Source organism: Pongo abelii, chromosome 7 (genome assembly GCF_028885655.2).
Source record: "Pongo abelii isolate AG06213 chromosome 7, NHGRI_mPonAbe1-v2.0_pri, whole genome shotgun sequence".
NCBI classification, from domain to species: domain Eukaryota; kingdom Metazoa; phylum Chordata; class Mammalia; order Primates; family Hominidae; genus Pongo; species Pongo abelii.
Window position 1 is genome coordinate 57192560 of NC_071992.2, and position 63313 is coordinate 57255872.

The 63313-nt window shown below is 40.5% G+C and overlaps 1 protein-coding gene across 1 annotated transcript; it reads left to right on the forward strand.

Annotated features, from left to right (window-relative positions):
* Positions 1–13638: 13638 nt before the first annotated feature.
* Positions 13639–48996, forward strand: LOC129060789 (carbonic anhydrase 13-like). Its single transcript, XM_063726456.1, has 7 exons — positions 13639–13675; positions 18333–18528; positions 26947–27067; positions 34470–34565; positions 35766–35828; positions 36338–36493; positions 48630–48996. Exons 1-7 carry the CDS (start codon positions 13639–13641, stop codon positions 48747–48749), a joined length of 789 nt encoding a protein of 262 aa, XP_063582526.1. The 3' UTR covers positions 48750–48996.
* The last annotated feature ends 14317 nt before the right edge of the window (positions 48997–63313 follow it).

A 63313-nucleotide genomic window follows, 5' to 3' on the forward strand; every position in this document is an offset into this window, starting at 1 on the left:
GTGTCTATCAATAAGATATAAAGTTATGAATACACTAAAAATTCTTGATTTAAATTACCAATTTTTTTCCAAAAGATCATATACTCTACATTTCTACCAATAGTGTATGAACATGCCTGTTTTGCCATATTCTTATTAACACAAATTGTTTATACATTTTTGGTGGGTTTTCTTTTTTTTTTTTTTTTTTTTTTTTTTTTTTTTTTTTGAGACGGAGTCTTGCTCTGTCACCCAGTCTGGAGTGCAGTGGTGCAATCTCAGCTTACTGCAACCTCCGCCTCCCGGGTTCAAACTATTCTCCTGCCTCAGCCTCCCGAGTAACTGGGACTACAGGCATGTACCAGCACGCCAGGCTAATTTTTGTATTTTTAATAGAGATGGGGTTTCACCTTGTTGGCCAGGCTGGTTTCGAATGCCTGACCTCAGGTAATCCACTTGCCTGGGCCTCCCAAAGTGCTGAGATTACAGATGTGAGCCACCGCGCCTGGCCACTCTTTTTTTTTTTCTTTTTTGAGACAGGATCTTGCTCGCTTTGTTGCCCACGCTGGAGTGCACTGGTGAGATCACTGCTTACTGAAGCCTCCATCTCCTGGGCTCAAACAATCCTCACGCCTCAGTGAGTAGCTGGGGCCACAGGATTGTGCCATCACACCCAACTAATTTTTGTTTCTTTTTTTTTTTTACAGACAGGGTTTCACCATGTTGCCCAGGCTGTTCACAAATGCCCAGGCTCAAGTGATCCACCAACCTCGGCCTCCCAAAGTGCTGGGATTACAGGCATGAGCCACCGTGCCCACCCTGATACTTTTTTAGAAGCAGAAAAAATTTGATTAGGAAGAAAGGGCATACAGATTGTTTTAAAATTATACATCTTTTGAATTTTGTTTTAGGCTTATAGTATAGTGGAGTGTTTTTTTGTGGTGTGAAGATTGCTTAGGAGTTAAAACTGACAAAACTTAGAGGTGAAGAGAAAAAGAGAAAATCAGAAATTAATGTGACTATGAAGTTTCTGGTTTGTGCATCTGGTGGATGGTGGTACCATTGGATGAGATAGAAATGTGACAGGGAAGTTGGGACAGGGAAATACTACATAATTCCATGTGAACAATTTAAGTTGAAGTCATTGGATCTAATTCAGTAGATCTAGAGCTGTGCCGCCAGCATAGTAGCCACTAGCTTCATGTGGCTTTTGAGCTCTTGCAATGTGGCTACCCTAAATTGAGATGTGCTGTCAGAATAAAATATACACAGATTTGGAACTCTTTGTAAGAACAAAGAAGATAAAAGACATATGATAGTATCAGTTAAGAGCCAACCAGGAGACAAATCACACAGTAATTTGAACAGGGAAAGTTTACTGTAAAGAATTATTAAGTATAATGGGGCAACTATAAAGATGTAAAAGATAACTCTAAACAATATCCCAAGGCTAAGGAAGTTTCTAATGAGGGACAAACTTGGATGTCAGCCTCCGTTCCAAAGGGATTCAGGTCACTGGAGAAGATACGGTTGCAACCCAGTGGATGACAGAGAAGTTTGCTGGGTTGTCCAGGTCTGAGCTGGTCCACAGTTACTAGACAAGCAAGAAACAGGGTAAAGGTGGGCTAAGACTGGTGTGCAAGACTACAGGTGTGCAGAGGGACTCAAAGCATTGGGAACAACTCTGGCTGACAGATGCATAGCCCAGAGTGGACAGTGTCCATGTCAGGAGGCCATGGGAAACACTCTTTGGGGTGCAGGCAGACTAAGGCTGGTGGGCAGGTATGAAGAGGGAGTTGGGGCATCTGCTTGCCAATAGGGTGGCATGAGGCCTGGATTATGTGGGGTTTGTTTTGGGAGGGGCAGTGAGATGGTCACTGGGTTGGGACTAGGATTGTCAGCTTGCTGAGAGACTGCATACTCTGAGTGTGCTGCTAGGCCGGAGTGCCTGGATGTCTCCATACATGGCCACATGTGGCTACTGAGAGCAGCCCAGCAGGAACAAGAATAAAACAAAAAACACAGCATTCAGGAACCAGGAAGAGAAGTTCCTTTCTCCGGCAATGACCTTCCACTGAAGAAAGCTTAACATTATGCTTGCTGCAAAAAAGAAATGCTTAAAGCTTCATTATCACAGAGCTGGTAATGCAGGGTAAAATTAGACGTGAAAGACAATAAATTGATAACTGAAACACTCATTAATTTTTATTTTTTTTTTTGAGACAGAGTCTCACTCTGTCACCCAGGCTTGAGTGCAGTGGCGTGATCTCAGCTCACTGCAACCTTCATTTCCTGGGTTCAAGTGATTCTCCTGCCTCAGCCTCCTGAGTTGCTGAGATTACAGGCACCCACCACCATGGCCAGCTAATTTTTTGTATTTTTAATAGAGACGGGGTTTCACCATGTTGCCCAGGCTGGTTTCGAACTCCTGAGCTCAGGCAATCCACCTGCCTTGGCCTCCCAAAATGCTGGGATTACAAGCATGAGTTCATTAATTTTTTTTTATTGACTAATGTTGAAATGATATTTTTGATGTATTATGTTAAATAATATATATAATTAAGTATAATTTCACTTTCCTTTTTAGTTTTTAAAGTGTACCTAGTCAAAAATTTAAGTAACATATATGCTTAGCACTTAGACAGTTCTGGAATAGATGTCTAAGCTAGGTAGATTACTTCCATAAGAACTGATGGAAGGGCCTAGGAGGAGAGTGTAGAGAGAGGAGAGATTATAGTAGAAAGCCCCAAACCCCCAAATTTAAAGGTTGGTGTGATGATTAATTGTATGTGTCAATTTGGACCATGAGGTGCTTGGATATTTGGTAGAACAGTATTCTGGATGTTTACATGAGGGTGTTTTTGGAGGACATTAACATTTCAACCAGCAGATGGACTAAGGCAGACTGTCTCCCTAAGGAGCTGGGCCTCATGTAATCAGTGAAAGCCTGAATAGAAAAAAAAAGCTGACCCTCTTCCAAGTAAGGGAAACTTCCTTCTGCCTGATTGTCTTTGGGATAGGGCATTGGCTTTATCCTACTCTAGGATTCAAACTGAAACAATGGCTTTACCTGGGGTCTTGAGCCTGCTGGGCTCTGGACTGAAACTACACCATCAGCTCTCCTGGGTCTCTAGCCTCCAGCTCGCCTACTCACTCTGAAGATCTTGGGTCTTGTCAGGCTTCATAATGAAGTGAGCCATTTTTAATAATAAATCTCATTTTCTCCCTCAGTAAATATACATGGTTTTGGAGACCCCTAACTAACACATAATACAGTTGAGTATAGAAAGAAGGACCAAAGGAATTCCAGAGAGCATAGGTGGGTAGCAAATGGAAAATGTAAATTCAGGAAGAAAGTTTCCTTCTAATGAGAAGAAATTCCAGAACATGTTAGTATGCTGTTGGCAATAATGGAGAAGAGTGAATGGAGGTGGCAATGGAGGCTATAAGGGATAAAATAGTATATGTTCGGCAAGAGTGCAAGGTTTTGCTAGGCACATAGCGCTAGTGCAGCAAGCTTTCAGTAATGAAATTGTGGCATCCAGGTCAGAACTTCTTGGAATGAGGGTAAATCACACCTTCCTAGGTGGTGAGACGGGCATATGGGTACTGCTTTTCATAGAGCAAACTGTTCGGCCAGGGGCACGGTGGCTCACACCTTTAACCACAGCACTTTTAGAGGCCAAGGCAGGCGGATCACCTGAGGTCAGGAGTTCAAAGCCAATGTGGTGAAACCCCGTCTCTACTAAAAATACAAAAATTAGCTAGGTGTGGTGGTCCATGCCTGTAGTCCCAGCTACTCAGGAGGCTGAAGCAGGAGAATTGCTTGAACCCAGGAGGCAGGGGTTGTGGTGAGCTGAGATTGTGCCACTATACTCCAGCCTGGGCAACAGAGTGAAACTCTGTCTCAAAAAAAAAAAAAAAAAAGAGGAACAAACCTTCCTGTTCTAGAGGACAGAAAGGAATAGACAAACCTTACAAGAGCTGATGACAGAATGCCGTCACATCCCTAATATCACTCTGTGGTTACATTTCAAAGAGCTGACAGCAATAGAATGACATTGACTTATTCATTCTAGGCCAAGGAACTACGAAATTCTTTAACAGCTGAATTACTTTAGCATGAATTATCTGGACTTTTCAACACTGATCTGATGTTTATACAAGCGTATTTCCTTTCAAATAGTCTTGATGCTTCCTTTTTCTCTTTCACACTTTACCTACTTTTGTAATATGCACAAATAAGATGTGAAACACTACAAAATAGGGTGTAGATAAATTTCGATTAGAAAACTGTATAAAATTAAACAAAACAAAAATGTAGAAATTGAGTTTTAGCAATATGTTCTTTTCTGAGAATAGACGACAAAGAATGTTTGGCTCTAGTTTCTGAAAGCTATCATTGGAGAGGTGACTGGAGAAGAGATTTATTGAAGTTATCCTTTCAATTTTGGTCTGAGAATCCTCATCTTGGCATGAAAACTTGGTCACCTGAGAAAGTCCTTTAACCCTTTTGAGTCTCAAATTCCTCTTTGGGAGATTGCATTATGCAAGCCTAACCATAGGATAACCTTAGGAATAAGAAAATAAAGAAATCGAAACCCCATATAGTATCAACTCCATAAAGTCAACAATCTCCACAAGATATCAAGTGATAAGACGTTCTTGTGGGTAACACTTCCTGGTTGTACAAATCACAGGACTCAATGAATAAAGGAAGCTGGGCAGAAATTGGAGAGCACCTTGGACTTGGGACTCTGCAGACTGGTGCTACGTCCCTGACCATCTGGCTTGCCTCTCTAGGGGATTGGGGAACCTTGCTCATCTAAGCTTCGTGCTTGGTAAAAATCAGATGATAATAGCTACTTTGGCTCACATTTAGAGTTTTTCAAAATAATACCTGGGGGCTGGGTGCGGTGGCTCACGCCTGTAATCCAGCACTTTGGGAGGCTGATGCAGGCAGATTGCCTGAGGTCAGGAGTTTCAGACCAGCCTGGCCAACATGGAGAAACCCCATCTCTGCTAAAAATACAAAAATTAGCAGGGCGTGGTGGCACATGCCTGTAATTCCAGCTATTCGGGAGGCTGAGGCAGGAAAATTGCTTGAGCCCAGGAGACGGAGGTTGCAGTGAGCCAAGAGGGTGCACTCCAGCACTTCAGCCTGGCCAACAGAGCAAGACTCTGTCTCAAAAAATAAATAAATAAATAAATAAATAAATAAATAAATAAATAAATAAATAAAAAGAATACCTGGAAAAATGTGCGTCTCAGGGACAGTCTGTATACATGCCATAATAAAACAATATGAACTTATACTCTGATATTTCCTTAATATGTTACTGTGTTAATTAAATATTTTCATGGCTAGATTTGTAATTTACAAGTGTTGCTTTATTATGACACACAGTGTCACTGAAGAGGAGAGTGGACTTCAGCACATTTTGTTCCTTAAGGGTGCTTAAATTGGATCTAAACAGTTCAAAAGTGAAGTGAAAAAAAAACACACATCTCCACCAACCAAAAAAAGAATGAGGTGGAGATGATGACCATATCGTGGGTCCACATTTCTGGGTTATTTGGTTAGTGTTAGTCTTTTTGTTTTTGTTTTCTGTTTGAGACAGGGTCTCACTATCTCACCCAGGCTGAAGTGCAGTGGCATGATCACAGCTCACTGCAACCTCCGTCTCCTGGGCTCAAGAATTCACTGCAACCTCCACCTCCCAGACTCAAGTGATTCTTCTATCTCAGCCTCCCAAGTAGCTGGGACCACAGGTGGGTGCCACCATACTTGGCTAATTTTTTTTTTTTTTTTTTTTGGCAGAGACAGGGTCTCACTGTGTTGCCCAGTCTGGTCTTGGACTCCTGGGTTCAAGCAATCCTCCTGCCTTAGCCTCTCAAAGTGCTGGGATTACAGGTTGTGCCCAACCAGTGTTAGTCTTCTTTTACTTGGTTACACTTAATCGTTGTGAGCCTGGAGACAGAGACTCCTTGTTAAGGAGAAACCACACAAATAGTTATGAAAGATTATTTAGTAAGTTAATGGATTCATTGATTTGAAGAAGTAAAAGATTTTTGTTTCCTGGTTTTTTTTTTGAAAAAAATTCAAACCTACGGAAAAAAAGTAAGAATATTATCATGAGTTCCCAAAGATCCTTCAGCTAGATTAATCAATTATTTACTGAGACATTTGGAAGTCAGTTTCAGACATCAAGATATTCAGCCCCAGCAGTTTAGGAGGCCGAAGCACGTGGATCACCTAAGGTCAGGTGTTCAAGACCATCCTGACCAATATGGTGAAACCCGTCTCTACTAAACATAGAAAAATTAGCGGGGTGTGGTGGTGTGTGCCGGTAGTCCTGGCTACTCAGGGGGCTGAGACAGGAGAATTGCTTGAACCAGGAAGGCGGAGGTTGCAGTGAGCCGAGATTGCGCCACTGCATTCCAGCCTGGGCAACAGAGCAAGACTCAGTCTCAAAAAAAAAAAAAAAAAAAGTATTTCAGCCCTGTAGCTTTAGTGTTGAACTCTTAAATCATTCTCAGTACCATTATCACACCTGAGAGAATTAGTATCAATTAATAATATCACATAGATGCTGTCCATATTTAAATTTCTCCAAATGTCCCCCAAACATTTATTACAGCTTTTATGTAACCTAGAATCTAACTAAGTGTCATACATTGCATTTGGTTGCTACATATCTTTTGTCTCTTTTAATCCTAGACTGTGTGAATATCCTATTCCCCAAAAACCTTTCATCCAGAAGTTTTAGTACCCATTACTGATCCTTGCCTGAATCAGATATTATACAGAGATTATATGGGCCTTGCAAAAATGGTGGTTTTAAAATTTTATCATTTCATCTGTATTTATTAGTGGACATAAAGAAGATCTCTCATTCTCTCTCAGCATCACTATGCACTGATGGATATTTGGTGGGTAGGGAGTTATAATCTATTACTATCATTATTTCTTTTGAGGGTCAAATTATCCCAAATTTGTCAGCAGTTCCTCCTTCAAGCTACCTTATTGGTGCATATCTGTGTATGTGTGTGTGTGTGAATATGTCTCTGTGTGTGTGTGTGTTTGAATGCTTTCTAGCTTTCTGGCATAAGAAATATGTTCCAGGCTCATCTTAGTCTTTCTCTGCTCTAGACTTAAAACTGTTATGTAGGTAGTCAGGAACACATAAGCAGGGCAGGAGAGCCCCTACTGCCCCCCAACCAAGAATGTCAGACAACCATCAGGTGATGGTCAGGTGGTTATTAACCTGCTTCTCTAAAATAATAATTGGTTGCAGCTGGCATCAGGAAAAGGCAGTCTCCCAATAGATAGAAACACTTAAAGTTGGTGATCAGCAGCTTCACAATAGGATCTCAGGAGTTGGTTGAGTGGTCTCAAGCATGCACACTAAGAGGCAAATGGCAGAGTTTAACTGGTATATGACCTTCCTCTAGGAACACTCAACTGGTAAGGGAAAAACCCCTCAAGTGAGCATGTGCACAATTTTGGTAAACACACTGGGCATACAGCCCCTTTCAAGTGCTGGCAGTCCACTATGCCTATGGACAGCCACCTCAAAGAAGAATCAGGGAAGAAGGATTGCAAGACCCCAGAAGCATGCCAACGTATAAGACCCCAAGTCAAAGGTCAAACAGTGCACTTCAATCTCTCAAGTTGCTGGCTTGGCCATCTTCCAGGTGTACTTTACTTCCTTTTTTCCCTCTAAATTTGTTAGTGAACTTTCATTCCTGCTCTAAAACTTGCCTTGGTGTTTCATTCTGCCCTATGCCCCTTGGTCAAATTCTTTCTTCTGAGGAGGCAAGAATTGAGGTTGCTGTAGACCTGTACAGGTTTGCAGCTGCTAACAAAACTAGTCACTTCTCCAAGTAGCTCTGGTTCCTTCGAATGGGGAATGGTGTTTAGGAAACAAGATCTGAGTGCTAGTGTTTAAATTACCTTTGCAAAAATCATAATAGTGAGAAAATTATAACAGTGAAAGAGGTCTGACCTAACCAACTTCATCTTGCCTTTCATCTCCAAACTGTCCTTGATCATTTCTGTGTGTGAACCAAGCTAACTTTGGGAGAAATTTAGTTTATAATTTCAATGGTAATAACCCTTCCCAAAGCTATTTGCTCTGGAGCTCACAACATTTGCAACTTCCCCAATTACTCCCATAAATAACATCACTATTGTAGAACCTAAGATTGACCTTTTGAGATGTTTTTTCAGGCATTTGCATTTAGGATGACCAGATGGCCCCACCCAGACCAGCAACTCCTCTGTGGCCCCCACCCAAAGTGGACTCAGCTCATGAGGACCATTTTCTACACCCCTATAATTGCATTTCCAACCAATCAGCATCACCAATTCCCTAGCCCCCTGCCTGCCAAACTATTCTTGAAAAACCCTAACCTTGGAATTTGGTGGGAGGCTGATTTGTGTAATAATAAAACTTTGAGTAGGGCATGGTGGCTCACACCTATAATTTCAGCACTTTGGGAGGAGGCTAAGGAAGGAGGATTGCTTGAGCCCAGGAGTTTGACACCAGCCTGGGCAACACAGTGAGACCCTGTCTCTCCCTGCTACAAAAAAAAAAGTTAGCCAGACATGGTGGCACATGCCTGCAATCCCAGCTATGTGGGAGGCTGAGGCAGGAGGATGCTTGAGCCTGAGAGGTGGAGGCTGCAGTGAGCCATGATTGCACCACTCCACTCCAGCCTAGGTGACAGAATAAGACCCTGTCTCAAAAAACCAACCAAACAAAAAATCTCCAGTCACTCATTTAGCTGGCTCTGTTGCAATTCCCCTGTCTTGATCAATAATTAGTTCTGCCTAGGCAATGGGCAAGATGAACCCATTGGGCAGTTTCAGTGTCTCATAGCAAGGGGTAGATTCAGATTTGTAGAGCCTGAAGCTACTATAATTTTGGGACTTTTTTTTTTTTAAAGAAAAGGAACGTAAAGTTACAAATATAAAATTAGTATATGGCTTTAGAAGTGGTTCCTCAGTGAAGGGCAATAGATTTTAAGGTTTATTAGCTTCATTATTATTGGGATATTATTGTTTTGGGGATCTTTCAGTGAAGAGAGTGTTCAAATGCAACACCACAGGTTTATTACTTAGCTTCTGTCATTTCCTATTTTTGTATAAACCAGAATGAAAATCATGCTTCCAGAGATTATCAATATATTTGTTCATTTGCTCTATCTTATGATTTTTACACAAGTGGTTTCCAGCCAGGCACAATGGCTCATGCCTGTAATCCCAGCACTTTGGGAGGCTGAAGTTGGTGGATCACTTGTCAGGAGTTCCAGACCAGCCTGGCCAACATGGTTAAGCCCCATCTCCACTAAAAACACAAAATTACCAGGGCAGGAGGGCGGGCGCCTGTAATCCCAGCTATTTGGGAGGCTGAGGCAGGAGAATCGCTTGAACTGGGAGGTGGAGTTTGCAGTGAGCCAAGGTCACACCATTGCACACCAGCCTGGGTGGCAGAGCGAAACAACATCTCAACAAACAAACAAACAAACCAATAAAAAATGGTTTCAGAAGCATAACACCAATATCCTACCAAAAATAAACCTACTAGTAATGTTCAAGATTTTCTTGCATTTCTTCTTAATATGTTATATGTCCTAGTAAGGATATACAGCAAAAGTACTATCTTCGAATGCTATTTAACTTTTTCTTTATGGTTACATTATCAATTCAATATACAATTGATTTTAATTGTTTCTGTTTGAATTCAATTTCAGGGTTTGATTTTTTATTCTCTTTGATTTAATTTTATTTTTTTAAAATGCAGAACAATGTTAAAAGAAAAATCTTAGCCAAATTAAATTGAAAAGAGTTTAATTGTGCAAAGAACAATTTGCAAATTGGGCAGCATCTCCAATCAGAATAGGTTCAGAGAGACTCCTGCCCTTCTGTGTGGTTAGATTGATGGACAGAGAAAGGAAAGTGATGGACAGAAAATGGAAGTCAGGTACAGACAGCTGGTTTGGTTACAGCTTAAAGTTTACCTCAGTTGAACAGGGTTTGAACAGTTGGCTGCCATTGATTAGCCAACACTCAGTGAATAGCACAAGAGTGGGCTGCAGTCTATTTACACATCTAGTTAGGTTAGAGTTCACTATATACAGAGAAAACTTTAAGCTGAACTAAAATATGTAAGGAGGCAGCTTTAGGCTAAAGTTAATTTAACAGCATTTATGATTAAAAGTCAAAAAGATACACTGAGAAGTTTCACTCATCCCTATCCCTCTGTTATTGGAAAGAGGTCCCAATCCAGACCCCAAGAGAGGGTTCTTGGATCTCATGCAAGAAAGAATTTGGGTCGATTCCAAAGAATAAAGTAAAGGCAGGTTTATTAGAGAAGTAAAGAAACAAAAGGGGCCGGTGGCTCACACCTGTAATCCCAGCATTTTGGGAGGCCGAGGTGGGCAGATCACAAGGTCAAGAGTTCGAGACCAGCCTGGCCAACATGGTGAAACCCCATCTCTACTAAAAATACAAAAATTAGCCGGGCGTGGTGGTGTGCACCTATAGTCCCAGCTACTCAGGAGGCTGAGGCAGAAAAATCGCTTGAACCTAGGAGGCGGAGGTTGCAGTGAGCTGAGATCATGCCACTCCTCTCCAGAGACTCCATCTCAAAAAAAAAAAAAAAAAGAAATAAAAGAATGGCTATTCCATCGACAGAGTGGCCCTAAGGGCAACTGGTTGTCTACTTTTATGGTTATTTCTTGATTACATGCTAAACAAGGGGTGGATTATTCATGAGTTTTCTGGGAAATGGGTGGGGATTTCCTAGAACTGAGGGCTCCTCCCACTTTTAGATCATATAGGGTAATTTCCAAATGTTGTCATGGTATTTGTAAACTGTCATAGGGCTGGTGGGAGTGTCTTTTAGCATGTGAATGCATTATAATTAGCATATAATAAGGTTTGAATGGAGTTGCTGTGGTTCCATTGCCTCTGACACTTCCAGTCCATTCACACTCATCCTCTACAAGGAACTATTTTTATTAATTTATGGCTTATTCTCTACTTTTTTGGTAAAAATCTGAAAATATGTGTGCAGGTTCTTATTTCTATTTTTTTCTTAAACATGCAGTCTATTATATACATTCTTTTGTTCTTTTGCTTCCCCCACCCCCACAACCTCAATACATCCCAGGACTCACTTTACATCTGCTCTGCTCATGGAGATCTTCATTCTTTTTATAAATGGACAATAGTGCGCACCGCTGGGTGCGGTGGCTCACATCTGTAATCCCAGCACTTTGGGAGGTCGAGGCCGGTGGATCACCTCAGGTCAGGAGTTGGAGACCAGCCTGACCAACATGGTGAAACCCCATCTCTACTAAAAATACAAAAATTAGCCAGGAGTAGTAATGCATGCTTGTAATCCCAGCTTCTCTGGAGGCTGAGGCAGGAGAATCGCTTGAACCCAGGAGGTGGAGGTTGCAGTAAGCCGAGATCGCACCATTGCACTCCAGCCTGGGCAACAAGAGTGAAATTCCATCTCAAAAAAAAAAAAAGAAGTCCATTGAATGATGGATGCTCTACAGGTGATCTGACTAGTTTCCTATGAAAGGTAATTTGATTGTGCCAATACTTACGTTGCTGTTTTAGAAAATTTTATAGACTGCGCTATGAATTTAAACAAGAAGGAACTTGAAACCACTACTGCAAAATTATAATTGAGACAGTGAAAGAGATCAGACCTAACCAATTCCATCTTATTTCTAACTTCCAAGCTGTCCTTATTCATTCCTAGGCATAGGCTGAACTAACTTTGAGGAGGAACATAGTTTATAGTTTAGAACAAAGACAATAACAGCCCTTTCCCAAAACAAACCTTCTTGCCAGGGGACTAGACCGCCTTTGTAGGACTAAAAATTTAGTCAAAAGATTAGAAATTATGGTTTAGGATTTACACAGCTGAAGGCTGTATGATTCTGACCCTCCCCAAATTGCTCCTGGGAATAACATCACTATTGTAAAGCCTAAGACCAGTGCTTGAGATATGTTGCAGACCCTGCACTTGATGGATCAGCAGGCACCACCCAGCTCGATAAACTGGCTCATCTGATCCCATGGCCCCCACCCAGGAACTGACTTAGTGCAAGACAGCTTTGACTCCCTGTGATTTCACCTCTGACCCAAACAATCAGGTCTCCTGACTTGCTAGCTCTCCCCCACCCACCAAATTGTCCTTAAAAACTTTGATCCCCAATGCTTGCAGAGACTGATTTGTGTAATAATAAAACTCCAGTCTTCTGCACAGCCGGCTCTACATGAATTACCCTTCATGTATTGCAATTCCCCTGTCTTGATAAATCAGCTGTGTCTTGACAGCAGGCAAGGTAAACCCATTGGGTGTTTACAAACTGTGTACCCAAGCAATAAAAGTAACAATTTGGGAAGTATTTGAAAACCACCGACCAAAATTTCTTTAACAATTTTGATCTATTCAGTCATTCATCCATTCATGTAACCACTATTATTGGGTATCGAGAACTAATATTTACTTAGAACGTTAAGAACATTATTCATCTTGACATACCAAATCATCCAAGTTACTGAAAATGGGTTTACTAGGTTCCTTACAAAGAGGTTGCTTGGATTTATAAAATATGAGGTAGTTGACCCGAGACAAGGAGGTAGAAAGTGGTTCATGTACCTGATTTTTATTTTTCACTTTGAACCCAGAACACTCACTACTCCAGGCCAGAAATTCAAGGCTCTGCGGCTAGTTCTGACTCCAGTCCTTGGGTAACAAGCCCACCAAGCATCCAGGAAAGATGTCCTGAAAACCTTTCTTGCGGGGTCAGGAAGGCAGCACAATTTTGGGACCAAATCTCAACAGCTGGTTTTGGTTTCCTCACTCACCAAGCCACAAGCCTGCAGAGTGAGAGGAAGAGGCAAGGAAAGGATGAATGGGTAATGGAGGCAGCCCAGGACGGGGAGCCGGTCCTCTCTAACAGCGACCCCGCCCGCTTTAGCTGTGCGACCTGGGGCAGGTTACCTAGTGTCTCTTAAGCCACGTGTTTCTCGAGGAAATGCTGAGAGGATCTAATGGGAAGACGTGGGTAAAAGTCTTAGCTAAGACCCTCGCCCACGATAAGCCCTTAATAAGTAGTTATTTTTCAATGGTGGTGATTACCATCGTCATTATTGTTTTGTACTTGTAATCACCACTGCCACGACCATCACCGACCTCGTCTGCGCCTCCACCGGGATCCCCACCTCCCAGCCTGGCAGTTCCAGGATCTGGTGACTCATTTACTTCCTGGAAGCCCTCTAGGCGACACTTTCCTCTCCCGAGTGACTCCTTCTCAGAAGGCAGGAGATTCCCCCCGGAAACCTTTCTCTCTCCGTCTCTCTCTCTAACTCAAATATCTCATTACCGAGTCCAAACTATGAACAACTCGCGCCCAGGACTCAGCCAGCGGCGCGGGCGCCTTCCCCGCACCCCTCTGCCTCCTGGAGGACGCAGGCGGGAGCGCCCCTGGCCGGGTTCACGGTCTCCCACTCCGGCCGCCGGCGCCCCGCTGTCCCGCCCCAGCAGGCTCCCTCCCGGGCCCCTCCCCGCTCCCTCCGCTCTCTCGCTGCTCAGTCACATCTTCCCCTGCCTTCCACCCCGAGGGACGATGTTGAGGCTCAGCTGGGGATACCGCGAGCACAACGGTGAGAGCCTTTTCCTGATCCAAGGCGGGCTTTGTGCGGGGGGCGAGAGGACTAGCGCGACGCCCCTGCGCTCGCCGACCACACACTGGGCTCGCACATTGAGAAACTTTTCGGTTCCTCTTTAAACTAAGCAGCACAACTCGGAGCCCAGTGCAGGCAGCGGAGAGCAGTCTTGTCAGGGTAGACGGGTTGTTGGTAGTGGATGTGAGCGATGGTGTGTGTTATCTCTATCAGGATTCCCCAAACTCCCAAGTGTTCATACGTGTGCGTTCACCTTCATCTGAAAAGCCAAGGACTTTGCCTAGTAACAGCCACTTATCAATTACAGGCTTGGAGATTAGAAGTCTGATGACACACTTTAATGAAATAAGGACAAGTTCGCTTTCAGTCTTTTAAGCTCACTATTCACTTAGGAGAAACAAATCATAGAAAATCTTTGAAAATATATTTAGGAAATCTTAGCTTGCATTGTGACACTGAAGATTAAGTTGGCTTCGTGGCAAACAAAATACTGCATGTTTCCTAATAGCTGTTACTGTAAATATTCCCACAGCAATTTGCAGTTGGCTGACTACTACTGGGGACTTTAGTAAGGGTTCAGGTTCTCGCTGGGAAATGAAGTTACATTGTGGGCTACTTCTCCACTCTTCCTCTCTTTCCACGCTCATCCTTGCAGGGTGAGCAAAGGATTACTGAAATTATAATTCATTGATAGAAATGTATTAATAGGATAAATAATAATGACATACACCTTTCTTCTTGTATATCACACATTATCAAAAGTAAAACATTTTTTCTTGTTCCTACGTTAAACTGAACTGATTGTTTAAATAATCATTATTTGAAATAATCGCAGTGACAATAATACTTTCCTTCTATTAGCATGTACATGATTAAACAGTATAGAATGGTCAAATTTTATAGAAAGTTTAATTTCACAAACTAACAGAAAAATTCCATTTCTAATTGTAGCCTGTTTAATTTCTAATTGTAGCCTGTTTTTAAACATGCTAGTTTAAAAATGGCAGCAGGTGACATTTATAACTTTAATAATAAAAGGTATATAGTCAGATTTCTTCTTGATTAAGGCCATAATTATAATCTTACATTTTGCTAATTTCCAGTGAATGTTTAGGGGGAAAATATGACAAATCTTTTTTCATTTCCCTCTCTGCTGAAGTCGTTTTTATTAGAGTTATTTAATAGTCATTGAGTCCCAACTGCGCCTTTATGGTAGTTAGGAAGAAGAAGGGTATTTCAATCAATGGATATTGATTACTCTTTAGTAGGTTAGAAATTATTCACCTGAATGAAGCTTATTTCAGGAATTTTAAAAATTCATCTTAGCAAAGCCATTAATAAGGAGTGATTTTGTATTTCTGTTAGGAATTGTTCTGTTAGGAATTAGCCATTCCCTTCTTTTAGATGCAATCTCTCTCTGAATACAACATCCTTACTAAAAGGTGTGGTCTTCACAGAAAGATTGGGAAAATCCTATTGGAAATGTATTATCTACTAACTAGGCAAGTTTTTTGTTTGTTTGTTTATTGTTTTTGAGACGAGTCTTGCCCTGTTGCCCAGGCTGGAGTGCAGTGGCACTATCTTGGCTCACTGCCATCTCCATCTCCTGGGTTCAAGCAATTCTCCAGCCTCAGCCCCACCAAGTAGCTGGGATTATAGGCACGAGCCACCATGCCTGGCTAATTTTTGACTTTTTAGTAGAGACAAGGTTTCGTCATGTTGGCCTGGCTGGTCTAGAACTCCAGACATCAAGTGATCCACCTGCCTTGGCCTCCCAAAGTACTGGAATTACAGGCATGAGCCACAAACATTGGTAAAACCGGTGACTGAGCAGATAAAAGGAAACTTAAGCTGGGAATAGCAACACTGATAAAATGAAACATCAAGACTTGAAGCCCTGAAAGGGTACTGCCTTCACAAATAACTTAGGATTCTTCCCCTAACCTTTGACTACTTTATTATGTTTAGTTTAGGGAATGTGACATCACTGAAAAGTGTATATCACTGTAGGTATTTAAAAGTTCCTAAATCAGTTGAGCAACCACCACATATCTCTAATTAAGAATTATGCTGGCCGGGTGCGGTGGCTCATACCTGTAATCCCAGCAATTTGGGAGGCCAAGGTGGGTGGATCACCTGAGATTGGAAGTTCAAGGCCAGCCTGACCAACATGGAGAAATCTCGTTTCTACTAAAAATACAAAATTAGCTGGGCGTGGTGGCGCATGCCTGTAATCCCAGCTACTTGGGGGGCTGAGGCAGGAGAATTGCTTGAACCTGGGAGGCAGAGGTTGCAGTGAGCCGAGATCACGCCATTGCGCTCCAGCCTGGGCAACAAGAGCGAAACTCCATCTCAAAAAAAAAATAAATAAATAAAAGAATTCTGGTGGCTTCCACCTGTAATCCTAGCTACCCAAAAGACTCAGATGGGAGGATTGCCTGAGGCCAGGAGTTCCAGACTAGCCTGCAGGGTCATGGGGGGGACAAGGAGGAGGAGGAGGAGGAGGAAATTTTTTTTGGAAAGATTGAAAAAGGGGACCTATTTAAGAGGCAGGGTACTGAACTGACTATGTTAGTTAGTAGATAATATTGGGAATGTGATACAAAGTATTATTACTTTTATTTTATTTTGGTTTGACTTCTTTTAAAAATAGTTCTGTTTATAAATGACTGGAAATAGGAGAGCAAAGCAATTAGGAGAAGAAAGCAACTCTATTGATTGGAAGAATGTCACCTGCATGTTGTGACACATGCATTGCGTATTTGAAATTGAATTTTTGTTAGGTTAACTCTTACTTGGTGGCAGTGAAATAGAAGGCTTTTTCTGAATTAAGGGGGAAAAAAGATCTAGGTTATATATAGAAAAAGTACTCAGAAAGATGGTAAAAGTATTGAATAAACAAGGCTTTTTCTGTAATACATTCTAAGCAAGGACTTTTGATGCTCAAGTGGCTTTGAAGTCCAGTTTGTCAGATGACATCTTTTAAGCTGAGTGTGTAGTTATATATTTATGCTATGACTTTTTGTGCCTGAAGGATATATGAAAGAATGTATGTATGTGTGAGTTCTCTTTTGCAAAAATGAGGCATAGTAAGCAGTATTAGATTTAGAGTTTGGGCCAGGCGTGGTGGCTCATGCCTGTAATCCCAACACTTCAGGAAGCTGAGACATGCAGGTCACTTGAGCCCATGAGTTTGAGACCAGCCTATAGTGAGACTTTCAACAAAAAAAGTTTTTTATAAAAGTAGCTGGGTGTGGTGGTGCACACCTGTACTCTTAGCTACTTGGGAGGCTGAGGTGGAAGGATTGTTTGAGTCTTTGAAGTTGAGGCTGCAGTGAGCTGAGATCACACCTCTGCATTCCAGCCTGGGCAACAGAGCAAGAACCTGTCTCAAAAAAAAATAAAAAACATTTAGAATTTTATGCTTTAAAGTTTGTTGATGATTGTGATATATTGCATTTCTTTAAATATCACTCTAAATTTTATCATTTTAAAATGTTTTTGGTTGTATTAGTAACATGTTTAATTAATTGTCATGCTATGATGTTTTAATTAGTACTTAATTTTTAGTGAAAGATTGGTTAGCAAAGTAGGTGGGTAAACCTTAGTCAGTAGCCCAGTGTAGGTGGTGATAGCTGTATAAATTTCAGGAATAGTAGAGAGAATAAGAACCTATAACCTATAAAGTGACTCACATCTATAGAATGACGTGGAACTTACATGAAACTACAGTTTTGCTGCTGATTTTGAGAGGCAAGACTTTATAGAGTCTTCCAAAGAAGTGAAGAGGATTGAAAAGGGAACTGTCAGCTGATTGGCTCGTTTCAATTTCCCTAACATGTCTGATTTGTGAAATTGATACGATTTTGACGTTTTGAATAGAGGACCAGGATGACACCTTTCTCTTGTGTTGAAATTCAAATGTAACATTGGCAAAATAACCATAGAAGAACCTTCTGAAATGAAGAAACAGAGAAATAAATTACAATCTGACTCCACTGCAGATAATCAACAATATTACATTTCCTGACACGGTGCAGCCATTTTATTTGGATTATCCTAGGTGAAAAATTTGTATGTTTCCTTGGTATGCCTGTTGCACATCACAAATAATTGAGTGGAGGCCTGAGTGACACTAGAAGATAGCACTGAGTGATAGAAGGAAGAATAAAGAAGTAAGCACAGCATCTTTAAGAATGACAACCTTTCTTTGCTTTATGGCTTTCCCAGATTTTTTTGACTCTTCCAGTCTGCAAACTTGAACTCTGGAGCAACAGCTCATTCTTGGAGCTGAGACTGAATGTCATTGTTTTCAATGATGAATTGTATTATTGTTTTTAGTTTGGTAGAAGGTTACCTTTGGAGAGTACTTTATAAAATTTACAGACTCTTTTGTCTACAAGCGTTACATTAATTCTGAACATGACTTAAGGCACACCAAGAGTTTCCCACATCTATAATAAAAACAACTAATCTTGTAAAAAAAACAATTAGATGCCAAGGTCCTGAAGACAAGAATCTCATTTTATTAATCTTTGTGTTTTCTTCAATTTCAAGCACAGTGTGTTATACTCAATGTATGTTTGTTGAAGAAATAACTAATTTAATCCTTTTCTTTTGGTCCTATGTATTTAAGGTCGTATTCACTGGAAGGAATTTTTCCCTATTGCTGATGGTGATCAGCAATCTCCGATTGAGACTAAAACCAAAGAAGTGAAATATGACTCTTCCCTCCGACCACTTAGTATCAAGTATGACCCAAGGTCAGCTAAAATCATCAGCAACAGCGGCCATTCCTTCAATATTGACTTTGATGACACAGAGAACAAATCAGGATGGCTTTTCTTTTTTGTGTGTGTGTGGTGGTGGGTGAAGGGTTTGAATGATTAGACTACACCGTTTTTTTTTTTTCTTTTTTTGAGACGGAGGCTCGCTCTGTCGCCAGGCTGAAGTGTAGTGGCGCGATCTCGGCTTATTGCAACCTCCGCCTCCTAAGTTCAAGCGATTCTCCTGCCTCAGCCTCCCGAGTAACTGGGATTACAGGCGCACGCCACTATACCCAGCTACTTTTTTTGTATTTTTAGTAGAGACAGGGTTTCACCATGTTGGCCAGGATGGTCTTGATCTCCTGACCTCGTGATCTGCCTGCCTCGGCCTCCCAAAGTGCTGGGATTACAGGCGTGAGCCACCGCGCCCAGAATACACTCTCTAATCTTTCATGTTTTGTTTTTGCTAGACCTGGAATTTGTCAAATTGAAGCATATTTTTTCTTCGTGTGAATTAAGATATCTTGTTATATATTTGAACCTTCAGATAATCTTACCTTAAAATAATAAAGAGTATTTGGAAAAGGATATGTTGCATGATAATTTAAAATTGACCTTAGCTTGTTATGATAACTTCACTTAGCATTTACCATTATAAAAATATTGAAGTTTAATAGTTTTTATAGATATTTCATGATTTGTTTCTGCAAAGTTTTAGCCATAATTATTTTAGCATTATTTGCAAACCTATAATGCCATTTAGTACATGCTTTAATAGAAAAAGGTTAGTTTAAAAAAAATCTTATTCTGTTACTTTAATTGCCAAAGTAATATCCACTCATAGTAAATAAAACAATATGGGAACATATGACAAATATTAATGTCTCTTTCTTCCCACAATCTCTCCTGAAGTAACTAATGTTATTTCTTCCATAATATTTCGGTGCTTAGTTATGTATACATACATGTGTATCATCCTTGTTTTGCATTTTCTTATTAAAAATACATTTGGAATAATGCTATATAACTCTGAAATTTTTTCCCGTTTAAAAATATTTTATAGACATCTTTCCAGATTAAAATATATCTTGTTTAAAAAGCTAAACTGCAGCCGGGTGTGGTGGCTCACATGTATAATCCCAGCACTTTGAGAGGCTGAGGTGGGAGGATTGCTTATGTCCAGGAGTTCAAGACCAGCTTGGGCAACATAGTGAGAACTTATCTCTACAAAAAATAAAACATTAATCAGGCATGGTGGGGTGTGCCTGTAGTCCCAGCTACTCTGGAGGCTGAGGCAGGAGGATTGCTTGACTTCAGAAGGTCAAGCCTGCAATGAGCCATGATAGCACCACTGGACTCAGCCTGGGTGACAGAGCAAGATCCTGTCTCCAAAGATAAAAATAAAAATAAAATAATTTTAAAAGTTGAATTGTATTAGCTATGCTTGTATCATAATTTATGTACCATTCTGCTAACAATGGACATTGAAGGGAGGGAAAGTAGAAGCTTAATTTTTTAAAAAAATAAATGCATGAAACTTTTTTACTGTATATTCCCTATTAGTACTTTTTTCTAGAACATGTAATCATTTCGTTTAATGATTAGTTCTTGGGATAGTGTCTTTCACACCATGAATAAATAATGGACTCATAGATTATTTCTTAATTTATTAAGTAAGTGATGAAAAAACATTTCCTTGATATGAATGTTTAATCCTTCTTCAGACTATCTACTGCCCAAGCAGAGATTCTGCCCAAGGTACCAAGTTTAAATGTAAGATGAGATAAAGTATTAGAGAGAATCATATTTGGAAACACTTTTTAGGGCCTCTGACAGATTGTTTTTATTTTTAATCTAAGATCAGGATGATGCTGTATTTGCTATATTAATGAAAAAATATAGTTAATTTTTAAAAATCCTTAATTGAAAGAAAGTTTTTACTTATTAATTGAACCTAGATTTAGATTAGTAGTAATATCTTGTATTTATGTAAAGCCTTATTGTTAGTAAAAATTATAAGCCCAACCACATTTCTTCTTCATATTTGTCAAATTCATAAAAGTGGTAAGATTTTTTTCTTTTTTTTTGAGATGGAGTTTCACTCTTGTTGCCCAGGCTGGAGTGCAATGGCACAATCTTGGCTCATCGCAACCTGTGCCTTCCGGGTTCAAGCAATTCTCCTGCCTCCGCCCCCCAAGTAGCTGGGATTACAGGCATGTGCCACCATGCCCAGCCAATTTTGTGTTTTTAGTAGAGACGTGGTTTCTCCATGTTAATCAGGCTGGTCTCGAACTCCTGACCTCAGGTGATTCACCAGCCTCGGCCTCCCAAAGTGCTGGGATTACAGGTGTGAGCCACTGCGCCCGGCCTTTTTTTTCTTATTTATTTATTTTTTTTTTTTTGGGACAACGTCTCACTCTGCTGCCTAGGCTGGAGTGCAGTGGTGCAATCATGGCTCACTGCAGCCTTGACCTCCTGGGCTCAAGCAATCCTCCTGCCTCAGCCTCCTGAGTAGCTGGGACCACAGGCAAGTGCTCCCGTGCCCAGCTAATTTTTGTATTTTTCATAGAGAAAAGGTTTTGCCATATTGCCCAGGCTGATCTTGAACTCAGGGGCTCAACGGATCCGCCCGCCTCAGTCTCCCAAAGTGCTGGGAGCCACTACACTGGCCTAAGTAGTACATTTTCATCAAAGCATTGTAAAAAATGCATAAAGACAAATAAATAGATGGTATTTTCAACTTTTTGGAGGAAATGCCAAGTAAGGAGGGACCTGGCCTTTTATATACATGTTCAACTATATTTCTTTCAACCCCTCGGTTTTGTGAATCTATGTTAATAAAAGTGGTTAAGTCAGGCATGCTGACACACACTGGTAGACCCCACTACTGAGGAAGGAGGATGATTAGTTAGGCCCAGGAGTTTGAGGGCAGCTGGGCAACATAGGGAGACCCCATCTCTTGTGGTTAATGTAATAGATATATTGTAAAGGTGTCCAAGTCTTCTAAATACAAAGTTTATACCACCCATAAGTGTAGTTTGTTACTGTTTACAATATGTCAAACATTTAAAAAGTGAAGCTGTCTCAGAAAATAAAAAGATAAATAAATTAAAAAATAAGGCCTCGTGTGGTGGCTCACATCTGTAATCCCAGCACTTTCGGAGGCCGAGGTGGGCAGATCACCTGAGGTCAAGAGTTCGAGACCAGCCTGGCCAACATGGTGAAACCCTGTCTCTACTAAAATACAAAAATTAGCCAGGAGTGGTGACACACACCTGTAATCCCAGATACTCAGGAGGCTGAGGTAGGAGAATGGCTGGAACCCAGGAGGTGCAGATTGCAGTGAGCCAAGATCATGCCACTGCACTCCAGCCTGGGCAACAGAGCAAGATTCCATCTCAAAAAAAAAAAAGTAAAGCTACTCATTCCTCATTTTAGAATAAGAAATGATGACATTTTACTTCATCTAAAACTTTAAGTATATTTTTTATAAATGCAGACATTCATAGTGTAAAAATTTTCTACTCTACTTTGCTCTGTGAGAACCCAGGTTTCTCTCTCTCTCTTCTGTTTTTCTCTTCCTGTCATTTTCCTTCTACTTCGGGTTAATCAGTGAAATCAATTTATGTTTCCAGATTTGACACTTAGTCATCAGTAGTGTGTGCTCTTTCTTTTAAATGAAGATCCTTTTCCTATCTAGTTCACAATAAAATTACCAGGATTAATTGAAAATATCCATAAAGTACTTTGTAGTCCTCTGAGACAGTAGCTATGTAAATATGGGTCATGATTCTTATTCTTCTTTTCTCAAGATAAACCAAAAGAGATTGTTTCATGGTGACTTGGGAGATTAAATCAATTAAAAAGAAGAAATCACCATAGTTAAACAAGTTTTTGCTGGTTTTTTTTTTTTTTTTTATTTTTGGTAAACTATAAAAAACACAAAGATACTTTCTGTAGCAAACCACATTAATTTGAATAAAACAGTTTCCATTTTGTAAAGAAGCCATTTTTGACCAGGATTAACCCTGAATCCCACCTCAGGCATGTCAATAAACCACAGGCATGAAATCTTCCTCATAGTCCTTGGAGGGCGTGTTTGGCTGGACACATCCATGCTCCGTAGTTAAACCTTTAGAGTACTACCCAAAAATCCTTTCAAAAGGGAGCAAAAGGGAGGAGGTGGATGTGAAATTTTTCCCTTCCTTCCTCCTTCCCTCCTTCCTCCTCCTTCTGCTTCTCTCTCTCTCTCTTTCTTTTCTTCACTTGCTTTGTTCCCAGGCTGGAATGCAGCTGCCCAGCCATAACTCACTGAAGCCCAGAACTCCTGGGCTCCACTGCTTCTCCCCACTCGGTCGCACACTACCATGCCTAGCTCATGAATTTTTTTTTTTTTTTTTTTTTTTAAGGCAAGGTCTCACTCTGTCACCCAGGCTAGAGTGCAGTGGTGCAATCTCAGCTCACTACAACCTCTGCCTCCTGGGTTCAAGTGATTCTCCCACCTCAGCCTCCTGAGTAGCTGGGATTACAGGCGCATGTCACCATGCCCAACTAATTTTTTGTATTTTTAGTAGAGACAGGGTTTCACCATGTTGGTCAAGCTGGTCTCGAACTCCTGGCATTTTTCGTAGAGACAGGGTTTCGCCATGTTGGTCAAGTTGGTCTGAAACTCCTGGCCTCAAGTAATCCACCTGCGTTGGCCTTCCAAAGTGCTGGGATTATAGGCATGAGTCACTGTGCCATGCCTGGATCATGAAATTCTTCAGGAAGACTTCCAGTTGGCTGTAATATACAGGGGAAATAGTAGTTTGAAGAAGAAAGACAAGGCTGTTCTCACCTGAGCTCCTGGTCTTCCTGGACTCAAACAGTATCTCGCTGCTTTGGGAACCTCACCTGATGCCCTAACACCCTTGCTATGGCTCCCAGGGCATCCTGGAGTTTTCCTAACACAGAACTCTCCACATTATGTTGTAACTGCTAGTTGGCTTCTCTGTCTTTCCATTTAGCTAAAGCTCTCTATGAGCAACAACTATGTCTTACTTACCTACCTAGCATGGTGCCTGGCACATGGTAGGTGCTCAATACATGTGTGTTTAAGTTACAAAAAAAAAAAAACAACACTTGTATGATGGAAAGACATGGAAAATACCATGACATAGCATTAGGGTACCTTAGCATACATAGATTAACTCTCAATAAAGTTACAAACCACCAGAAATCAATTAATATTTACCATTTACCACTTAAATAGTTAAGCATTATTCATTGTTGGAACCTTTATTTTTAAAAAATATGTGGTACTAATTTTTGTATTTTATAAATGAAATAGTTCTTGGATTATAGTAGGCGCTCAATAACAATGAGTAACTACTACTACTAACAATAATGGTGTGTGTTCTTTTTGTGGATAAAACACGTGTGCTGAAATTTTAAAAAGATATCAAAAAGAAAGTTGTATTCTGATTAAGAAAGTCCTGTTAGGAAGAGCAGTAACTTGATGAATTCAGTGATTGTTCTTTAATTTTTATCTCTAGAAAATGCCAATTTCTCAGTCATGCTTCCATTATCTAGTTCTAGGTAACTGCCTGAAGTCAAACAAATTATTCCCAAGATCTTACGCTATATATTCTTAAAACAAAAACAAAAACAAAAACAAACAACAAACAGAAAAAGATTTAGTAGGTGGACATACCATAGGTGTATAATCCCCCCAGGAGCCAAGATAGCTAGGAAATGAATTGGTAACCTATGACAATGTGACAATTATATAAAGCTCTATTATGATTATTTGTTTCCTTCACTAGACTAAGTTTCTTAAGGATAAGGAGAAACTTGTTTATCATTGAATATTTAGTATTGAATAATTGCTAGCCCATCGTAAGCTCTTAATAATTGTTGAATGAGAGAGTAGCTTGGTGTGTATATGCTCTGAGTAAAATAAGCCAGATTTAATGAAGGTTCTTCTGACTCCCTAAATAATACAAGGTCGTACTGAGTGGGAACATCTATGTCCTTTGGTTTCTCTCTCTCTCTCTCCCTCTCTGTCTTTCTCTCGGTGTAATCCTGGCAGATTTGTGCTCTTGGCTCTTGTTTCTCTAGATTCCAAGCAAATTGCAGATGTGCTGTTCATGTATCTTTACTTCAGAGAACAAGTTTACCATAAAGTGATTATTCTCAGGTTCACTAGTCCTAAGAACTTAGTTTTTAGTGATTCCCAGGTAACTTCAGTAGCATCCCTACAAACTAAAGTTTGTGGAAGAGTGCTTTAACAGGTGACGTCTCTTATTTTATCGTGGTAATATTAATTGATTCAAGTACTCTCTGGGCACTGGAGATACAGGGGACCAAAACAGTTTCTGCCTTAAAGGAATTTGTATCCTAATTGGCAGAGAGTAAATGCGTGAGCAAACAGATCCTGTTGCCAGCTTGCTTGTCATTCAAGACAGCTGACTACAGTGTAGTTTAGGAAAATGGCTAGGGTTAGCAAATTACCAAAATTTTTAAACAGTCAAATTTAAGGCTGGTATGGTGGCTCACACCTGTAATCCCAGCAATTTGCGAGGCTGAGGCAGGAGGATCACTTGAGACCAGGAGTTTGAGACCAGCCTGGGCAATATGATGAAACCCCATCACTGCAAAAAAAAAAAATACAACTAGCTGGACGTAGCTGTGTGCGCCTGTAGTCCCAGCCGCTAGGGAGGCTGATGTGGGAGGATTAATTGAGGCTGCGAGTTTGAGCCCCACTGTACTCCAGCCTGGGCAACAGAGAGAGACCTTGTCTCAAAAAAAAAAAATACCAAATCCCAAAACACTGCAACCTCTGCTTTCTGGGTTCAAGTGAGCACTTTTGGTTAATTTTTGTATTTTTTTTTTCTTTTTGTAGAGACAGGGTTTCACCGTGTTGGCCAGGCTGGTCTCAGACCCCTGACCTCAAGTGATCCACCTGCCTCAGCCTCCCAAAGTGCTGGGATTACAGGTGTGAACCACCACACCCAGCTAAAAAAAATATATATAATATTTCTATATACAGATATTAAATATCAAAGATATATATTTATATTAAATATATACATATTAAATGTATATAAATATAAATATATATTTAAATAATAAGATGGGGTCTTGCTATGTTGCCCAGGCTGGTCTTGAACTCCTGGGCTCAAGCGATCCTCCCTCCTTGGCTTCCCAAATTACTGGGATTACAGGTGTGAGCCACCATGCCAAGACTGTTCATGGAAATTTAATAATGCTTACGGTATATTTAGCTTCCAGTGCTTCCTGATTCTCCCATATGCTTTAAACATGCCCAATAAAGATTAATTAGGATGAGACAATTTAGGACTATGTTTTCTATTAAGAAGCTTTTCTATATACTTAAGATATGATTTATTGTCATAGTTTTAGAGATCATATTTACTGAGGAAATTACTCAAATGTACTTTGTCAAAGTGACAAAGATATGACAGATTTTTGAAAAATTATTTTTGTCCTATATTTCACATTTCCCCAAGAATATAGAATTTAAGGACAAAAGGTATGCTTGCTTTGCCTGTTTTTACAGTAAAAAAAACTGTGTTGATTGTGTTGACTGTGTGTCAGGTAGTAATAAGTGCTTTGTGTTCAATTTTTCTTCTGTTTTAATGACAGCATTAAGAGGAGATCCTATTACTATCTTGTTGTTACACTTGGAAGATAAAGCTTAGAAGTTAGGGTTTGTGGCCAGGTGTGGTAGCTCATGCCTGTAATCATAGCACTTTGGGAGGATCGCTTGAGGCCAGGAGTTTGAGACCAGCCTGGATAACATAGTGAGACCCTGTCTCTACAAAAAAAACTAAAAACAAAAACAAAAAAAAAATTAGCTGGGTGTAGTGGTGCACACCTGTAGTTCTAGCTACTCGGGAGGCTAAAGTGGGAGGACGAATTGAGCCCAGAAGTTAGAGGTTGCAATGAGCCGTGATTGCATCAGCTTGGGCAACAGGGCGAGACCTTGTCTCAAGAAAAAAAAAAAGAAGTTAGAGTTTGTTCAAGATCACATAATTAGGAAAAGGCAGCATGAGTGTAGGCCTTCTAATTGCTGAAGGCTGTGCCCTAACCACAATGCTGCACTGCTCTACCAAGCTCAAACTGGACCGTTCTGCATGTCACATCCTTATTCAGACAGGCTGATGTATCCTCAGGTAAACACAAGCATTCTTTACCTTTCAGAAGTCCTAATTTCTATGCCTTTCTAACCAGCATGTCTGTTATGATTTCCCAGGTGTTCCATAAAAATCTGTATTGTGGATGCTTTAAGCTTTTAAAAATGTTCTATTTTCAATCTACACATATTTAAAAGTGGTATTCTTGTCAGCAAAGCAAATGACACATTTGTAAAAAATTCCTTGGAGGACATGAATGTATGGAGTAATTCAGGGAGATGTTGTGGTTTGAGCAGCTTATTTAAATATTTTTTTCTTGCTAACAATGTAAAACATGTTGTTGTTTAGTTCTGCGTGGTGGTCCTCTCACTGGAAGCTACAGGTTACGGCAGTTTCACCTTCACTGTGGGTCTGCTGATGATCATGGCTCCGAGCACATAGTAGATGGAGTGAGCTATGCTGCAGAGGTAAGCCATCAGACATATCTGTGATTCACAGTTTTCCTACATGGTGGGATTTAAGGGGTACAGAGACAACTTTACTGATTCCAAATAGATCCTGAGCCAATTAGGTATCTTAGTGTCTGAAATTGCTTTAATCATTCAATATGAGAGTTTATGAATATGAGAGTTTCAAATGTTGCCCTCCTAAGCCTTAAACCAACCCTGAGAGCTTAGGGTTATATGTTCCCATTTTAGAAATGAGTAAACTGGTTGCTGGAGAGATTGAGTAATTTATCCAGCTAGGAAGCATTGAGACAGGTTTAAATCTAGATCTGTCTGATAGCAAATTACAAATTGCTTCTATCTACTGAAAGGCCAGTGAGAAGAGAGAGAAAGAAACATTTGTCTTATGTCCAAATGTGGTCATATTTCATCCAGATACAAATATCCACTAATATGTAAAGACCACATTAAATAGGTAATATTTAAATAGGTAAATGGCAAAGTTTCACTGAGGAAAAAAAAAAAAGACAAACTCTTCTAAACTCTATATTTACAGGTATAAAATAAAAATCTCTGTTATTCAGCTTATTGGTAAATCATAACACAACAAAGCATTCATTGAGTTGTTTCTACTCCTTTTTCCTTATAATTGTATTCACTAATAATACTCTGTGGAGGATCTGGATTAAAACAATGCTCTACTTCTTTTAATCCTCTGGTTAAAGAACAAAGCATAATAAGCTTCAAGTTTAATATGATTAAATATTACTAACACCTAATTTACCATGAGATGAAAGTGAATTATATGACTCAGTCAATACTATTCACGTGAAAATAATTTGGTTTCTGAGTTGCCTAGGCAAGACAGAGCTAAGTTATCAGGCAAGTGCAATTTTTCTTCATGTTCTCATGGTTACTGAGCTGTAGAGTTTAGATGCCCCGTAACGCCCTGCTGTTCAGAGAAATCCGACAATCAGAACTTTTTTCCAGTTTCACTCTTCCATTGACATGTACCTCTGCCCTTTAAGGTTATCATCCAAAACATTTGCTTTGCCACTAAATCACTTGTGTTTGAAGCCAAGTAGCTTTAGGGTATGGAACCTTCTCTGTCCTCAGGGTAGAGAAATAAAATGTACATACAAAGTTTTTTTTTTTTGAATATATATTATTTTTAATTAGTTAACAAATTTATCTTAGAAAAAAGTAGGAGTTCTAGTTGTAAGAGCCATTTTTTGAGTTTAGGACAATCACTTTAATTGTCTTGACTTCAGTTTCTTCATCCAAATAATGAGGACATTACCAAATGATCTGCAAATCCAGCGCCCACTCCCCCACACCCACTCTAATACTACAGTCCCATACTCTTTTGAAATGAGTCAAGATAATAAAACTGTTAATTATATGTACAATTATGTGACAAAGTTTTTTATGATGGTGGACAAACTATGTCAAGAAGGTTGAAAGTGGGACTGCTGAATTTGTATAAAGTTTTATGTTTTGAATATAACATGTTCTAAATGTCAAAAGTGCCCTCGGGACTAATTACTGGTTGCTTTGGATCACTGGTCTCTCATTTTCCTTAGCAACTCAGGAAAATTGGTCAAAATGCTGTGTGTGGTTACACCTTGTACTTTAATAAACTTGAAAGTACTACATCCTCAGAGAGGCTTAGGTTTTCTGCCAGCTGGCAAGTCGTTTCCTGAAAAGGGTCCTCCTGACATATATCAGAGGCTCAGAATCCTTACCTGTAGATCAAGGGCCATTTTTGTAGATAAAGACTTTTTGTTGTTGTTGTTATGCAATAAATCATTATCTTTTTTTTTTTATTTATTTTAAAGCAAACCAGTGAAGGAAAGGACCAAAACCTTTGGTTCACTTATGTATTTATGAATAGAAAAAATTTGTAATGCAAATTTCACTTATTAAAAAACTTAGGTACAACTTACAACATTCCAGATAATTATTTTCCCTTCTTTTGTTTCACATGGAGACCTTGGAGACTCAATTCATGTTAAGACACCTAAGTATGAGTCCTCCAGGTAAATATTACACAAATCAGAAGTACCTTGGAATTTTTAAGTATATTTCAAGACATATATTTTTATACATGCTTTAAACAAACAGTATTTTTTTTTTTTTTAAGACACGAGTTTTGCTCTTGTTGCACAGGCTACAGTGCGATGGTGTGATCTCAGCTCACTGCAACCTCCGCCTCCTTGGTTCAAGTGCTTCTCCTGCCTCAGCCTCCCGAGTAGCAGGGATTACAGGCATGCGCCAACATGCCTGGCTAATTTTGTATTTTTAGTAGAGACAGGGTTTCTCCATGTTGGTCAGGCTGGTCTTGAACTCCCAACCTCAGGTGATCTGTCTGCCTCGGACTCCCAAAGTGCTCAGATTACAGGCATGAGCCACCGTGCCCGGACAGTATATATATATATATATATTATATATATATATATATATTTTTTTTTTATATGAGAGAATCTAACAAAGAAACTATGACCAGCGCCAGCATTGAAAGATAAAGCTTTGTGGATAAAGCTTGGAATAGATTTTCTTTTCTCTTTCTTTTTCTTTGAGATAGGCTGTCGATCTGTTGCCCAGGCTAGAGTGCCACAGTACAAACATGGCTCACTGTAGCTTTGACCTCCTGGGTTCAAGGGATCCTCCCACCTTAGCCTCCAGAGCAACTGGGACCACAGGTGGGCACCACCACATCTGGGTAATTATTTTTTATTTTTTGTAGAGACAGAGTCTGGCCATCTTGCCTAGGCTGGTCTGAAACTCCTTGAATGCATATTAAAGAACAGTATACAATTCCAAGGGTGGGTGCAGTGGCTCATGCCTGTAATCCCAGCCCAGGAGTTTCAGACCAGCCTAGGCAAGATGGCCAGACTCTGTCAATGAAATAAGAAATAGCCTTGAATGCATGTTAAGGAACAGTGTACAATTCCAAGGTTGGGTGCAGTGACTCGTGCCTGTAATCACAGCACTTCAGGAGGCCAAGGAGGGATGATTGCTTCTTATTTCATTGGCTTATATATTCATTCATTCTTTCACTCAGTAAGAATTCATTGAGAATCAACCATGCTCCTAATCTTTACACAGCTTACTGATGCTTACCCTGAAAGGAGTGCAGCCTCACACATATTTGAGGTCAGAAAATGCTGTCCTGTGGGATAGGCATCCGTTTTAAGTTAAACCTGGTTTAACTTAAAACCTGGTTTGGATGAAGGGGAGGGAACCAGGTCAAGTGGGGAGACAGCAGTGGTTTTGCATAAAATCATGTGTGAGGACGTGGGTTGGGAAGGAGGATCACACATTTGAAAAACAGTATGGCCTTTAACAGTGTAGTTAGAGCATGGAGAATGAAGGGGAGAGTTGTCAGAGGCAAAGTTGGAGAGGCTGGGAAGGGCCTGATCTTACTGAGGTAAGTCCTGGTAAGATTTATGAAGGTGATTCTAAGTGCAATGGGAAGCCACTGAAAGGCTTTGCATTGGAAAGTGGTGATATTTGCATTTCAAAAATAATTCAACTAGTGTTTGAGAATAGATTGGATGGAAGCAGGAGTGGCTAAGGGGAGCTTTGGAGGAAACTTTTGGGGAAAGTTCCAGGCAATAAATGAGAGTGCAGGTGGAGGCTGGCTGGCTGGCAGTGGCAGCTTTAGTGGCATTTGTCATTTGGTGGGTTTGAGAGTGAGGGAGGGCAGGATCCATGTTTCTGGGTTGAGATAGGAAATGCAGATAGAGAAAGTCTGGGTCAAACCTCAGGGTTGGTGGGGTGGGAGAGGTAGACAATAAACAAATAAATAAATGGTGCATGGTAAGTTCTTTGATGGGAACAATACCATGTGATTTGGTAGAGGGGCTGAGGGCTTAGGAAAAGCTTCTTTGAGGTGATACATGAATTGAGACTGAATGATAAGAAGAAAGCACTATGAGAAAAATCTAGAGAGAGCATTCCAGGAAGTGGAGCAGCAAGCACAAGTGCTCTAAGGCAGGGAGTGAGGCTGGCATGTTCAAGAGGAGAAAGTCATTGGCCTATTAGGATTGGAGTTAATGAGAAAGGAAAAGTTATGTGCTCTGTCCCAGAGAGGCAGACAGGGACCATGCCACATCGGGTGCTGTTGGGGATTGTAAGCAGTCTGAAGTTTATCTGTAATGCAGTGGGAGGAAGACAATGGAAGGTTTTGATCGGGGAATGACATGTTCTGCTTTATATTTTACAAAATATAACTAGCTGCTGGGTGGAGAGGAGGCTGTTGTCAGGCAAATGTTGATGTAGGGAGAAAAACTAGAAGGTTATGGAAGTCATTCAAGTGAGCAGTGACAGTAATTTGGACTCTGGGGGTGGTGGAGACGAAGAGAGCTGGACAAATCTATGATGTTTGGGAGATAAAGTCAATAGGGTTTGCTGATGAAAAGGATGTCATGATTGAAGGAAGGAAAAAGAGGAGTTTAGAAACACTCTTAAGGTTTCGGTGTAAGCATATCAGAGGCTGGTGGTGCCATTTACTGAAATGTGCAAGTCTGGGAAGGAGAAGGTTGCAGAGAGGAATTCACTCTCTGTTTTAGACAGGTTAAGTTTGAGATGTCTGTTAGGCATTCTAGGCTCATGTTCAAGTAGGCTATTGGATAAAAACTTCCAGTTTAAGAAAAGGTCAAGGCTGGAGATGGGGGCATTTGGGAGTCCTTGCATTTGGTTTCACATTCAAAAGAACCCCTTTGTGCTCGGCTCCGTGATTCCAAAGAGTTGATTAGTTTTTCCAGCCACTTTTGTACGAAGTTCATGATCATCATCAAGTTATGTTCCCTTGTGAGTAAAAAGAAGAAGTGAAAGAAAGAAAAAAGACATTTAAAGTTGCAACATATACAACTTTAATTTTAGGCCTAATATGATGGTTTATAATATTACAGAGAGATTAAAGTGATCTAAATCAAGAAAAGTTTAATCCCAAACGTTAGGCATCTACAAAACTAGGCTAATCGTCCATTCTGTGTTTGGAACTTTATCTAATGAAAGTTTAGGCAGACTATATAGCAAGCATTTTAAATATGCAGCTAATAATGAAACTGATTTCAACATTCATCATGGATTTTTGACATAGTATTTGGCAGTATATTCTGCATACCACTAATATGCAATTTGAAGCTGCTAAATTTTAATATTATTATTTAGAAATTAGTTGCCAGTAGGGAAGAATCTAATTTTCATTTTTGTAGTGGTTACAATTTCTTGTCATTCAGCTCAAATCACTGCTCTAGTTATTGTTAGTCAGGAAATGTGAGTTTGCTATTTTTTTAATGTTTTAATTACAATATAAATGCTAATAGAAGTGGTATCAGTTCCTCTGTGAAGGTATTGTTGCCAGTTAAGGTGTGTAGGAGAGAAAGAAAAATATTTTCTTGGCCTAGTTTCACATCATAGTTTAAATAGTTGTACTTTTATCTAGCAGAATGGATATATATATATATATCCATTCATCTCTCTTTAGTTACACATTCATTTTTTGATCAGTTCTGGTTGCGATCCTAACGAAGTCATTCTATATCTTTCTCTCTCTGGTCTCATCTCTTACTGAGAGAACTGGTGCATTGGCACGGAGCCACTTAAAACAATTTTAACATCCTTATCAGCCCTTCCCTGACAGTGAATGTCATCTGTCTCATGTGAGCCAAATGAATTCTGTTTCATCACTTGGTGTTTTCAGGTTTCTTTCCTCCCCCAACTATCTCACACCAACTTGGAACATGGCACTACAGGAATCCACTTTTATATTACTAGCCTGATATTGCACAGTCTTCCTTGATCGTTTGTGGATGGTGCACTGTTTTATAGTTGACTGTTTATGATAATTGTTATCTATCCAGAAATTATCTCCTATAAATTGCCTGTAAGACATAGAGTTATATTTAAAGGATGGGATAAACATGTATTTGAATATGCTAAATCCTCTCTGTAACAGTCAGCTAGAAAGATGATTTGGGCATGAAGGCTCACATAAGAATTTCCTCCCTGATAAACAAAAGGGATTCATTAGAAGGAGATCTTGTCTGAAGCATTCCCTCATATCAGGTCCTTGGACACCATGGCTTGATCACCATTTATGATCGTAGCTAAATCTTTTGGGCATGTCGCATTGCCCTTTGGCTTCTATCTCAGTTTGTCCTTTTGGGGAAGACTCCCCAAAAGTGTTTTCTCCTTTATCATTATTCTGAAATCTTTCACCCTTGTGGGTGTGTTCGAGATACTGTATTGCTTGCAATGGTAAAACATTTAGGATACCTTTTGGTATTGCATAAGGCCACTTGCATATGAGTAGAGTTGTAAGGGGTGGGTGAAGTCTGTTTTCCAGAGTTCCAGGCCCCCCACCTCTTTCCCTTCCCCCTTGTTTTATCCCCCTCCTTAGTAGCACCAGCTACCCTCCCGTTTTCTACCTCTTTTTCCCCCATTGAAACTTGCTCTCAGCAAAGTATCTAAACATATTCATAGAACGTGGTAAATGTATCAAAATGATAAGCATTTTTATGTGTGAGATGACAAATATGTTAATTAGTTTGATTTAATCATTCCACATTTACACATATATTAAAACATTACATTGTGCCCCATAAATGTATACAGTTATGATTTGCCAATTTAAAATGCTCTTAATAAAAAAGTTTGAATGCTACTTAAGAAGAAAAGGAGACTTTGTGTTTTCAAGCCATAAATAGTCTTAAAATGACAGGTAGTAAACATTTAACTGGGCAGTTTTAGAAACAGCCTCACTGTCCTTGGTAGCGGGATTGTCCTGGAAAACCTACCGTGTAGGAGGTTGACTTCTGCACCCACCTGTGAGCTCAGGCCTCTTCCATGGACTTTACTGCCAGCTGGGATCTGATCTGAGGCTCTTCCATTGCAGTCTCATCTGTGGAAGACATGGAGGAGTCTCCAGTTACTTGGGAGCAATGGCTGGAGTTTGTTAGGGCTGGAGGGGCTGTGAAGGATGTTCAAGGCTTTTTAAAAAATTTATTTATTTTCTGAGACGAAGTCTCGCTCTGTCACTCAGGCTGGAGTGCAGTGGCACAATCTCAGCTCACTGCAACCTCCACCTCCTGGGTTCAAGTGATTCTCCTGCCTCAGCCTCCTAAGTAGCTTGGACTACAGTCATGTACTACCATGTCCGGCTAGGATGCTCAAGGCATTCTATATAGTCTTTAATATAGTGCACCACAGGCTAGTTAAGTGACTGTGATCCTTCACTGCATGAACTTTCACTTTTGGACAAAAATAAATAAGAGGATTCTGCCCAAGATTCTTGTGATAAATACATTATACATAAGTGTACAGCACCAGAAAATTTGTAAATGTTTTATTTGCATTTATGTTTTTCAGGATGTCTAACACAACATTCCTACTATGTTGTATATCTCCCTTTCAGCTCCATGTTGTTCATTGGAATTCAGACAAATACCCCAGCTTTGTTGAGGCAGCTCATGAACCAGATGGACTGGCTGTCTTGGGAGTGTTTTTACAGGTAAGAATCTACTGTTTTCATTTTAAATGATCAGCCTTGTTGAATAAAGAGCTTCAGTCACGATGTAGACATTCAACCATCTTATTTAATAGTAAATTCATTTTAGGTGTAGCATTTTCCTTTTGAAATGAATATTTAAAAATTATATATTCATTTAGGAGCATTGTCTTATAAGTCTTCTTATTGTCCATTGATCATTTTTATGTGAATAACAATACCAGCATCAACATCAAGAATAGCAGCAGAAATAACAACTGAGATACTGGAAGAAAACATTTATTCTGGGCTCTTCCTAATTGTATACTATTGAGGACAGAATAAAGTTCAAGCTCCTGATTCTTGAAACACTCATCTCAACACAATGACATATTGTCCCAATGTGCTCACTGGTTTTTAAAAAAATTTTATTGTATTTCCTTTAATCTAATATTCACGTGTGGTTAGACAATTATTGTCATCATACCTGGGAACAGGTTGGGCTTCTCACCTCCCTCTGCCTCCACATTCTTGTAGGCGTGCCCCTTTGTCACACCCCATACTCTCCATGTGTTGTAACTCATGAACAGAGAATGCTTCATGGATGGCAACAATTCCTTGCCTTTGGACACCAAGTAGGGGTGGTTGCGGCAGGATCCGCGTGCTTTAAAACCTGCAGGTAGATTCAGAATATCTGTAATAATGAAAAGAGGGTCATTTGTGTATCTATAATTTATGATGAGTTTGCTTATGATGATATATTCCCTTGATTTGGGACCTCAAATCATTTTAGGCTGCAAGTGTGACATGTTTGCATCTAGTATTTTGATGCCACCATTGTCCATTTGAATTGAGGGGCTGACTGTTACATCTAGCTTAGTAGTACAGGTTATTTGTTAGACTGTCTTATGCAAAGTTTCTCTCAAGTTAACCTACATCTTAAACACTGATAAAACTTAACAAATATTAAGCTGTTACTATTAGTTTTGGGACTAAGCTGAAAGTTCAGTACAGGAACCCTGTAATATTATCTTGTTGTTCAGATCCTTCTGGCATGATACGGCCTGCAGGTAAAAGAGAAGCTTTGTTATAGAACAATCACTGTATGTTCTGTGCTGGATAAGGTTTTTTTTAAAAAAATAATTTTAAAATAGTGGCTGAAATTGAGTGATTCAGACTTGATCTGCTACAGTAACCATTTCCTTTGAAATTTCATGTTTTTAGATTGGTGAACCTAATTCCCGACTGCAAAAGATTACTGACATTTTGGATTCCATTAAAGAAAAGGTAAAATGAATTACTATTTGTTAATAATTAACATATTTCTTTTCTCTTCCACAGTCTCTTAGCTCCCTTGAAAGACTTAGACATACGCTGCCTGCTTTGACGTTTGCAACATACTTGATGAAAAAAAGCAGAAGTAACCTATTACCATTTATCTTTTGAATGTAAAGGTCTTAAATTACCTAAAATAAACATGAATAAATATACTTATGCACAATTAGTCTCTGGTATTATATTAGAGTAAGACTTTAATTGTAACACATTTAAGGGACCACTTATATTAAAACAAACCTTATGCTTCTTAAATAAATCTATATGTTACTTTATCTAAAATTTTTAAGATGAGGATAGATGCTTTTTTAAAGATACTAAAGGAAGATATTAGATAATTCTAGATGCAGATATTCTATATTGTTGATGGAATTATAATGGATGTGCATGGATGTATGTTTTTTGAAGTCTATGTAAAGCTATCCCATTGTAATTTGTGGGAATTCTGTATGTTCCCCCAGGGTAAACAAACTCGATTCACAAATTTTGACCCATTATCTCTGCTTCCACCATCCTGGGACTACTGGACATATCCTGGTTCTCTTACAGTTCCACCTCTTCTTGAGAGTGTCACATGGATTGTTTTAAAGCAACCTATAAACATCAGCTCTCAACAGGTACATCATCTCTTCCAGGTTGATACTGATTCCCTCAGAGGAAACTGGGCTTTTTTTTTTTTTTTTTTCAACCCTGCCCTTAATTTCTGCTGTGTTTTGAAGTCTGTGTTTTCCCTTTATTCATCAGATGGGTGGTTGGGCTAGATGAGATCTATGTCCCTTTCGTATTTGACCTGTGATTAGATGATTTATTTGCCACTTCTTAGAAATGTACATAGCAACACTGATGAAAGTGAAGCATCATTTTGAGCACTATAATCATTTGCTTTTGTTTTGTTGCTGTTTGTTTGATATGGGGATATAAACAGGCTGAGATAACAAACAAAAAATGGGGATATAAACAGGCTGAGATACAAACAAAAAAATCAGAGAGAGGCTACTTATAGAAGGTGACATTTTTCTTTCTGACCTTAGTCCCCACACCTGCTTCTACAAATTTCCAAGTGAAACTTGAGGACAGTGATTGGTGCAGTGCCCTAAGAAATGTGTGCCTGCTAAGTGTAAGAAGATGTTGTTTTGTACGCTTAAAAGCTAGTTAAGTGGGTAGGCTGGGCACAGTGGATCCTGCCTGTAATCTCAGCACTTTGGGAGGCTGAGGTGGGTGGATCGCTTGAGTCCTGGAGTTCGAGACCAGCCTGGGTAAAACCCTGTCTCTACGAAAAATATAAAAAGTAGCCAGGTGTGGTGATGCGTGCCTATAGTCCCAGCTACTCAAGGGGTTGAGGTGAGAGGATTGCTCGAACCCAAGAGGTGGATGCTGCAGTGAGTCAGGATCATGCTGCTGCATTCCAGAGCAAGACTTTGTCTCAAAAAATTTTTTTTTGTTAAGAGGGTGGATCGCATTTAAATGTTCTTACTATAATTATAAGAAGAGGAAAGAGAGAGAAAGGGGAGGGGAATGAGAGGGAGAGAAGGAATTGTTGATCTTTTGGCATTTGTTGACAAAAACTTTTGTTGGGTTGTCTGAGGGGCTTAATGCTTAAGCGTTTGCAGAGAGGCTGTGGGGAGGCTCTTTCTGTGTAGACATCTACTCACTCATTCTTCTGTTAAAAACTTATGGAGCTTCCCCTGTAGGCCAAGAGTCTGCTAGACTCAGGATACCCAGTTTGTCAGCCATGCTGGTGTGGAGTCGGTGCAACCATACCTCACCCCAACCTTGAACTCCTGGGCTCAAGCCATTCGTCTTCCTGCCTCAGCCTCCCACGTAGCTTGAACTACAGGTGCATGCCACCATGCCTGGCTTATTTTTTTTGATAAATTTTGTGTAGACAGGGTCTTGCATTATTGCTCTGATTGGTCTTGAAGTGATCCACTTCTGGCCTCAAATGATCCTTCTGCTTCGGCCTCCCAAAGTGCTAGGACTACAGGCATGAGCCACTGCACCTAGCCAGGATATCCAGTCTTTAATGTTCAGAAACTGTGCTTGGAGCGCTGAACCATGGGGCTGGCCAATCTGATGGGTGGATGCTGTGTGTTCTTGGATGCTGTGCTTCTTCACTGGTTTTGTTTTTGTTGTTCTTTTTGAATTAGGTGCAGTATCTTAGCATGAACATAGTCTAGTAATTTTTGCAGCTAATAAAGTACACATGTACTGGGCTTGCCCACCTGCCTACCTGTTTATTTTTCCTCCTAATGATACCAGAGCTGGCCCACCTTTACCGAGATCATTTCAGGCAGCATTTCCCCTTGGGACACTGAACACATCCTTCCTTTTGTTGGGTGTTTCTCCTTGTTGACTTTGTCTCTAGGATTAAAGGCAAATAATAACCTAGTGCATACATTTTTAAAACATTTTACAAAGGTCTGTATAGAAATCCAGAGCTTGACTGACATGAAAACTCCTGTGAATTTTTTCTATCATTGTATCATGAGAAAAATGACCTGTTACTGATTCAGAGTCCTTAATAAGGAAATTCATTTTTCTCCCTGTCACATGCTAAATGGTTTACTTTTATATTTCTTTATTAAATTTGAACTGAATAATATTAAGAATGAATAAACTATAGCATCAAGGTAGTTAATAAGGGAATCATGTTTTCCCTCTATCTCAAGGATGCTGTTATTTCTTAAAGCCACTTGGAAAATAACATTTTGTTTAGTTTTGTTTTTTGTTTTCAATCCACCAGTGATTTGGAAGAGAATATATCAAAATATATAGTTTAGTTCCTTAAAAATAATAAAGTTAACCTTATTAAAAATATCTACCTGCAAGTTTAGGAATTGTGAGTGCCTAGCTGAGGATTCACTACTTTGTCTTATCTGAGGCTCAATGGATTACTATTATCAATGTGGCTTTTATGCAGAGCAGTATATAAAATAATAGCTCTGTTTTAGAGCTCTGAAGTGATTGTTAATTCACTTTGGAGCATTGACTTAAATCTCCTATAGTAGGAACACTTTCACGTATTTTAGTTTTTAACCAAATTGAGAAAGTTATTTGAGTAACAATTCAATTTATTAAAATCTGATATTGTGGTAGTTTTAAAAGTTAAAGAATAAAGCAAAAGAAAAAAAATTCAGTCCCAGTCTAACCATGAAAAAATACCAGGCAAAACCCAGTCAGGGGACATTCTATAAAATAGTCAGTATTCTCAAGGTCGTTAAAACTGCCAAGGTCATCAAAAACAAGGTAAGTCTGAGATACTGTCACAATCAAGAAATGCCTAAGGAGATATGAATACTAAGTGTAGTGTTTTCCGGATTTTTTCCTAGGGTTTTCTCCACAATTTCTTGCCAAGTCACAGTTTGACCTAAGGGGCAAATCAGATGTTTTTCATTTTCTTTTTCTTGATTTAAGTCCATTTTTCTCTCTCCGAGTCACTCATTGAGGACTAAATTCTTAACTGCCATGCCAGTGAGTGATAAATGTACTATTTTCTGATCCTTTTGAAGACAAGTCTGTCATTTTCTCTGGAGGGACAGCTTCTCTTGCCAAGTCTCTTTGGGTTATCCTAAATCATCAAAATTGGGTTACTTAGCTGAAATTCAATGTGCAAAATACTTGGCTTTGTTTCTACTCTCCTTTTAAAGAAAAACAACCCTCTTTTGTTTATTATGATATTATTTGCATGCAGTGAAACTCATGAATTTTAAGTGTGTGGTTGCTGATTTTGGTAACTGTATATAGACATGCTACAACTACTACAATCAAGATACAGTTCTCAACCACCGCGGTGGCTCACAGCTCTAATCCTAGCATTTTGGGAGGCCAAGGCGGGTGGATCACCTAAGGTCTGGAGTTCGAGACCAGCCTGGGGAACATGGTAAAACCCCATCTCTACTAAAAATACAAAAATTAGCCATGCATGGTGGTGCGTGCCTGTAATCCCAGCTACTCAGGAGGCCGAGGCAGGAGAATCGCTTGAACCTGGGAGGCAAGGTTGAAGTGAGCCCAGATTGTGCCGCTGTACTCCAGCCTGGGTAACAGAGCAAGACTATATCTCAAAATAAATAAATAAAAGATAGAGATCTCAGCCAAAAATTTTCTGGTGCTCTTTTGCAGTCCTTTACCTTCTTCACCATAGTCCTAGGCAACTACTGATGTGCTGTCACTAGAATTTAAATGAGTCATACAGTAGATTTTTGTGTTTGAGTTCTTTTACTGGTATAATCTTTTTAAGATTCACCCATTTTATTTTATTTTTTTCCTGAGACAGAGTCTGGCTCTGTTGCCCAGGCTGGAGTGGAGTGGCGAGATCTTGGCTCACTGCAACCTCTGCCTCCCATGTTCAAGTGATTCTGCTGCCTCAGCCTCCTGAGTAGCTGGAACTGCAGGCATGCATCACCACGCCCGGCCAATTTTTGTATTTTTAGTAGAGATGGGGTTTCACCATGTTGGCTGGGCTGGTCTTGGACTCCTGGCCTCAAGTGATCTACCCATCTCGGCCTCCCAAAGTGCTGGGATTACAGGTGTGACCCATGGTACCTGACCCATTTCATTAATTTTTATTACTGTGTAATATTCCATGGTATGGATATATTATATTTTTAAAAAATATATTTCACAGTTGATGGACATTTGGCTTGCTTTCAATTTTTGGCCATTATGAATAATAGCAATCCATATATGCATATTAGGAGTAATTTGCTCACTTTTGTGTGGACACATTTGTATATGTCTTGTGTCAATACCTAGGACTGGAATTACTAGGTCATGTTTGTTTAATTTTGTAAAGTACTATTATATTGTTTTCTTTTCCTTTTTTTTTCTGAAGGAGTCTCGCTTTGTTGCCCAGGCTGGAGTGCAGTGGTGTGATCTTGGTTCACTGTAACCACCACCTCCCGGGTTTAAGAGATTGTCCTACCTCAGGCTCCTGAGTAGCTGGGATTACAGGCACTCGCCACCACACCCAGCTAATTTTTGTATTTTTAGTAGAGACAGGATTTCATCATGTTAGCCATGCTGGTCTCAAACTCCCGACTTCAAGTGATTTGCCCACCTTGGCCCCCCAAAATGCTGGAATTACAGGCATGAGCCACTGTGCCCAGCTGAGTAAATTACTACTATATTGTTTTCTAAAGTGGCTGTGTCATATTAAATTCCCACCAACAACATATGAGATTTCTAGTTGCTTCATACCCCTGCAAGCATTTGGCATTGTCAGTTTTTCTAACTTTAGGTATTCTAGTGGGTATGTGTGTGATTTTAATTTGCATTTATCTAGTGACCAATGATTTTGAACATTTTTTATATGCTTATTGGCTATGTATGTATCTCCTTTTGTTAAGTATCTGTTCAGATTATCTGTCCATTTTTACATTGGGTTGTGTGCAAGAGTTCTTTATATAGTCTGGATAACAGCTCTTTCTCAGGCTGGGCGCAGTGGCTCACTCCTGTAATCCCACTGAAAGAATCTCCCCGGGGCCTGAAAGCTTAAGGGAATGAATAACTTTTCCCTCCTCAGGCCCAGTCCCAAGGCCCAAGGCCACTTGCTCCAGCAGCGTGTGTCAGCAAGATAGCAGAAGCAGGAAGAGAGCTGGCGGGAAGACACATACCCCCTGAAGATCTACAGGGAGGCAGTCTGGGTACTATGTAGCAGTCAGATCAGACTGGGACACTTCCTGTTTACAGAGAACTGCAAAACTCCTGCCCCGTCCTCACTTGGGACTGACGCCATAGGCCTCAGCCCATCTGCACCCAGGGATGCAAGGCTCTTGTATTGTTTCAAACCCCAAGAGCGCGCCAACAGACAACACGAGGTGGTGTGGAGCAACCGGCTGTTTTAATGAATGCCTGGGTGCAGACGGGCTGAGGTCTAAAATGGCGTCAGCCCCAAGTGAGGACAGGGCAGGCAGGGGTTTTATAGTCTCCTGTAAACAAGAAGTGTCTCAGTCTGATGTAACTGCTGCGTAGTACCTGGACGGCCTCCGTCTCGGTCTTCAGAGGGTATGTGTCTTCCGGCCAGCTCTCTTCCTGCTTCTGCTATCTTGCTGATGCACACTGCTGGCACCAGTGGCCTTGTGCCTTGGGACTGAGCCAAAGGAGGGAGGAGTTATTCACCCCCTGCCCAGCTTTCAGGACCCAGGGAGAATCTTTCATTCCTGTCTATTTGGTTATAGAAAAAAGGAAAAGCGATGACTTTCTCAATAACTACTTCAGGCATGACATAGGGGTGGCATGAGCACCTTGGAAAAAGAAAAACTTAATTTTTGGGGTATTCTTGAGAGAAGGGTTCGTATCCATCATGTCGCTGTAGCAGGAGCATCATCTGGATTGTTTGGTGGCTAGTGGGATAACACAGGGGAGAAACAAGAGGAACCCAGTGATGAAGATTACTGTCCCTACCAGTATTTTAAATCCTCCTAAATTAGAGAACCACCCTCCTAGAAGGTTTGTTGGGTCCCATCCCTTCCAGGTTTGGACTGATACATGGGCTACTTTTCTGATGTTTGAAGCGATTTCTAGAACCGCTTTTCCGTTATCATCTATGTTAAGACAGCAATTAGAGATATTAAACTTACCATAGACCCCACCTTCTTCTGCTAGTAAGTAGTCTAGTGGTAGCCTGTTTTGTTACGAGAGCATTTCTAGGGCTGAGGTGGTTTGGTTAGTGATTATCTTTAGAACAGCTGGTAGTCTAATTGTTCTATTTAGCATATATATGGAAGTGCAATAACCCCCATGAACCATCCTCAGCCCAAGTGGCAGGACCGTAATATTCCATGATCCGTTGCGGAGGCCACTCGTCCTCTTGCCATCTTTGGCTCCCTTCTACCTCCAAGGATTGTTTTTCTCTGGCTAGGTTATACACAGGGACTCCGAGGATGTTGCCCGCCTGCTTTGAAAGTAAAAAGAATCCAGGTTTAATTGTGCCTAGGAAGCAAGTACCTTGCTAGGGATAAGGTAGCCATGAGTATGCCTGGGTTCCACATATCCAAAGGAATCCGTCAGAGGCAATCCATTGGAGGCTGGTGTTCATAGGATTGTCCCACAGTGCACTTAGGCTGGGGTATGCCTCATAAGGGTTGTGGTGTTTGTACAGTATCAGGCCTTTTTTGACAAGACATAATTGAGGTAGCTTAAGTTAGAAGGAGACCAAGCTCCGTGGGGTAATTTTGGCCACCCCTCTGCTGTGGAGGCGTTGACTGTTAGGGTTTGGTGACAGGGGCTTTCACCTATGGCATGATGAGTTTTATCATTCCACTTGCGGGATATGCACACCGTCCCTGTTACTGGAAGTGTCCAGGACTGTGCGCATTCCTGAGGAGTGAAAGTGAGGCTGGAGTTTTGGGATGCTAGTAAGTAAGGGGGATTGTCTATCCCATACCATGGCCACTGTTGACTCATACGGGCTTCCCTGCATACCTAGCAATTGGACACATTCATGGTAAGGACGGTGCGTTCCCCTAGATCTACAAACAAGTTTTTTCCTGCCTTGGGAAGTGATACGTCTGCTTGTAGTTTTGTATAAAGGGATGGAAATGCCACGGGTGATTTTGGAGAGGAGTTGTTGGCTTTTGTTTTGGCTATAATCTGTTCTCTCCTTGTATCCTCTAGCACTTGAGTTTTTACTCCCCATTGTCCATTTGTGGTGAAGCAAAGCCACTGCTTACCTTTTGGACAAATAGTCCCATTACGACTGCCAGATACTCCTAAATTTTTTACTTTATATTAACTTTTCCCTGATTCAACACATTCCTTGATTAACATTCCATAACAGGATTTTTCTATATAAGTATAGTAAGTAAAGGATTGTCGTATTTTTCCTCCATAGTGGAAAGACTGATAATGAGAGGTGACAGTGTGCTGGCAGTCCTCGCAGCCCCTGCTCGCTCTACGCGCCTCCTCTGCCTGGGCTCCCACTTTGGCGGCACTTGAGGAGCCCTTCAGCATGTGGCTGCACTGTGGGGGCCCCTTTCTGGGCTGGCCAAGGCCGGAGCTGGCTCCCTCAGCTTGCTGGGAGGTGTGGAGTGAGAGGCGTGGGCAGCAACTGGGGCTGCCGGCGGTGCTTGTGTTCCAGCGCCAGTTGCGGGTGGGCGTGGACTCGGTGGGCCCCGCAGCGGTGGGCATGCCCGCCTACCCCGGGCAGTGAGGGGCTTAGCACCTGGGCCAGCAGCTGCTGTGCTCAATTTTTCACCGGGCCTTAGCTGCCTTCCCGCGGGGCAGGGCTCGGGACCTGCAGCCTGCCATGCCTGAGCCTCCCCCCAACCTCCGTGGGCTCCTGTGCGGCCGAGCCTCCCCGAGAAGCACCGCCCCCTGCTCCACGGTGCCCGGTCCCATCGACCACCCAGGGGCTGAGGAGTGCTGGCTCATGGCTCTGGGACTGGCAGGGAGCTCCACCTGCGGCCCTGGTGCAGCATCCACTGGGTGAAGCCAGCTGGGCTCCTGAGTCTGGTGGGGACTTGGAGAGCATTTATGTCTAGCTAAGGGATTGTAAATACACCAATTGGCACTCTGTATCTAGCTCAAGGTTTGTAAACACACCAATGAGCACCCTGTGTCTAGCTCACGGTTTGTGAATGCACAAATCAGCACTCTGTATCTAGCTACTCTGGTGGGGACTTGGAGAACCTTTGTGTCTAGCTCAGGGATTGTAAAGGCACCAATCAGTGCCCTGTCAAAATAGACCACTCGGCTCTCTGTAAAATGGACCAATCAGCAGGATGTGGGTGGGGCCAGATAAGAGAATAAAAGCAGGCTGCTGGAGCCCACAATGGCAACCCCGCTGGGGTCCCCTTCCACACTGTGAAAGCTTTGTTCTTTTGCTCTTTGCAATAAATCTTGCTGCTGCTCACTCTTTGGGTCCACACTGCCTTTATGAGCTGTAACACTCACCGCAAAGGTCTGTAGCTTCACTCCTGAAGCCAGCGAGACCACAAACCCACCAGAAGGAAGAAACTCCGAGCACATCCAAACATCACACGCTGCGTTTAGGAACTGTAACACTCAGGGCGAGGGTCCGCAGCTTCATTCTTGAAGTCAGTGAGACCAAGAACCCGCCAATTCCAGACACAGTAACACTCACAGCAGCTCAGAGGGGCTGCTGTGGACAGTAGGGCGGGTACTGATACCAGATGCAAGGCTCTTGTATCACTTCGAACCCCAAGAGCACGCCAACAGAACACGAGGTGGTGTGGAGCAACACGAGGTTTTATTGAGCGCCGTGGTGCAGACGGGCTGAGGCCTAAAATGGCATCAGCCCCAAGTGAGGATGGGGCAGAGGTTTTATAGTCCTCTGTAAACAGAAGTGTCCCAGTCTGACGTGACTGCTGCATAGTACACGGACAGCCTCCCTCTCAGTCTTCAGAGGGTATGTGTCTCCCAGCCAGCTCTCTTCCTGCTTCTGCTATCTTGGTGATGCACACTGCTGGAGCAAGTGGCCTTGCACCTTGGGACTGGGCCTGAGGAGGGAGAAGTTATTCATTCCCTTAAACTTTCAGGCCCTGGGGAGAATCTTTCACCCAGCAGTTTGAAAGGCTGAGGCGGGAGGATCACTTGAGGCCAGGAGTTCAAGACCAGTCTGGCCAACATAGCGCAACCCTGTCTCCACTTAAAAAAAAAAAAATTAGCTGGGCGTGGTGTCGCCTGCCTGTAACCTCAGCTACTCCAGACGCTGAGGCATGAGAATCGCTTGAACCCAGGAGGCGGAGGTTGCAGTGAGTCGAGATTATGCCACTGCAATCCAGCCTGGGTGACAGAGCGAGACTCTATCTCAAAAAAAAAAAAAGTGATTCCTTGGGCCTTATTAGAAATTCCAGTTCACAAGTTTGGGGTAGGGTCCAGGGATCTGAATTTTTAAGAATGAACTCAAAAGTATTTTCATTCAGATGCTTTGGGACCACCCCTCCCAAAACTGGCTTAGAGTGAGACATGCGTGTTCACGTAATAGATCCATCTAGGAAGGTTAGTTAGAACTGCGTGGGCAAGGGGCTTGGAAGCCATGCTGACACATTTGTTTTGGGTGCCTACAAAAATGTTAGAACTGTGATGTATTATAGGGATGTATTTGGAAATGTTTACACTAAAATGAGACGATGTTTGGAATTTGCTTAAAAATAGCCTAGTTTGGGTAGGATGGCAAATGGAAAAAGAGCTTTGGTGGGAGAACGGATGGAAAAATTGGCTGTGTGTTGAAGCTAGGTCGTGGATTCCTGGTGATTTATGATGTTGCTTTTTCTACCTTTGTGTACTTTTGAACATTTACATAATAAAAAGTAAATTAAAAGGATAGGGGAAAATAAGGAAACAGAAAACAAGTTTCTCTGTGGTTAGTGCATGGCTTGTCAAGATGGCTTATTTATTGAAACTTCTCAGCTACCTCTCAAGTTTCTCATCTGTAAAAGGGGATAATTATATATTATTGACAGGGGTATTTTGACTGAGGTAATGTAAAGCACTTAACACAGTGCCCAGTCCATTATGTTCCATAACAGCACTTATTTTTATTATTACTCAATTTTGGCAGGCAGTGGAGTGCTATCAAAGAGGTTTGAGCATGAGAGTGGCATAAAGCTATTTACAGAACCATAGAAGAGTATTTTAGCTTATTGGAGTTGCTACACAATGAAATTACAATTTCAGCATTAGAGTCAAGGAAACCAGCAAAACAGGTCATACCTGCTTCAGCCTCAAGGCTGAACTGGGAACATTTCTACTGGGAACCTGTAGGTACTGAGTCAGCTTTAGTGACAGAGGTGCAGCTTTGCTGCCTGAATAAGGCCTGGAACCACATAAGGGGACAAGACTGGTGGGAACCAGCCAGAGATGTGCATTTTAAGGCCAGGGCAGTATTGGAGGACACCCAGAGCCAACAGAAGCAAATCTGAATGGGGACTGGCAAATACAGGGTCGACCTAACTGGGCTAAATGATTGTGAGACCCAGTTATAAGGGGAAGGGGTTTGGCGAGATATCAGGACAGGTCTAGGGACTCTTACCAAAATACACAGGCTGGTCAGAGAAGGAGCTGAAGACAGATCCAATTCTAGACTGGTGAGCTGAAAGTGCTACTGGGACAGGGAGCCATGATCAACTTTCAGAGGGGTTGAACTCCCAGAGGGGCAGGAGCTAGGGTTGTGGGAGAAAAATAAAGCCAACATCTTCAGAAGACTCAGAGGTATCACTGTGGAGGCAGGTTGCTTGATGAGGCCTGTGGACTCATGCTTTAATTCAGGACTCAGAATTCCTGCGCAGCCACCTGGAATGACCACTCCAGACAGACCTGGATTGTTATGATCTGCAGAAGGCTAGGTATCTTTCCTATGGTCTCAGAGGTTAGATTTTATTAGCCTCTGCTATTTGACTTGACCAGAGATTCTCTTCAGCCTCATGTGGTTTTAGCTATGATGATCTGGTCTAATGAAACATGAGTAATAGTACGTTGTAAACACTTGTCTCCTTCCCATATCTGTACTTAAAAAAAAAAACCTCAAAATGGCCGGGTGCGGTGGCTCCCGCCTGTAATCCCAGCACTTTGGGAGGCTGAGGAGGGCGGATCATGAGGTCAAGAGATCGAGAGCATCCTGGCCAACATGGTGAAACCCCATCTCTACTAAAAATACAAAAATTAGCTGGGCATGGTGGCACGTGCCTGTAGTCAGTCCCAGCTACTTGGGAGGCTGAGGCAGGAGAATTGCTTGAACCTGGGAGGTGGAGGTTGCAGTGAGCTGAGATCCTGCCATTGCACTCCAGCCTGGTGACACAGCGAGACTCTGTCTCAAAAAACAAACAAACAAACAAAACCCTCAAAATACCACATGTGGAAAACATGGTTGCTTGTATATATGGTGGTTGATCCTATTGCCATAGAGCATGGTTATAAACTGTTGCCTATTTCTTATAAAGGACCTCTCTCTCCTCTGCCCCTGTCCTGGTTAGTACTGTACAAACATTTTAGGCATCAGGTATTTGATGAAAACCTAAAGGATGTGAATTTGCTTGACTCTGAGATTAGATGGTTAACAAAATTTAGAGAATGTAGGTTCTCATTCCTAATAATTTGTCTTCATCAAAATAAAACAAACACCAAAGATTTTCTTTTATTAATTGACAGTATAATTTTGGTGCATATTTTTGAGAAGATAAAATTAGTTTTAGTTTTTCCAACTTCACTTTAGACCTGTACTAAATCTTAATAAATAATATTAAGCCACCAAGGGATTGTTAAAAATTTATAAAACTTATTTATAATAGAAAAGTTTTCAGCAACAAAAAATAGTGATGTAGGTTGATATGTATTGGCATGCAAAGATGGCTAGGATATATACTAAGTGAAAAAATTAGGTTTCAAAACAGCATATATAGTTGAGTTCATTTTTGTCATAAAATGTATGTATGTGTGTGTGTTTATAGATTGAAAAACATTGAAAAACTTTCTCTGATTTCTAAATATTTCCTCTTAGGAATAAGAAAATAAGAAAATAAGAAATAAACCACACTCTAGATGTTTCCTCTTGTTGGCCAGGCTGGTCTTAAATTAAAAATGCTTATACATTTAATTTTGGAACCCGTAGGTATTTGTACAGTGATGAGAATTTAGCAAAAGAGTTGTTTTATTATATATGACATGTAACAGAAAATTTTCATTGCAGTATTTTTTGTTCCTGGTTATAGATATATCTTAATTCTTTATGCAGGGTAATTCGTTAATATTGGTGGGAATTTCTATGCTGAAGCTAACTCTTTTCTTCTTCTACAGCTGGCCAAATTTCGCAGTCTCCTGTACACAGCAGAGGGTGAAGCAGCAGCTTTTCTAGTGAGCAATCACCGCCCACCACAGCCTCTGAAGGGCCGCAAAGTGAGAGCCTCTTTCCATTAAAAATTGTCACCAGTGAACTCCCCCAAACATGGCTGTGGAGAGACAATGAAACAAATCAAAGCACAAAAGTATCTGCCAACATCTCCTTTGTGGAATTCTAATTTATAGGAAACATTTTACTATGAGCCTCAGTGTCACAAAGAAAACCAGATCTGTCTCTCTCTCTCTTTAATTTTTTTTTATTTTTTTAGTGATAGAGTCTCACTCTGTCACCTAGGCTGGATTGCAGTGGTACAATCTTGGCTAATTGCAGCCTCCATCTCCTGGACTCAAGTGATCCTCCCATCTCAGCCTCCAGAGTACATAGGACCACAGGCATGCACCAGCATGCCTGGCTAATTTTAATTAATTTATTTTTTTTAAGAAATGCTGTCTTGCTATGTTGCCCAGGCTGGTCTCAAGCTCCTGCCCTAAACTAGGCCTCCTGCCTTGGCGTCTCAAAGTGCTGGGATTTCAGGCATGGGCCATCAAGCCCAGCTGACCCAGATCTCTTTGCTAACTTATCTGTCTCTTATTTGCACTCATGGATATTCACAGTAAGCATTGTTTGACATATATTAAAACCCATGAAATATGCCAACTTCAACCTGTGTGAAAATATAGTTAACATTGCAAACTTTAGAACGTATTAAAAATTTTACCTTGCCATAGAGACTGAATTAGTCACAGCTCTCAATGATGTTAGGTGGAAACTTATATCTCAAATGATAGGATTGTGATGCTTTTTTTGTAACAAGTGATTCTGCTTAATATTTTGTTATTCCAATTCATAAAAAGTAGGTTATGTTTTCCTATAAGGATAATTTTTGCAGTGATTATATTGCTAACTCTCATTGCATGATACCTTTAATAAAATGAACAATATAAGAGTTAAGGGCAATGGGATAAAACTACTTAATGGGTCTCCTCCACTGATCAACAATATTCCATATAGTCTTGGTGAGGAATTTCCCAGGATATAAATGGCTATTTACACTGTAATGAATTATACCATATATAATATTCACTCAGTAATGTTAATAATGAACTGGCTAATAATTGACAAGATGCAATGCCTGCCAGTTTATGACATTAACATGGTTTGAAACTAACATATGACATAGTACCAGTGCAGTCAGAGCTGCCCTCAGACATGAAGAACATGTTGCCCATTTTTGCCTGGTGTTTTGGCAGCAAAGCAGGAAGCAATTTTGTGTGGGTCATTGTTCTGTCAATTTGTGGAAAAAATTACTTCAGTCTCATATAAGTATATAATGGGTCCGTAAACCCTTCAACCCATTTCCATGGCAAAACTCACTTTTCTTTTTATACATGTCCCTCAGTCTCTTAATTTTATCAGGTGGAGCTTGATCTTAATTTTAACCTATTATCTTTTATTTTTGTTTGTTTTTGGTGGGGGATAAGAGTGGTGTTTCTTTTGCCCTTTCTGTTACAATCGGAGGGACACTAAGCATTAACTTAATAACCACATTTAAGACTTGAACACATGCTACACTTTTGTCATCTCCTGACATAACTTTACCTGAGTTTCCTTGATTTTGATGATTTGTTTCTTACATCTCTCTTCCTCTGGATGTAGTTTTTTTTTTTTGGATGGAGTCTTACACTGTCACCAAGGCTGGAGTACAGTGGCATGGTCGTGGCTCACTGCAACCTCCACCTCCCGGGTTCAAAGGATTCTCCTGCCTCAGCCTCTTGAGTGGTTGGGATTACAGGCACATGCCACCATACTTGGCTAATTTTTGTATTTTTAGTAGAGATGGGATTTTGCAATGTTGGCCAGGCTGGTCTCAAACTCCTGACCTCAAGTGATCTGCCTGCCTCAGCCTCTCAAATTGCTGGAATTGCAGGCGTGAGCCACCACGCCTGGCTTGAATGTAGATTTTAATAATTGAACTTATTCTGTAATGTTGATAGAATAACTGAGTATCAGCAAATTGTGTAACAGTGATGGACACTGTTGCATAAGGTGAGCTCCTGAAGAGTGAAGATAATACTTTGGTCAATGTTCTTTACCCCTCAGTGTGTAGTTTAAGGCTTTTAGAAGATTGATCTGTAGCAATTATTTAATGAATTAAATATTTAAAAAAATTTTATTTGATGTCTTTAGTAATTATCTCTCTGCTTGAAATCAAATGCACTTTAAGTTAATATAACATGTAAAATACATTATCTTTTGAAAATAGTTTCTTTTTAAAGGAATGCTAATTAGTTGTAACTTGTAAACCCAAAAGTTCTAATGGTTTTTAAAAACCAGGGTTGAGTGGAAAAGTGTTTGTTTAGTTTGGAAAGACCTGTGAATTTCCTAGTCAGGGAAAGAACCTGTTTTCTGGAAGAATGTAAGTTGCTATATCTGGAGAGGCATGTAGGACAGGGGTTCTAATTACTGTCTGTGAGAGTTACTACTTTGTAACTTATGGTTTCTGCTTCAGTATTTTGTCAGTTCTGTATTATAAATTGCACCTTAATAGACCAAAAATATCTATACAGCACTGATTTCCTTGAATATTGTGTGTTAATTGATATATCTCCTAGAGGCAAAAGGTTTAAATGTGTGTTAAAAAGGTTATATTACCTCCTTTTTAAACAAATTAAAGAGTTGTAAATACTAGTATAGATCTCTTTTGTTTACCACAGCATATATTGATTTTATGATTGTTAAGCATTTCATATTTTAATTTAAATTGGATTAAACCACAATAAAGAAAATGAGACAAGCTTTCAACTGTATCAGGGCCGTGTATGCGCATTACGTACAATGAGATTGCATTTTACACTTCTTTTTTACTTTTCTTTTGAGACAGGGTCTCCCTCTGTCACCCAGGCTGGAATGCAGTGGTGACAGGCTGCTCACTGCAGCCTTGATCTTCTGGGCTCAAACAGTCCTCCCAACTGAGCCTCCCTAGTTGCTGGGACTACAGGTGTGAGCCACTACTCCCGGCTAATTTTTGTATTTTTTGTAGAGACAAAGGCTCTCACTATGTTGCTCAGGCTGGCCTTGAACTTCTGGCTCAATTGATTCTCTTGCCGCAGCCTCCCAAAGTGCTGGGAGGACAGTGTAAGCCACTACACCCGGCCACATTTTACACTTTTAATTTAGAAAATAATTTCAAACTCACAGAAAAAATACACAGCGCAAAAAAACTGTTTTTCCCATTGAATTGTTTGAAAGTAATTTGCCAGTCTGATTCCTCGTCATTTCACAAACTTTAGTGTGTATTTCCTACAAGCTAGGGCATTGTCCTACATAATCATAATACAGCTGAAACAACCACGAGATTAGCATGGCTTTATTATTAACCACCCAATCCATTCAAGAATAACTCGTCCATTTAGTTTGCATGTTTCCTTCAGTTAGGACCTGTTTCCCAGTCTTTCCTTGGTTTTTGTGAGCTTGACACTTTTGAAGATTATAGGTCAGCTATTTTATAGAATGTTTCCATTTTGAGTTTGTTCAGTGTTTTGTGATTAGACTCAGATTTAGTGTTGCTGGCAGGAATATCACAAAAGTGGTGCTGTGCACTTCTCCTTGCATCCATCCAATCAGGCACCCAACTTTGATCTGGCTCTTATGGAGTATGTTCATTTTGCCATTTGATTAAGATGGTGCATTAGTCTACTTTCCCACTGCTGATAAAGACATACTTGAGACTGAGTAATTTCTAAAGAAAAAAAGGTTTAATGGACTCACAGTTCCACGTAACTGGAGAGGCCTCACAATCATGGCAGAAGGCAAAAGGCACATCTTACCTGGTGGCAGGCAAGAGAGAGAATGAAAATCAAGCAAAAGCGGTTTCCCCTTATGAAACCATGAGATCTCCTAAGACTTATTCACTACCGTGAGAACACTATGGGGGAAACCGCCCTCATGATTCAATTACCTCCCACTGGGTCTCTCCCATAACACGTGGGAATCATGGGAGCTACAATTCAAGATGAGGTTTGGGTGGGGACATAGCCAAACTATATCAGATGATGTCTGCTAGATGTCTCTGTTGTAAAGTTATTTTGTCCTTTGTAAATGTTTGTTGGGAAGGGATTCTTTTCAGAGCATGTAAATATTCTGTTCCTCATTATACCTGTAATTTATTCATTTATTTCCAGCATAGATTTAGAGATACCTGTTTTATTTAACAGGCTGTAATCTGTTATTATCATTATTTATTCTGATACTCAAATTTTTTGTTGATTTGCCAAGCAGGAGCACCTTCAAGCTGACTTGTGTGTCCTTTTGTCGTGTCCCTATGTCCTTACTTTCTGGCAGATATCCTATGTTCCTGGCTCATTCTATGCCTTTCTTTCCCCAGCCCTAGAACCAAGGAGCCCTGGTTTCTTTTAGTAGAAAATAGTATTGAGGAAACCAAGATTTGGGCGAGCTCATTGCTATTGGAACATTGCTACTCTGAGGCCCTCTTGATAAACAGTGGTTGAGAATGTATACGCACAAATAAACATCTACATGTCTATACTTATCTATATTAAAACATGATTTCACACTCATATCTCTAATTCTAATCCAAGACTGCAGGGTTCATTCTAGTTTTCTCCATTTCTATATTTGTAATTTCCTTCTCCAACAGTGAGAAACCTGGCTTCCATTATCCCCAACATAGTTTCTGATTTGGCTCATTCTTCTGTGTGTAGCAAATACCTCATTACTACTTCACCTCTTACCCTCACACTGCACATATGCCTGTCTCACTCAGCTTGGGTTCTGGTGTCCTGGGCTAGGCTGCCTTGTCCTTCCTGTCATCCTGCAGTGTCCACCTTGCTTGGCTCTATCTTATAGATATCAGACTAAATTTTCGGGAAGGGTAGGGGAGGGGAGGGGAGGGGAGGAGAAGAGGGGGGAAGAGGGGAGGGGAGGGGTAGGGGAGGGAAGGGGAGGTTGGGGTAAGAGTAAGATTATGCTTTGAAATATTTCCTTTTTTGTTTTTCTAACAAGGTTACTGAGAATCTAGCTTTACTTATACACATTCTATCAAAAATGGTATTGCAATGAGATATTTTGTGAAAGGCTTTCAGTACCTTGTGAGTGGGGCTACAGAAAATATAGGTCAAGAAATAGTGGTCTTATTTGAGACGATGGGAAGGCATCCTGGCCCTCAGATAACTACCTCACCAAGCACTTTCACATTTTACTGAAGAAGACTAAATCCTTTATGTTAAGGTTTCAATACCCATTGAAATGCAAACTCCACTCAGGATAATTTTCCAGGTTACCAGCAGTGATTTGCACTTGAGTGTAACTGATCTTCATATGTCAAGTTTTGGTAGGACCGAAGACTCTGACAGAAGGAAAGTTAGCTTGATACAAGAGTGAATGATCTGAGTGTTTGGATAATCAAGGTGAACTTGAACCACTTCAAAGTTTTGCCTATGTGCTTACTGTACCGTAATACCTTACACCATGACTGATGTATAGTAAATACTCAATTTTGGTGAATAGAAATCATTCTTTTTTGAGTCAAATTAATTGGCGATTTCTCTGGTGTGGCTAGAAACCTGCCTTTTCCTTCCTAAAGAGAAATTATACCAACCAAGTACCCCCATCTCTGTCGTGGGCTGAGAGCAGTCTTCCTGCCTGAAGATCTTCAGCATTTTCTTGCTTCACCACTTCTGCCAGAATAAGTTACCCAGCAGAAGAAAGTGGGTACATTAAACTTCCTTGTTTCAAGTGAATTTGCTTCCAATATAGCTCTTCTAGGTGAAGAGAATGGTCAGTTTATCTTAGCTGTGCTCAAAGAGTGAGAGTTGCAGAAACTGTGTGGGTTTGATGAACCATAACTCAGCCGTAAGTTATTTATGGAAGGCATGACTTAGGAAAAATATGTTACACAAAGATTTTGTATTTTAACAAGGACTCCTGGAAATAACTGTGTTATGAAGGAGACACATAACTGTATTATGTGTCTAAAGGCTCCAGACACAAACACATAATGAAATGATACTGGCATTAAAAAAAAATAGATGACATAGTATCAGTCAGCTTCCAAAAAGAAGACAGAAACCACTCAGTATTCCAAACAGAGGGTGTAAATACTTCGGATTAATTATACAAGTGATGAAAGATGCTGAGAAACCAAACAGAGGACAGTGAGGCAACCAAGAGATTAGCAAGAGCAGTAGGCTCCTGCCTTCCATAGGAGGAGGTAGTGTTCCTAGAGCCTAGGAGCTGTGGAACAGCTAATATGAAATGAAAGTATGCCTGAGTAGTAGGATCTGGTTATTTTTTTAAAGACACAGTTATTATCCAAGATCTTACTTGAGGCAGAAAGGAGGGGAGAAATACTCTGGATTCTCCCTTTGTTGTATCCACTAAATTTCCATTAGTACCTATGGATGGAACCTTGCCAGAAGCCAGATACATGAAAGGCCATCCCCTTTGTGATACAGAACAGATGAGTGGAAAAGTCTAGGATTGAATCTGAGAACATATGGGCTTAAAACCAGACAAGACACCAGTGCTGGGAACCTCCATTATTAGGTCAAACAAAAGACTGTGATGCTGGGGTGGAAGTCTCCAGAGAGAGAAAATCAATGTTATACTTCTCTCCCACTCTGTAAATTTTATTTGACCACCATTAATTGGACATGTTAGATGCTAAATATAATGCTAGGGGTTAGATATATAAAGATGATTAAGATGTTATTCCTGCTCTTAAACAGCTGAAAACGTCCAAGGCAAGTATAAAAACAAAATGCCTCAATACAAAATATTAGTTTTCTTAATTTTAAGCATCTATAGAGTGCTGTGGGAACATGAAGAAAGTGAAGAAATTATTAGTTCTGGAAAAAATAACAAAGGCATGAAGATTTCCAAGTGTGCTATATTTAGAAATTGAGTTCTTTGGTTCCCTGTATGGTTTTGTACCTAGTGTCTGGGGACAGGGACATGTATCAGTGAGGACTCTTTTGTTTGAGCATAATAGGAACTCAGCTCAAAATAGCTAAAACAAATAATATAATTTATTTATTTATTCATTTAGAGAAAGGTCTTGCTCTGTCACCCAAGCTGGAGTGCAGTGACTCAAACATGGCTCCCTGCAGCCTCAGATTCCTGGGCTCAGGTGATCCTCCCACTCAGCCTCCCAAGTAGCTGGGACTATAGATGTATACCACCATGTCTGGCTAATTTTTTTTCTGATAGAGGTGGGGTCTTGCTATGTTATCTAGACTGGTCTTGAACTCCTGGCCTCAAGCAGTCTTCCTGAATTGGCCTCCCAAAATGCTGGGATTACAGGTGTGAGCCACCATGCCCAACCAATTAATTATACAAGTGATGAAAGATGCTGAGAAACCAAACAGAGGACATTGAGGCAACCAAGAGATTAGCAAGAGCAGGAGGCTCCCGCCTCAATTTATTGATTCACACAACTGAAAAGTCCAGAGGTAAAGCTGGCGTTCATCATGGCAAAGCCAGGGCCTACAATCAGGTCTCAGTCTCTCTACTCCTTGGCTGACCCCCAACTTCTGTGGGCTCCATTAGCAGTGAGACTTCCCCCTCATGTTGTTAGATGGATGCCTGTACCTCTGTACATATACCACCTTCTATAAGACACCTTATAGAAGGTAAAGGAGGGCTTTTATGTCTGAAAACTTCAAAAAATGTCTGGCTTGAATTCTCACTGGCCGGGATGGAGTCACATGCCCATCCTCCATCAAGTCCTCGTGGTCAATGGAGAGAACATTGGCTCAGGGCAGCAGGAGGAGTCAGCTTCTTTAAACACTGAGCAGACTAAGAGTGGTGGGGTTGAGAGAGACACTGCAGTGGAAGAAAATGGGGGCCAGGACCCAAAGATTGGGAAAATATTCTGCACGGCAAAAGCAACAAATATCTATTTAGGCCTGAAAAAGTGGCTTGAAATAGGCCAGAAAAGAATAAAATTCATAAGATAATTCAGAGTTTCCAGGAAATAACTGTCATTCGATTAAGGGATGTTTCTCAAGCCAAAAGTAGAGTCAGCATTTCAATAAGGCACAAGATTTAATGTTTTTTTCCTGCTAATGCTTTGATAAAGTGATTAACTGGCATGAGGGAGAATAGGGATTGTCAGACCTAGGAGCTAAACCTGGAATTGCAAACTTGGCATTTCAGCAGGACAGAGCTACTGGATGACCCAATCCTGTTGGTGTCCCATGTGGGACTCACATGTGGACACTGGGTTCTGAGCATTGTGGCCTGTCTCCTGCTGGCCTCTCTCAAGTTCCAAGATGGTAGAGACACATCTGTTAGATTTCATCCTCATCTCTCTTAGCCTTCTTTGAACTTGTCTAGCAACCAGCACAGAATGATCATGCTTGCTATTCACAGTACCTTGTACTTGCAGGTGGTTCAGGAAGTATTTGTTGAAAACCCTGATGAATGAACACATGGATAAGCACTCTGATCACATGTAAAATGAGCATATTCTGCAACCTATCTGCCTCAATAAATAGCAAGTGTCCATAGATTATTCATCTAAAAACTCAAGCAATTCATTCCCTCAGGACGTGCCAGTTTATCAATTGTGAAATTAATCCAAGATGTGGCAGGGTAGATTGCATTGTGACTAAATAGGTAACCTCTCTCCCCAGGATGATCTCGGTTTTTTTTGTTTTTTTTTTTTGAGAAAGGTTCTCACTCTGTCACCCAGGCTGGAGTGCAATGCCACAATTCAGCTTACAGCAACCTCTGCACCCCAGGTTCAATTAACTGGAACTACAGGCATGCATCACCACACCCAGCTAATTTTTGTATTTTTAGTAGAGATGGGGTTTCACCATGTTGGCAAGGCTGGTCTTGAACTCCTGACCTCAGGTGATCCACCTGCCTCAGCCTCCTGTTGGGATTACAGAAGTGAGGCATGGCACCCATCCTCCCCAGGATTTCTAACCAAGTGTTGCCCTTTTTTGTTCTGGCTAAGGTTATCGCATCTCTCCTCTGAGTAAAATCTTCTGCTGCCATCATCTGGACAACTAGGACAATTTCTTTCACAGCCAGTGCAGTAGACCAGCAGTTCTCAAAGTAGGATTGGCAAACTCCTAGGGGTCCTTAAGACACTTTCACGGAGTCAGTGAGGTCAACACTATTTTATAATAGTACCAAGTGTTATTTGCATTTTTTAATAACTGTTTTGGCATTTGCACTGCTGGTACAAAAGGGTTGATGGTTTCTTACATAAATCAAGGCTGTGGCAGTAAACAATACTAGTAGTCATTATTGTCTTCACCACTGTCCAATCGCAGTCTTAAAATGTTAGTTTCTTTCAAGAATGTTCTTGTTCCTAAGTAAAAATTACTAATTTCATTAAATCCCAACCCTGAGTCTACATTCTTTTAATATTTGGTGTCAAGAAATGGAAAACCCATATGAAGAACTTCTGCTGCATATTGAAGTATAACGATTACCTTTAGGGAAGCACTTCTGTGATTGTCTGAATAGCAAACTGAATTAGCCATTTTTTTTTTTTTTTTTTTGGAGAGCACCCTTTTTATTTGACAGAAAAACTGACAAACTATGGATATTCAGACTTGGGTAACTGGTAAATATTTTCTTGGAAATGAACAAAGTGAGGTTGTCACTTCAAGAAAAACAAGCTAAAGTATTTGTGGGCAGTAGTAAAATAAGATTTTTCAAGAGAAAATTTGGATTTTGGAAACTTTGTATCTGCCTCTGTCAGCTTGCCTGCTTTTCAAGGAATAGAGACATTTCTAATTAGACCACTGGTTATTTGAATCAATGTGATCTCTGGGAGATATTTTATAATGTATTGTGTTAGTATTTTGAAGATATGGCCAACTGGGTGGACTGATATTTTCTAAATGACCAGTGCATGATGTTACAAAGGCATGCACAGAAAAATCTATCTATCCAAAATTCAATATAGAACAACAGATTTTACTGGAGCAAGTATGAAAACTTTATTCCTGTGGTTTATTCATAAAGTTTATTCATATGGTTTTAAGAAACCATCACTTGTGGCCGGGCACTGTGGCTCACGCCTGTAATCCCAGCGCTTTGGGAGGCTGAGGCAGATGGATCACCTGAGGTCAAGAGTTTGAGACCAGCCTGGCCAACATGGTGAAACCCTGTCTCTACTAAAATTACAAAAATTAGCTGGGTATAGTGGCGGACAGCTGTAATCCCAGCTACTTGGGAGGCTGAGGCAGGAGAATTGCTTGAACCCGGGCGGCGGAGGTTGTAGTGAGCCGTGATCGCGTCATTGCACTCCAGCCTGGGTGACAAGAGCTGAGACTCCTTCTCAAAAAAAAAATAAACCGCTACTTGTTAGGTTTTGGTGTAGTACTGAAGACAAATATACACAATTATCTGAAAAAGCTACTAACTTCCTCCTCCATTTTTCAAGCTACATATCTGTGTGAGTCTGGATTTCCTTCATGCAGTGAAACAAAAGAGCCTATCACAGCAGATTGAATGCAGAAACAGCTATAAAAATCCAGCTGTCTTCTATCTAGCCAGACATTAAGGGATTTATAAAAAATGTAAATATCTCTTTTTATAATACCTTTTCTGGTAAAATATTATTTACACAAAATTTGTTGTTTATGCTAATTTATTATTCATTATATGAATTTATTACCTTTAAATGAATTAATAAAGAAATACTTTAAATCTTCTGTTTAAATTTCCAATTCAGTAAATATCAACAGATATAATCCACATAAACAAAAGCTCTTTGGGATCTTCAGTAACTCTTAAGAGTGAAAAGGGTCCTGAGACCAGAAGGATTAAGAACTACTCCCATGGCCAGTCACCGTGGCTCACATCTGTAATCCCAGCACTTTGAGAGGCCAAGGCGGGTGGATCACTTGAGGTCAAGAGTTCGAGACCAGTCTGGCTAACATGGTGAGACCCCATCTCTACTAAAAATACAACAACAACAAAAATTAGCTGGGTGTGGTGGTATGCGCCTGTAATCCCAGCTACTTTTGAGGCTGAGACAGGATAATCGCTTGAACCTGGGAGGCAGAGGTTGCAGTGAGCCAAGATTGTGCCACTGCACTCCAGCCTGGACGACAGAGCAAGACTCCATGTCAAAAAAAAAAAAAAGCAGCACTCCTGTAAAGCAAGCCCCATGATTCAGTGTCCTACCACTTGTTCTTCCCAGCACTCCTTTCCTCTAAAGTAGTGATCAATTCTACTGAGCAGAGTGGCATATGCTGTAATAACACCATGTACACATACACAAATATATTACCCAGATACCAAAAGGTAATAATATTCACACTGTCTCACACTATTAGACACAGCACTCGTCACCCTATTCCAGGCACTCCTAGGTTCCCTCTTCCTTTATGGCCCTTCCTCACTTTTACTGTTATCCCTTCCTTGCCCCTTTACTTCCTCCCATCAAGTCTAAAGCCAAGGGATCTATGTTAATTCCTGTTTAGATGCTGAAGGGACAATATAATTTTCATTGTGTTTGAGTTAATTCCTTGAATTCAAGTCTCAACAACTTATTGTATAGTCTCTTAAGGCCCTGGCCAAGCAGTTCCCTGGGTTCTATCCACAAAAATTCCCTATCTGGTTTTCTTCCTGACAAACTGCCACCCCTCCCATTCTAAGCATTTGGTTTTGAAAACCTGTCCCTAGTGCCTTCTATTTTCTTGCGTATTTCTAAATGATTCTGACCACGAACTTCAAGTTTCTTTGCCACGCTCTTTCCCAGTCTCAACTTTTACACGTATTGGCCTCCCACTTCTTCTCATGCCTTCTCTTCTACCTGTAGGCATTTACATCTCCAAGGCCCTACCTTGCAGTTCTTTCCTCTTCTCTTGGAAAAGAGCAGGAATCTATCTTGACAGATTTGTTACACTTTAGGTTTTTTTTTTTTTTTTTTTTTTTTTTTTTGCTGGATTATAGCACTGCAATAGGCATATGTGTCCAGGAGTAGACCAGATGGCTATTTCCCTAGGGAGTCTCAGGAGTTTGATGAAGTCCTCTAGGTATAGAGTCAAGCCCTCAGCTCTGCAAAATCAGAAACCTAATTTGTCAGCACGATGTCCCTTTCTCATGGGCAGACATACCATAAGTGAGTTCACAAGTCTGAAATATAAGATAAAAAGTCAAGTTATTAATTTATAATGAGTGATATGAGTCTTACATTAGCTGGAACACTAATCAGACATGAACATTCATTCAAAGAATATTTCTTGAGCACCACTAGGAAGTCCACCATACACAGGAAACCAAATTATATAAGACGTTTACTTGGTGAGTATGGATCTCAGAAAAAATAAGACAAATAGGAGAAAGAAATTGTCTGAAACATCCAACCTGTCTAAAGAATGATTTTCAAAGTGGGACATAATAATAGAATTTTGTTGGCTGTACTTCCCAGCATTTTCTCCAAAATATGCATAGTTTTGCTGAAAGGACTAAAATACTTGGCCTGTTGACTAATGTTTTCTTAAACACTGGAATATATTTGGATAAACTAGCAATATGTGCTTCTGTGGTTTTCAGTTTTCTATTGTGTGATAAATCCACCATTTCCCTAGTTGGCACATCCTTATATTGGACATATTAACACATGCACTCAAGTAAGATTTTCAAATCTGAAGCCACTCTGACCTTTGAGGAGTGTGTTTATATTTTGGTTCTTATTCATAAGGTATATATTGCAAAGTCCAACTCTGAGAGAGCAAAAATGTAATATAAAATTTTAAGCTCATTTTACTTATTCTTAAGTTCTTGTGGGAAAGTCTCGGTATAGCCCCCAAGGACTACATAATGATATTTGTTTTTGTGTGTGTGTGTGTGTGATGGAGTCTCGTTCTGTCACCCAGGCTGGAGTGCAGGGACGGGATCTCGGCTCACTGCAAGCTCTGCCTCCCAGGTTCATGCCATTCTCCTGCCTCAGCCTCCTGAGTAGCTGGGACTACAGGTGCCCACCACCACGCCCGGCTAATTTTTTTGTATTTTTAGTACAGACAGGGTTTCAACATGTTAGCCAGGAAGGTCTCGATCTCCTGATCTCGTGATCTGCCCACCTTAGCCTCCCAAAGTGCTGGGATTACAGGCATGAGCCACCGCGCCCAGCCACAATGATGTTGTTTAAAACTACTTATTGAATATATAAAAAGAAAACAAAGTGTTGTAATTAAAGACGATGAGACAGCATAGCCCCCAAAACTCAATATAATCTGTTTATTTTATCTGGTTTTATTTTTATAGGAATTTTCTTCTAGGAAACCTGTGTTAGCATTTGACACAGGTAGATGCAATGTTTTCTCAGCCAGCTAGGATGAAAAGCAAAAAGAGAAATACAGCGATGCAGACAGAAGGCACTGACTGAGATAAATATAAGTAAGACTAATCATAGTTTTGTCACTAAGTAGAAGTTTTACAGGTATAATGACTTTTAAAGACAATTTTCAGGGTTATTGTATAACAAAAATCTTTGGGATCCATGAAACTCCGGCAGCCCTGGTCCCAAGGGGCCACCCAAATACTGTGTGTCTAGCAGTGCCTCTTTCTCTTGGCATAAAGACTATGCTATGCTGGGTTATTCCATCTGTCACTCAGACATCCTGAGATCAAGTAAAACAACAATTCCTACACCCTCATCTATTTCCTTCTCTTATTTCCTGTATAGTGGATATACTTTCTGTGTTTTTCCTCTTAGAGATTGGAGCCTGGATAAACACAAGCTTGAAATGCTCCTTCCCCAGATAATGAAAGGTTCTGTTGTGCTTTGCAGCCATCCAGAAGCATCGAGAAGCTGATCATCCAATGATCAGCTGAGCTTGCTCACTCATCACAAGAATTCGAAATTTGAGCTCCAAATATTCTTTTATGTAAATGAGTTTATTAAGAAAAAGCAAATCCAAATCTGGCTTCTCAACCAACATTAAGGAAGAGAAGAAGAGAGCTCTGTTTGTTTTATTTGTTATGAGAACATGCTTCATTTGTATTCAAGCAAAGACTTTTTGTCATATGTAATGAAAGTGTATGCTTGTTAAAAATCAGTAAGATTGAAAAGGCTAGGAGGACATATTTCATTTTAACCTTTTTTTAAGATAAAGATCTCAGCTATATCTATTTCAGTATGCTTGAATGAGTCTATAGACGGTTCATATTTCTTGTGAATGTGTCAGCTTATCATTAGGTCAGGTAGCATCTTTCAAAGGGTGAAACTTAATTACATACTCTTGTTCTGTAGTAATTTCATGTAGGTAAGCTTACATATGAAATACTTTGTAACTAAGTTATAAATCAAAACAAAAATTTATCTATGCTTTTTCACCCTTGCCCATTTCCATTCCTCTTCAGTGCTTGACACAGAATCAGAGAAATAGTGAATGCCTAATCATGAATTTAATTATTTACTAGACATGGATGTATGTCATGTTTCTATCTCTTCACTTGCCTTCTGAGATGAATGTCCTGGTTTCCTCCCTCCTCACCAGCTGTTCCTTTCCGGTCTGTTCTCTCTCTACTTCACTCACTTCCTGGGTAATTTTTTTTTCTAGCCCCATGACTTTAAATGACATTTAAAAACATGCTTGATATATATATGTGTGTGTGTGTGTGTGTATATGTATATCATATATATGTA

Bases quoted from the DNA above. Each gene is read 5' to 3' on its own strand.
- LOC129060789 (XM_063726456.1), top strand. From the start codon at position 13,639: ATGTTGAGGCTCAGCTGGGGATACCGCGAGCACAACG. The intron at 13,676-18,332 runs GTGAGAGCCTTT...TATGTATTTAAG, and splicing joins GGGATACCGCGAGCACAACG to GTCGTATTCACTGGAAGGAA. The intron at 27,068-34,469 runs GTAAGCCATCAG...TCTCCCTTTCAG, and splicing joins GAGTGAGCTATGCTGCAGAG to CTCCATGTTGTTCATTGGAA.